Genomic DNA, 72,089 nt, shown 5'->3' on the forward strand with positions numbered 1-72,089 from the left:
GAATAATGACCGTGGAGAATATTTTTTACAGACCCTTGAGCCTTTGCTTTCTCAAAACAGAATTTGCTCAGCATTCACACAAAGAGTTCCACAACTTCCTCGTATTGATAAATGGGGTGACCTGTATGCTATGCTGAAAAGCTTTTATGCAAGCTGTGCAGATGTTAAAGCCAATACATTTATTCTCTATGGAGATGTTTTAACAATTATGTGGGTGAGATTTCTTTTATTCGCACGAGATCCTGGGAAGGTGTGGATCATGACAACCCAAATTGATTTAACGTTATCAAGCTTGCAAAGGAACTGGGATCTTCAGCCTTTCCAAGGTGCAATTTCTTTCACAATTCATTCGGAAGATATCCCAGGATTCAAGGATTTTCTTCAGAGCAGGAAACCTTACTGGGACCAGGGAAATGGCTTTGTCAAGAACTTTTGGGAGCAAGCATTTGACTGCATATTTCCAAAACCTGGAGTGTCAATGGAGGTGCATGAAACATGTACTGGAGAGGAGAGATTGGAGACCCTTCCTTGGCCTCAGTTTGAAATGGGTATGACTGGCCACAGCTACAGTATCTACAATGCTGTCTTTGCTGTGGCTCATGCCTTGCATGCTATTTACTCACTCAGATCCAAGCGCAGAGCAGAGATTGGCAGCAAAAGATCTGAACTTCAAAGTCTGCAGCCTTGGCAGGTAATATCTTTGAAAGAAATTCATCTTAGGTCAATTAGCTGATGAGTAGGTGATACTTTTAAAAGATTCACTCTCACAAATAGTACATTTTATTCCCTGGAGGATTTTTCTGGGTTCACATTTTCCTCCTGGACATTTAGAATGAACAGAACTTTCATATTCTAATTCTGTTTTTTATATTTTCTCTCTCCATATATTGTATCAAATTATCTCCCTTTCCAAATTTGATCCTTTTTGTATGAAGCTCTCTTAAAGTTTTAGGGGAGCTTTTCTAAATAGGAATTTCCACTTGTCCCTGTTATCAAATAGCATATTATATCTTTGATATTTGTGTTATTTAGCAAATTATCTTTGTTAAAAGTAATACAGCGGTAACTCGGGTAAAGTACTTAATTTGTTCTGGAGGTCTGTTCTTAACCTGAAACTGTTCTTAACCTGAAGCACCACTTTAGTTAATTGGACTTCCTGCTGCCACTGCGCCGCTACTGTATGATTTCTGTTCTTATCCTGAAGCAAAGTACTTAACCCAAGGAATTATTTCTGGGTTAGTGGAGTCTGTAACCTGAAGCATATGTAACCCGAGGTACCACTGGATATAAAAAATGAGTGCCAATTGTAGATTCATTTCTATATTTTACTCCACAATGCTTCATTATTCCAAAATGACTATAGTGGTACCTTGGTTCTTGAACGTAATCCATTCCTGGAGTCTGTTCGACTCCCAAAACCATTTGAAAACCAAGGTGCAGCTTCCGATTGGCTACAGGAGCTTCCTGCACTCAAGCAGAAACTGCATCAGATGTTCAGCTTCTGAAAAATGGTCACAAACTGGAACACTTACTTCCGGGTTTGCACTGCTTGGGAGCCAATTTGTTGGGCAACTAAGCCATTGGGAACCAAGGTTTGACTGTACAGGATTCTTGTGCTAGCTTGGTTTTAGTCTGAGCAGAAATCAGTTTGCTTTGAGGCACAAACCACCAACAAACTACCAGATCCACCCTCAGCATTTATATCACAGCATACATGGTTCTTCCATTTAATTTCCACTATGTTGCTACGTCTTCGTGTCTTTTTGTCTTTCCAATAGCTCCATCCATTTCTTCAAGCTGTCTCTTTTAACAACTGTGCTGGGGACTCAATCTTCTTCCATGACAAAAGGAAAGCAGGGAATGGATTTGACATTGTGAACATGGTCACATTCCCAAACAAGTCTGTCTTTCGGGTGAAAATTGGAAGGGTGGATCTTGAGGCCTCTGAAGAGAAAGCATTCATCCTTAATGAAGATCTAATTGTGTGGCATGCAAGTTTTAATCAGGTATGGATTCTGCAGTATTCTTTGGGGGTCCCTATGTTCTTCAGATGGGTCATGCCCTATTGCAGTGTTCCCCAACCTTGGGTCTCCAGCTGTATTTGGACTACAACTCCCATCATCCCTTGCTAGCAAGACCAGTGGTCAGAGATGATGGGAATTGCAGTCCGAAAACAGCTGGAGACCCAAGGTTGGGGAACACTGCCCTATTGGATAGGGTTATAATTTGAATGTGGCTACCAAGCACATTTAAATGTAGATGAAGCATTGAACTGACAAAACTTCCACAGGTTTCTGTAGAAGTGAGACTTGAATAGCATTAAGTATAAACCGCTTATAAAAACATGGCTTTGTGGGAAACTGATAAAATCAGCCACCAGTCAGTGATCTCATTTTTTGCTGGACAGGGCCCCTAGGTTAGTTGCAAACCACATGGATTGGATTGAGAAGTTCTTAGGTCTAATCTCTTCCATCTCCAAACAAGTAGGATGGGAAAGAAAGGAAGGAAGGAAGGAAGGAAACCTTTATGTGAAGGTTGAGAGACCAATGGTAAGTGTCTGGATTAGGTGACACAGATCCATTCACCATTCTCCTACACATCTGACCCAGCAGAAAGTAAATTCATCTGGGTCAGAGTTCTTATCAGGATATACCATGGTCTGGTAGATAGGTTCCTACTCTTCTTATGCCAACATATAATGAGGCAAATACTCTGGGATGAAGCCAGTAAGTGGATGGACAGTCTGGGATAAAGGAAGCATGGAATTGGATAGTTGTGCGAAGGTTTCTTGACTAAAGGAAGGCGAGAGCCTACCTTTGAATATGTTTTTATACATTGCTTCTCAGCCTAGCCTACCTCACAGGGTTGTTGTTGAGATTGAATGAAGACGGAAATAACCACACATGATGCATTGAGCTCCTTGCAGAAGGGGGGGGGGTATAAATGCAAGGAATAAATAAACGTTGGAAAATCAGTTGTGGGTTTTGTTTTTGGTTTTAAAAAATAATATTTACTCTTCCATGAACTTTTCCTTTTAATGGATAGACAAATCCCCTTTCTGTATGCAATGAATGCTGTCTCCCTGCTCAACAAAAGAAGAGGAAGGAATGGGAAAAATTTTGCTGCTATGATTGTGTTTCATGTCCAGAAGGGAAGGTTTCAAATCAAACTGGTAGGTGATAGAGTGCTCCTTCCAATTTCACCATACAGGGTTAAAATGTATTATCATGTTATACTTATTTACAAGAATTAAATTACTATGGTGTGCATTTAACCACACCTCACTGCTTAGAATATCAATATATTTCTCTACTGTCTTCCAGTATCTTCCAGGTCCTCCTGTAACTACTGTCATCAGAGGTCCATTCTATACAGTATAGGAATTGGTTTTAAGCATGGTGGCCCCTAACCTTTGGTACATTACAGTCACCATTGATACTGTCTTTTTGGTGCTGATTGAAGAGCTGTATTTTTCACTAAGCTTTTCAGTTGGATTTTTTTGGGGGGGGGATCTGTTATGTATCTGTATAGGATCTGATTCTTTTTAATGTGTGAAAGTGATCTAATTATTTCCATGCACTGTCAAATCTCAGTTGTCGAACGTAATCCTTTCCAAAAGCCCATTCGGCCTCTGAAATGTTTGACAGTGAAGTGCAGCTTCCAGTTGGCTGCAAGAGCTTCCTGCACTCAAGCGGAAGACGCATCGGATATTCGGCTTCCAAAAAACATTCGAAAACCAGAGCATTTACTTCTGGGTTTTCAGGTTCCAAAACAGAGCTGTTCAGGAACCGAGGTTTGACTGTATTAAATTGTTATAATTATATTTATTGTTAGTGCATTTATTGTTAAATTCCTTTGAGGTATTTTATGGGAAGTGATTCATAACTGGAATTAAATAAATGCAATGAATGCAACTCTCAAGGAAGTCTTTAAGGACGAATAAAGCTGCAGTCCTAAATAAAGCCCCATTCACTTCAGAATGAGTTACTTGTACATATATACTTCAAAATATCATAGGAACAAATATAGTTAAAGTGGTTCAAACACAATTCTGATTAATTCAGAAGATAAACATTGCTGATGCTTTTGTGTTATTTTTACAAGAATAATTGTAGCAAATGATAAATATGTGACAGTAGGAGAGGAGAAGTAAGCTGGACCAATTGCAAAGCAGGTAAAACTACCACCTTCCTGCTTTGCCTTGCTACTGCTTCCACCTGCAGGGAGAGAAGAGATGCTAGACCATCCCTGGACCCACTGACCTGATTTGCTGGCCTGACACCAGACGTTTGCATGGCGTGGGAGTTTAAAGGTGGGGGGGGAGATAGTTGTTTATCTGCTAATCCATGAACAGGAGTATTCTTTGCTTATCATTTGGGTATAGTTAATATTGTTTGTTATCATTTATATGCTGGGTGTGTTGTTTTTGTTTTTTCATAAATGGTATGTAAGGCAATATATTAACGTATTATATGATTAGCCCTTTTTTATTCCCTTATGGTGTTATGTGTGTATGTACATTGTAATCCACTTGGTACTGGCTTTCTGTAAAGAAGATTCCCGTGTTCCTATTTTCTTAGGATGACTGGTTTGCTTGGAACACGAGCAATAACTTCCACAGGGAGGCACATAATTGTTCATAAGTCACTGAAGTTCAACCTATTCCTACTTTTCAGATACAGAATATTGTTTCAGATGCCCTGATGATCAATATCCAATTATGAGCAGAGATAGATGCATCCCAAGAACAATAAACTTTCTTTCTTTTGAAGAACCATTGGGGATCAGTTTAGCCTCAACGGCTGTTTCTTCTGCCTTTATCACAGTTTTGGTGTTAGGAACCTTTCTGAGGTATCATAATACCCCCATTGTAAAAGCCAACAACAGGGATCTCACTTACACCCTTCTCATCTGCCTCCTGCTCTGCTTCCTCTCTTCGTTGCTTTTCCTAGGCAAACCCAATAAAGTGACCTGCCTCCTCCGACAACCAACATCTGGCATTATCTTCTCAACAGCTATTTCGTGCATCTTGGCCAAAACCATCACAGTGGTCGTAGCTTTCAAACCAGGATCGAACATGATGAAGTGGGTGGGGAAAAGACTGGGCAACTCCATTGTCTTCCTCTGCACTCTTATCCAAGCAAATATTTGCATGGTGTGGCTGGCAACCTCTCCCCCCTTTGTTGATTTAGACATGCAATCGCTAGAGAAAGAAATAATTGTAAAATGCAACGAAGCGTCACTTTTCATGTTTTACTTAGTCTTGGGTTACATACACTTTTTGGCCATTGCAAGTTTCATTGTGGCATTTGTAGCCCGTGAATTACCTGACAGCTTTAACGAAGCCAAGTTTATTGCATTTAGCATGTTGCTCTTTTGCAGTGTTTGGCTGTCTTTTGTTCCAACCTACCTGAGCACAAGTGGAAAAGACATGGTGGCTGTGGAGATCTTCTCCATCTTGGCCTCAAGTGCTGGGCTGCTGGGTTGCATTTTTGCCCCTAAATGCTATATCCTTCTGTTGAAACCTGAGCTGAACAACAAACAACAACTACTAAGAAGAAGAAAATAATCCGTGCATTTTTCTGCTATGTGCATTTTTCTGCTATTATATTTTTATTTTTGAAATGTAAGGGTTTAGCATAGAATGATATGTCTATTATATTAATGACACAATTTTATCTAAAATTATTTACTAATCTCTCCAGAAAGTTTCTGATGCTCCTAACCTCTGCTACTGCACCAATTGCCTGCACCACATAACTGTCACTAGGCCTGCCCCATGTGTTGGATTCTACACATTTACGTGAGCCAGGGAGCCAGCTGCACTGTTCAATTGCAGGAGAGCCAGCTTCATTGCAGCATAATATGGGATAGAATGGCATGGCTGTTAAATAACAGGACAATATGAAGATAAAAGATCGAATTCAACACAACAAAATGATGCTGAGGAGAGCTACAAACATGTGTAGCAGAGAACAGGCACAAGACACAAGGTTTCAAAACATCAGTGCCTTTTGATGGCTCATTTAATTGAGCTGAGACACAGTACATGTAAGATCTCCCCTCTTTCCCTGTTCTCATTCTTGAGGCTTTACTTTTGGAACAGGTATAAGGAAAATATTTTCCTTCTAATTTAGGGACTCATGAGCCAATTTGCATTAGAGGAAAGGTGAGTGTTCCTGCCCCTCTATGCCATCCACTACTGATTAAGTCCTAGAAGTTTACCTTCTGCCACCACCTTTGCCTCAGTTCCTCACATTCCCTTCCTGAGAAAGTTACTTCAGGCAAAAGGACCTGTCCTAAATCTTCTCCTGTGGTGACAACTTATGGAAAGAATTCATTCAGTTTTTCTACAGTCTCTTTTTCCTCCCTTCACTTCATTGTCATTGAAAGCCCTAACTTTGGCAAAGGGTGTTTAAAGAGATAACTGAAATCACTGAGTTAAAGCTGACTGAAAGTCCAGAGGTAGCATTACTATCAATTATATGGTGGGGTGGAAGGTAAACAGACTATGAAAGACTTGCTCACAAATTTATTGACAGCTGCAAAAGTTATTATGGGTAGGAAGTGGAAGGGGCAAGGTGAATATAAAATGGAAGAATTGTACAAAGAGGTGTGGGGTATAGCTATTAATGATAAATTAACTTGTGCTATTAAGATAAGATGGGGTATATGAAGGAGAAATGATTTTGAGGAGATATGGAAGGTGTTTGTAGAATTTGTACTATTAAAATGGAAAGGGGTCGAACCATCGCGAGAGGTGTTGAAATTTTGCGAGGTTGGATTGTTACAATGGTCTGGGGTGCACATATTCAATCTTATTTATTTATTATTACTACTTTGTCAAAATCAAAATAAAATTATTAATTAAAAAAGCTACTAAAAGGAAAAGAAAGGAAGGCCTAACTGCCTTCCAAGTGGTCATCTGTTTCTTATACATTGAAATAATATTTTATTGTTGGTCTTTGTATTTATTTAGCAAAATCCTCTTTGAATTACGCTTGCACTTCTTTTACAGGATATGTTTCCTTTCACCTTTCTTATTTGGAAAAGGCTTTCTATGAAGGAAGTTTCTTGCTGCTTATAGCTTCCTTGACATTACTCATTAATGATACTTGAATCCTGTTGGCCCTGAACCATGGTATGCAGTCCAATAAAATTGCATTAAATATATATATTGATACAAATCAAACCGATTATATATATATATAGAGAGAGAGAGAGTCACAGAATCATAGAGTTGGAAGGGACCCTGAGAACCATCTAGTCAAACCCCTGAAATGAAGGAATATGCACCTGTCCCTCACAGGGATCATATCTGTAACCTTGGAGTTATCAGCACCATACTCTGAACAAGGTGATGCACATGGTTCTTCCTATCCACATGTTTACAACAACCCAATGAGGTAGGGTAGGCTGAGAGAGAGAAAGCAGCTAGCCCAAGGACATAGAACAGGGCTTTCTAAACTTTGTGTCATGACAGGTTAGTAATTTGGCTGCAGTGTGCAGGTGTGTCACACAAACGGTTCCAACACTCCCACCCACCCACCCACCCTGGGCTGGAAAGGGGTTAGTTTAACCTCTGGTTTGCAAGTAAAATTGAATTGTTATGTCAAAAAATGATGCATGTTTAAAAAGTGTGTCACCAATATGAAAAGTTTGGAAAGCTCTGATATAGAGTGAGCTTCATGACTGCATGGGGATTGGAACTCTAGTCTGAAGCACAACCATAATGGATTGTGTGTGTGTGTGTGTGTGTGTGTGTGTGTGTGTATGTGTGTGTGTGTGTGTGTGTATATATATATATATATATAATGGCTTTGCACAGCTTTCAATCCCACCAGCCTAAGAGCTCAGATATGGGGGCATCAGGTTGGTCCACCATGAATCAAAGTAGGGGACAAACCACACCCCATCCCAGCTGCACTCCTGAATAAATTTTGGGACATGACTAGTGCTTAATTTAAATAAATTATTCATATTCCAGTGTGTGTGTTTTTCCCAAAAATATTTTATTAAATTTTAGTAACTAGACACTAGACACAGGTTACATAGAAAAAGAAGAGGAAATTAGTTTTAAAAGAAAAGGGGGGATAATAAGCTGTCACAAATGGCAATAAAGAAATATAGGATACAGCTATGTGATGTACTAAGTCCATAATAAAAACATACCAAGAAGAAAATTATGTGGCATCTGTAATTATAAAAGGTTTCATCATCATTACAATTACAAATGTTTATTCCAAAAAAGGAAGTTTAGAAGTAACCTTGAAGTAGTCTAAAGCCTTATCACCACCATCATCACCATCACCATCATCATTATTTTATTTTATTTTATTTTATTTTATTTTATTTTATTTTATTTTATTTTATTTTATTTTATTTTATTTATGCCCCACCCATCTTTCTGGGTTTCCCCAACCACTCTGGACAGCTTACAGGGTATCTAAAATTATAATAAAAACACCAAGCATTAAAAACCTCCCTAGAACTGTTGTTTATGGCAAACACTTTTCTATTTTCTAAATTTCTATTTTAAATCTTTCCTTCTTCTTTATTCTTTTACTCCTTTTTTCTTTCTTCATTTTCCCCCTCCCCCTCTTTCTTTCTGAATATTTCTTTAAAGATGTATAAATAATTATGTTTATGTGTATATGTATGAAATCTGTTCTGTATTTCCTTTCTTATTTGATATTCTTTTTTTTTGTATTCAATAAAATTTAATTTAAAAACAAAACAAAACACCTCCCAATACAGGGCCGCATTCAGATGTATTCTAAATGTTGTGTAATCCTTAACTCCTTTACAGCTGAAGGGAGGGTGTTCCACAGGGAACTCAGGTATAGCTGTGATATCTGACACTCCTAAGCTGTTATAGTTGTCTACTTACAGATCTCACTATTTGAACAAAATACATTCTCAGAAAATTATTTCTTAGGTGAGTGTTTCCCTAAGGAGCCAACAGTTTCAATTAATACCTATGAGAACATTCTAATGTGTTCTTGACCTCAAAATGTTGACCCTCAAAGTGTGAAAACCCCATGAAAACACTCTGAAGCCTTCCAAAAGGCATACATGGAAGGAAAGTCAGTTTGTTTCTTTACAGTACTAAACACATGTCCAACCTTTGGGATATCTGAGCCTGTGGTGCATATAACAAGTTTTGGACACTAATAACTCATGTTAGAATAAGAGATTTTTCATATAAAAGGCATTTGGATAGTGGGACCTGTGTATAGAAAATATAAACAAATGGCAAAAAAGTGATCTCAGGTACGTTTGCTACTGGAATATATACAGAGAGAGAGAGAGAGAATTTGGTCTTCAACTCTTAACTATCACATATTTAAAATTTACCAGAGTGAAGGGAGAAAAACCTGTTTAATTCTTTTTTCTTATAAGTTGCTCCCTGTTGTTCAGTTCTGGCCTCAGAATAATGATGTAGCATTTAGGGGCAAAGATGCAACACAGTAACCCACCCCCAGAGGCCAAGATGGAGAAGATCTCCACAGCCACCATGCCCTTTCCACTTGTGCTCAGGTAGGCTGGAAAAAAAGACAGCCAAACACTGCAAAAGAGCAACATGCTGAAGGTAATGAACTTGGCTTCATTAAAACTGTCGGGTAACTTGCGGGCTGCAAATGCGGCAATGAAGCTAGCAATGGCCAAGAGGCCCATGTAGCCCAGGACACAGTAGAACATGGTGACTGAGCCTTCATTACACTGCACAATGATTTCTTCTGCTAAAGAGTGCATGTCCAGATCAGGGAATGGGGGACATGTCATCAACCACACAGTACAGATAGTTGATTGAATAAGAGAACAGGGAATCACAACAGAGTAGGCCAGTCTTTTTCCTACCCACTTCCTCATGCTGGACCCTGGCTTGGTGGCCATGAAAGCTACAACTACAGTGATAGTTTTGGCCAACACACAAGAAACGGCTACAGAGAAGATAATGCCAAAAGTTGGTTGCCGGAGGAGGCAGGAGACTGTGCTAGGTTCACCCAGAAATAACAAGGAAGACAGGAAGCAGAGCAGGAGAGAGACAAGAAGAGAGTAGGTGAGGTCCCGGTTGTTGGCTTTAACTATGGGAGTGTCTCTGTACTTAATGAATGTTCCTAGCACCAAAGCTGTGATAAGGAAGAAAGAAAGGGCAACCGATGCTAAACTGATCCCTAAAGGTTCTTCATAAGAAAGAAAGGTCATCGTTTTTTCAATGCAGGCAGTTTTGTTCTTGTTAGGATACTGAGTTTTGGGGCATCTGAAGCAGTCATTCATATCTGAAAAATAAACAAGGTCAAATTTAAATATGATTGAACAGCACTTTGTCTGCTATGTGACTGCTTCATAGTGACTGACTGAAATGCATGTATTTTAGTGAATTGAAATGCATGTATTTTAGTGCTCCAATATAAATGCTTTGATCTCACTTATTCTGAAAGCTATCATACTTTTCAACAGTATTTTATCTTCCATATTGCTTCTTTGCTGGCATGAAATGAAACCTATTGGTTCCATGTGTCACAGTGTTCATATATGAGTGTTTTAAACTCAGTGTATTTTTTAGGCTTATTAAAATCATTTGTGTGCTAAGTTTATAATATCTGTGTTGAAATCCTTCTAACTGCCTTTCTGTTTCACATACGAACATAAGTGCCTGCTACATCAGGACATTGACCGATCTTATTTAGATTCCTGATTTCACAGTGGCCAACCAGATGTTTATGGGAAGCCTGAAAGCAGGACCTGAGTGAAACAGAAGTCTCCCCCAATGCCCACACTTTCCAGCAAGTGGTATTTTGAAGATTTCAGCCTCTGATGATGGAGGCAGTGCAAAGCCATCAGAGGTCATAGCCATTGATAGCCTTGTCCTCCATGACTTTGTCTTATCCTCCTTTTAAGGCTTTCATGTGATTGCTTCCAACTGCATCTTGTAGGAATGAATTCCATGGTTAAATCATGAACTTCATGAAGCAGTTAATTTTCTTTTGCCTGTTCTGAATCATCCAGCACTCAATTTCCAAAGATGCCCACGAGCTCTTGTTTTCTGTTTATCGTATTTTCCCATGCATTGAAGAATTTTAATCATTTTTATCATGTTGCTCCTTTCTTGCTTTTTGCTCTAAAATAACCCCCTGAAATGCTACCATCTAGCCTTGCTACTGTCCTTAGAGGAAGAAAAATATGAGCGCTGCAGGACTTACCATCCTGGCTTGAAATTTCCCCTTCTGAACAAGGAGCACAACCATAGCAGCAAAACTTTTCTCCTTCTTTTTTCTTCTTCTGATTGCCAGGGTGACAGTGGTCATTACACAGAGAAAGGGGAATCACCTATCCATAGCAGGAAAGCCGTTCAGAAGATTGGAAAAACTGATTGTTTATTTGACTTGTATTTATGAAATTCACTACTCAGCAAATAAAGGTTTAATATAAAAGAGCTGCATTATGCAGTTGTGTTAACTATGAATCACGTTATTTAGAATCTCTCCAAACCTATGACAAACTGTGCAATCATTTTGCAGCAAAATCCCCACATTTTGAAGTGTACCAAAATATTGTCAACTTCCCCAACAAGGTGCAATGCTGGTCACCCCCAATCCAATATTCTACAGTTCACACCAAACCTGTGCCAAAGTTTTGCATTAATGGAGACGGGACCAGTAGGGCACTAAGTTTGTCAGGTCAGCCATACAGTTCGAGGGCTCTCCGAAATATTAAGTTTGTTCTGCAAAATGCTGGAAAACAATTGAAAAACAGCTCACCAGGACTTCATTTTAACCCTGCCTGGAGATGCAATGGATTGAACCTGGGAACCTTTGCATACATTATGTGTTCTATTACTGAGTTATTATAAAAAGAGGTTACCAAATGGGCGCCTATGTAGTAATTTCATTTATATATGCCAAGGCTTTGCTTTATGTATATGGAAGATTAGTTATACAAAAATGTAATGTTTTTTTCCCCTGTTATCAAATTTTAATGTGCTAGGCAGCCACATTTTTCCTTGGCCATATCAGATAGAAGCAACAGTTTTAAACAAAATGGAATTTCCAACAACTAAAAAACACGTCATAAGGCCAGTGAGGAACAGAAGGATTCATAAACTGCAGACCTGATTAAAACCTCTGTGCCATACAAGCATATCTTCATAAAAAATGAATGCTTCTCCTTCAAGAGTATCAGGATCAACTCGTCCAACTTTCATTTGAAGGAAGGACTTGTTTGGGAATGTGATCATGTTTGTGATGTCAAATCCACCTTTCATTTCCCTTTTATCATTAAAGGACATTGTTTCACCTGCTGAGTTGTTGAATAAAATGCCTTGCAGAAAGTGGTGCAGCTGATTCAAACAGAAAAGGGAAAAGAAGGAATATATATATCTAGAATAAAGGCCAAATATCAACAATGGGCTAAATTTATGGAAAAGTTATGAGAAAGCAACAGAAGGCAAAAATTCTGTACATACAAAATATACAGGAAATAATCACAAAATGTTATCACGTGATGTCTTGCCTCAGAGAAATTCACTCACTGAAATAATATTTTGTTTGCAGCAGGTTACCTGCCAGGGCTGCAGATCTTGAAGTTCAAACCTTTTGCCTCCAACCATTGCTCTTTGCTTTGATCTGTATGAATAAATAGCATGCAAAGCATGAGCGACAACATAGACAGCGTTGTGGATACTGTAGCTGTGTCCAGTCATGTCCATTTCAAACACATGCCCAGGAAGACACTCTAACTTCTCCTCCCCTGTACATGTTTCAATATCTTGCATGAGCAGATCTGGAAATGGACAGTCAAATGCTTGCTCCCAGAAGTCCTTGAGAAAACCATCACCTGAATTCCAGTAAGGTTTTATGATCTGAAGAAATTCATTGAACTTGAGAAGCTTTTTGGAGTGTATGGTGAAGGAAATGGCACCTTCAAAGAGCTCAAGATCCCAAGACTTTTGAAAACTCAATAATATGAAATCAATCTGTGTTGTCATGATCCACACCTTTCTAAATGATGCACTTTCCTTATTTTCAGGATCTCGTAGATACATAACGGATCTCAGCCAGCTCAATGTCAGAGAATCTCCATAGACAATAAATGCATTGGCTTTATCATTTGTGACACCCACGTAATACCTATCAAGCATGTCAAAAATTTCACCCACCATATCAAAACGTGCTATTTTTTCCATTCTTTGTGTGAAGGCTGAACAGATCCCATGCTGGTAAAGCATGGGCTCCAGGGTCTGCAGGAAATTTTCTCCTCCATCATCATCTGTAACAAAGAGTCCAATCCATGTCCATCCAAAATTCTGGAGCAAGCTGATAATTGCCATATACTGATGCACTTCATTGGGCACCATGCGGTAAAAGGAAAGGAAGTTATTTATATCACTCTCCTCTTGGGGGAATGAGCCATATGCAAGCTAACAGGAAAAGAACAGACATTATCAGTATTATACAGAACCTCTCTAGCCCTGCAAATGACCAATAGTGCAAAATAAATTAGGGCCCTTTAATCCGTTACCCAGACTCTCCAAGGAGGCAGGGGCTATGGTCAGCTTTGTAAGTCTTCAGGTCAATCTGGCTCCTTGCAGAGACAACTTCTCTTGCAGTTGTTGTGTGGAACAGGTTGGTGGTATTGGAAGTGTCCAAGGTGCTACCTGCTGCCTGTTTGACTCAGACTTTCACTGGTGTAGCAATATCTACTGGTAAGGAGTAATCTACATTTTTGACAAAACAAAACAAATTCCTTCCAGTAGCACCTTAAAGACCAACTAAGTCAGTTCTTGGTATGAGCTTTCGTGTGCATGCACACTTCTTCAGATACGGTATCTGAAGAAGTGTGCATGCACACGAAAGCTCATACCAAGAACTGACTTAGTTGGTCTTTAAGGTGCTACTGGAAGGAATTTGTTTTGTTTTGACTATGGCAGACCAACACGGCTACCTATCTGTAACATTTTTGACAGAAATTCCAGCTTGCAATGCTTCAGCATCAGTCATGTTTACTTTCTGAATCTCAAAATCACTTTCAGAATGATAAGAGTGTGAACAAAAATTCACGACCCTACTCATAAAACCTAAGAACTAATCAGAACCTGGATGCAGGTGGCACTGTGGTCCAAACCACAGAGCCTAGGGCTTGCCAATCAGAAGGTCGGCAGTTCAAATCTCCACAACAGGGTGAGCTCCCATTGTTCAGTCCCTGCTCCTGCCCACCTAGCAGTTCGAAAGCATGTCAAACTGCAAATAGATAAATAGGTACTGCTCCGGCAGGAAGGTAAACGGCATTTCCGTGTGGTGCTCTGGTTCACCAGAAGCAGCTTAGTGATGCTGGCCACATGACCTGGAAGCTGTCTGTGGACAAACGCCGGCTCGCTCGACCTATAGAGCGAGATGAGCATGCAACCCCAGACTCATCCGAGACTAATCCTAAGTCAGGGGTACCTTTTACCTTTTACTGATAAAACCTACCTGTGGAATCTTGTAGAGGCTTAAGGTATCAGCCATATGGAAGGAGGTATCAGAGCTAAGTCCTCCGATTATGGCGATGAGGTTTTTCTGCGAGTCACATTTATAGTTGGGAGCAAATCTATGCATTTTAAAGAGCAGGTCCATTGTGTTACGATAGGTCATCCTTGCATCATAATAGCTGTCATAGATGTGGAACCCCAGTGTGGCATTGGGCAAGAGGTTGGGATTCTCATTTATCACTTTTACAGCAAATGCCAAGGCCAGGATGTGCTGGTAGAATTTTGTTATCATGCTGCAAATGAGGTTAGTTTCAAATTTCAGAGGAGAATTATACAATGCAGGAAGTAGACAAAACAAATTGCCGTTCTGTCTCAAACTTATACATATTCAATGATAACCTTCTTATCTTTTATGGTGGTCTTAAAATAATAAATATCAAACTCTTCAGCCCAAATAAAATGTATTACTCATCATGCCATTTCTATATTTCTTTTACCACCATTTAGGTAGCTCCTGTTTGATCTTTACTATCCACCCCCCACCGCCCGCCAAAAGACTGCAACAACATCCAACTCTTTCTCTTTCTACTACAAATGGACATGAAGCTGATTATTCTATGCATCTAGACCAGGAAAGCAACAATATTTCATTGAATTATTTGCAGTTACTACCATCCTTATACAAGGCAGTTTCTGGTAGTCATTTATAGGATTGCACTATGCATTTGCTTTAAAAATAGATATCAGTTTAATAAACAAGTTAAAATAAGACAAGTTAATGATTACTTTAAAAGCAATATTGTTATTAAAAAGAACTAATCAGAACTGACCTACCACAGTGTGATCCAATACATTTCTACTCAAATGCAAGTGCAAATGAGTTCAATGGGGATAACTTCCAAGTATTTTTGTATAAGATTGCAGACTTGATTTAGGTGCAATCATTCACTTCTAATATCACAGAAGTCACCTCTTCTATGTAAGACAGGTATAGAAAAATGCGGTGAAATGTTTTCTCTTTATCACAATTTTAAGGTTCTTTCCATCACCACTATCAAATATATTCAATTCTAAACCTCATAGAAGAATAAACTAACTCCTTTAGACTTATCTTCACTTCTCTATCACTATACTATGGTCAGAAATGAATACAGAGCATATTGCTCTATATTTCATTAATTTAATGACTGTGTTCTTAAGCCATAAAATCTCCACAGGGTTCAATCATTTTTGAAGCTTGCATTTGGAGTTCAAGGAATTGGAAAGACAAAAGTTTTGGAATACAAGTTCATGTCATTGAAGTATTTTAATTCAAACAAAAAATAGGAATTTTGAGTATTAGAATGAAGAAAACATCCATATTAGTGCATGTAAATAATTGCAATTAGCACGCTCTAATAGTAGTTTTTGATGATTTATTATTTATACTTCATGCTAACAAGAGCAAAGCTCATACCTTTTTTTAATCACCCAAGGCTTGGGAAAGGAATTAATCTCCCATCAACTTACTGTTGCTACAATCAGTTTAACAGACTCCCAACACAAACTATATTTTGTTAAAATTTCTAGATTTCACTTATCAGCCAGTGCCAGGTGTCACTTCATAGATGAATGAAATATATTGAAACAGGTTTATATCTCACAAAGCAATTCTCAAACCATGAGGTCAATATCTCACAAAGGAGACTCAAACAGTGTCTGATTCATGGCATCTTTTCTAGGAAGATTGGACACTTTCAGATTAGGTGCCCCAAGAACATGCACAGCAGTAACCCTATTATCACAGAGAGCAAAGCAATTATTTACTGCCGGTCATTTTAGGAGAATACACAATACTAAACAAACAAACAAACAAACACTGGAAGGACTAATCCAAAAAATGAAGGAGGAGGGAGAGTCTCTTACTGTGGATTATTATCAAACAGATTCTGTGAAGGATTTTCAATGAAGCATTCTTCAATGATGGAATAATAGAACTGAGAAGCTATCCCACCAATGATGAGGCCACCTGACTGGTACCATTCATGTGGAACAGGAAATGTATCAGTCTCAGGGCACCTCATAGCTCCTTTGCACACAACAGGAGGCAGCAGAAAAAGCAAAGTGAACGATGACAGCATCCTTGCAGGCAAGCTTCTCTGCAATCTTGGATACTCTTTGCCTATCAGTCCCTGCAGAATGAGTTAAGCAAACTAGACGGCATGATACCTGGCTCTGTCAATAGAGTACAACAAGAGAGATTGGCACATCTTATTTAAAAATCAAAGCAGTATAAACACATGCTTTGGATGCTAGGTGAGATTTCCAATGCACAACACTCAGATTTCAAGGGAGACCAATAATATGATGAAAATACAAAATGGGAGAAAGAAAATTGGGAGCCATGGCTACCTCTTGATACTATTCCTATCTCCTCATGATACAGAGATTCATCATTATAATCCCTTTCATGGCTGTTTATTGACAGTTTTCTTATGCCTCTGGTGTTCTGACCAGGTGGACAAATTATAGTGATTTGGATAATTGTATGGTAACTTAATAACTTTTGAAAAGTTTTAGTTTCAATGAGGGTTGGTGTTTTTTTCTTTTATTGCATCATGTTGAGTTATGTGTTTATTCTCAAATCTGCCTACAATGCCCTATGCACTGCCTCTGCTCTTTTGTGAACAAAAAGTGGCAATTAGCTTGAAGTGTTCCATGGTATGTGAAAACATCAGTAGGAAAGTCAAAGTGAGTCTATTTTGTATTGTGACTCAAAGCAGAAAATCTTGAAAGAAAGGTGACTTTCCAACTCCAGTTTTGCCACATGACTTGGCAGCTCTTATTTCTCTACGTGATAAATTTGTGGCAAAATCCAGATGTGCCATCAAGATGAGGGAAACTATACTATTGTGACAATAACCATGAAATAAAGAGGTGTGGCACAAGTGAAGTGTGTTTATTTAAATGGTACTAATTCTCTTCAGTGTGATTTTGCTCAAACTCAGCTGTTAACAATTCTGGCAAAGCACACACTGCCACCTAGAAGGGGTTGGATTTAACTTCACCTACTTCCAGCAGACCCACACCTAAAGGGGGAGGGAGGCCTTGTTGACCCACACCTTCTTGGGGCCCCACAGCTCTAAGAAGGTGCTACATGGTAGTTCCAAAGGTGATCTGTACTCAACGTATAGGCCCCAGATCCCAGAATAAAATAATTGGGTCTCACATTTCTCTGCATCTGTAATTCCAAAAGGTTTCATGATCTATATCAACCCAATTACAAATGTTTATTCCAAAAAAGAAGTTTAAAAGTAACCTTGAACTGGTCTAAAGCCTTATCATCATCATCATCATCACCACCACCACCACCACCACCATTATTTTATTTATACCCCACCCATCTTGCTGGGTTTTCCCAGCCACTCTGAACAGCTTACATAATATCTCAAATAATAAAAACAACAAGCATTAAAAACTTCTCGATACAGGGCCGCAATCAGATGTATTCTAAAAGTAGTGTAGTTCTTAACTCCTTTACAGCTGAAGGGAGGCTGTTCCACAGGGAACTCAGGTATAGCTGTGATATCTGACACTCCTAAGCTGTTATAGTTGTCTACTTACAGATCTCACTATTTGAACAAAATACATTCTCAGAAAATTATTTCTTAGGTGAGTGTTTCCCTAAGGAGCCAACAGTTTCAATTAATACCTATGAGAACATTCTAATGTGTTCTTGACCTCAAAATGTTGACCCTCAAAGTGTGAAAACCCCATGAAAACACTCTGAAGCCTTCCAAAAGGCATACATGGAAGGAAAGTCAGCTTGTTTCTTTACAGTACTAAACACACGTCCAACCTTTGGGATATCTGAGCCTGTGGTGCATATAACAAGGTTTGGGTACTAATTACTCATATTAGAATAAGAGATTTTTCATATAAAAGGCATTTGGATAGTTGGACCTGTGTACAGAAAATATAAATAAACAAATGGCAAAAAAGTGATCTCAAGTACGTTTGCTACTGGAATATATATATATATAGAGAGAGAGAGAGAATTTGGTCTTCAACTCTTAACTATCACATATTTAAAATTTATCAGAGAGAAGGGAGAAAAACCTGTTTAATTCTTTTTTCTTATAAGTTGCTTCCTGTTTTTCAATTCTGGCCTCAGAATAATGATGTAGCATTTAGGGGCAAAGATGCAGCCCAATAACCCAGCACTGGAGGCCAAGATGGAGAAGATCTCCACAGCCACCATGCCCTTTCCACTTGTGCTCAGGTAGGCTGGAAAAAAAGACAGCCAAACACTGCAAAAGAGCAACATGCTGAAGGTAATGAACTTGGCTTCATTAAAACTGTCGGGTAACTTGCGGGCTGCAAATGCAGCAACGAAGCTGGCAATGGCCAAGAGGCCCATGTAGCCCAGGACACAGTAGAACATGGTGACTGACCCTTCATTACACTGCACAATGATTTCTTCTGTTGAAGAGATCAGGGAATGGGGGAGATGTCATCAACCACACAGTACAGATAGTTGATTGAATAAGAGAACAGGGAAGCACAACAGAGTAGGCCTGTCTTTTCCCTACCCACTTCCTCATGCTGGACCCTGGCTTGGTGGCCATGAAAGCTAGAACTACAGTGATAGTTTTGGCCAACACACAAGAAACGGCTACAGAGAAGATGATGCCAAATGTTGGTTGATGGAGGAGGCAGGAGACTGTGCTAGGTTCATCCAGAAATAACAAAGGAGACAGGAAGCAGAGCAGGAGAGAGACCAGGAGAGAGTAGGTGAGGTCCCGGTTGTTGGCTTTGACTATGGGAGTGTCTTTGTACTTAATGAATGTTCCTAGCACCAAAGCTGTGATAAGGAAGAAAGAAAGGGCAACCAATGCTAAACTGATCCCTAAAGGTTCTTCATAAAAAACGAAGGTAATTGTTTTCTCAATGCAGGCAGTTTTGTTCTTGTCAGGATACAGAGTTTTGGGGCATCTGAAACAGTCATTCATATCTGAAAAATAAAGAAGGTCAAATTTCAATACTGATTGAACAAATTTTTGTCTTCTTCACCGATGTGAAATTACACCTATTGGATCCTTGTATTTTAGTGTTTAGATATAAATGTTTTGATCTCACTTTTTCTGAATGCTATTATACTGATTCACTTCCTACTTTTCAAATCTATTTTGCCTTCCATATTACTTCTTTGCTGACATGAAATTCAACCTATTGGTTCCGTGTGTTTTAGTGTTCATATATGAGTGTTTTAAACTCAGTGTATTTTTAGGCTTATTAAAATCATTTGTGTGCTAAGATGATGATATCTGTGTTGAAATCCTTCTAAATGCGTATCTTTTTCACATAAGAACATAAGCTCCTGCTACATCAGGCCAATGACCCATTTCATCTAGCTTCCTGATATCACATTGGCCAACTAGATACCCATGAGAAGCCTAAAGCAGGACCTAAGTGAAACAGAAGTCTCCCCCGACCTCCAAAGTTGCCAGCAATTCGCATTTGGAAAGATTTAGCCTCCAGTGATGGAGGCCCAGCAAATTCATTTGAGGTCATAGCCACTGAAAGCCTTATCCTCTAGATGTTTCTCTAATCCTCCTTTAAAGCCTTCAAAATTTATACCCATCACTGCCTCTTGAGGTAACAAATTCCATAGCTTAATCATGTACCTCATGAATAAGTTAGTTTTCTTTTGATTGTTCTGAATCATCACTCAATTTCCTCATATGCCTCAAATTCTAATGTTATATTTATTCTATTTTTCCATGCGTTGAACAATTTTATCCATTTTTTATCATGTTGCTCCTTACTCATTTTTGCACTAAAATAAACTCCTCAAATGCTATTGTCTAGCCTTGCCATTGTCCTTCTAGGATGAAAAATATGAGTGCTGCATTAACATCCTGGTTTGAAATTTCTTCTTCTGAACATGAAACACAACCATAGTGTAATGGGGGTTGGGGTTGCTTGTGTGTAACCTGCAAACTGCTGCAAGCTGAGTTGTTTGGTTAAAACTCCCCCCCCCCCGGCTGGACAGCCTCTACTCCGTGGCTGTCTCAATCACTGGCAGAATCCACCAGTGGGCGTTTCCTGAACTTTTTCCAACATAAAAGTTCTTTGACACCAAGTCTCCTCCTAGCCTCCCTGCGTGGAAGCTTTCTGCGCAGAGTGGGCGTCCCAAGCGGAGGTTCTGTGCTCTCCCCACTGGTCTCGCTGGAACAGTCTCGGAGCCCTCCCTTCAAAGCTCCCTCAGCCTCCTCTTTCTCCCTGGCGTCATGTCTATTTCCTTCCCCAGCGGAAGCTCCCCCTCTCTCCTTGCTGGTTCCCTCTCCAGCGTCATTGGGGAGCCTTACCTCCACCCTTGGCTCTGATGGCAGTTCCCTGACATCCACCTCCCCCCCAGGGCCCTCCTCCCCCCCCGGCCGGTTCCCTGAGTGGTGATGCGGGGAATCCCTGGAATGAGCTATCCCCTTCCTCAGACGATTCAAACATCGTTCTCCATCTGCCGCTGTCTCTTTCCCCTGCCCAATCTCCCCAATCTGAGCCCTCTTCCTCTGATACCTCCCCTCCCTCCTCCTTGGAGGGTGGATACCCCATAAACTCTTCTTCATCATCCGTGGTGCCAAATTGCTCCTCCCAGAATTTCTCTAATGGTTTCGGCTTCCTTGGGAACCTGCGGTGAAAGTCCTCCAGCAGATACTCATCCCTGATCCCTCCTTCAGGAACCCACGTGTTTTCCGACTCAGGCTCCCCCTCCCAAGCTACCAAATATTCCACCTGCCTCCCCCTCCACCTTGAATCAAGAATTTCCGCTGCTTGACCGCTGAGTTCCCTCTCCTCCACCTGTGGGTGAGTGGGGATTTCTCTCTCTCGCCCCGGAAACTCCCTCCCTTCCCAGTATGGTGAGAGTAAAGACCTGTGAAACACCGGATGCAGTTTCATGTTGGTCGGCAAGTTGAGCCTAAAGGCCACAGGATTCACCTGCTGTGTTACCTCGAAAGGTCCCAGTCGCCTTGGCCATAGTTTCTTACAACCTCCCTTGAACGGTAGTCCTTTGGTTGACAACCACACCCGGTCCCCAACCCTTATGGTCTCCCCTTTTCTGCAGTGCTTGTCTGCCTGCCTCTTGTACGCTTCCTTGGCCCTCTCCAGGTTCATCTTAAGCTGTTGGTGTAAGGCCTCCATTTCTTCCACAAATTCCTCTGCCGCAGGCACACTCCACCTCTCCTCCCCCTCCCCTGGGAAGGCCCTGGGGTGACACCCGTAATTGGCCATGAACGGACTCATCCCCGTGGACACATGTTCAGCGTTATTGTAAGCAAATTCGGCCAGCGCTAGTTTTTCCACCCAGTCGTTCTCCCTCTCCCCGACGTAGCAGCGTAGGTACTGCTGGAGAATGCTATTGGCCCTTTCTGCTTGTCCGTTGGTTTCCGGGTGTCGGGCCGTCGAGAAACTCACCTCTACTTGGAGCAAGCTCATGAGCTTCCTCCAGAATCTGGAAGTGAATTGCCTTCCTCTGTCGGACAAAACCCTCAAGGGGGCGCCATGCAACCGAAAGACGTGATCTACAAACAGCCTAGCTGTTTCCTCTGCCGTGACTGCATGCGAGCAAGCAATGAAATGGCACATCTTGGTTAACAAGTCAACTACCACCATGATGGCTGTTTTTCCCCTGGACTTAGGCAAATTGGTCATAAAATCTATGGATACCACCTCCCATGGTCTTCCCAGAATGGGCAAGGGTTCTAGTAACCCCGCGGGCACTGCTTTCTCCCCCTTAGCCCGCTGGCAGCGGTCGCAACCCCGTACATACTCCCTCATGTCTTCCCTCACTCTTGGCCATCAGAACCGCCTGGTGACAAGCAACATGGTTTTGTGTTGACCAAAATGCCCCGCCGTGGGGTTGTCATGTAGTTGTTTGAGTACTCTCCTCCTCAAATCCCCCTCTGGTATGTACAATGCTCCCCTGTAATACAATGCCCCTTCTCTTTCCTCAAAACCCCCCTGATTTTCTCCTGCGTCCCGGAGCTCCCTGATTTTTGTTTGGGCGTACTCGTCGTCCCTCGTCGTCCCTCGTCAACCTTGCTAGTTCTCGTTTCTCGACCAATACTCCCACACACACACACCGGTCCTCGGGTATGACATGTCGTACTTCCGGCGCTCCCTCTCCTTCCAAGTACTCTGGTTTCCGGGAGAGGGCGTCTGCTCGGACCTTTTCCTCTCCCAGTACGTACCGAATCTCAAAAGAGAACTTGGAGAACTCCTGAGCCCACTGCATCTGTCTCTGGTTGAGAACCCGTGCAGTCCTCCAGTATTCCAGGTTCTTATGGTCCGTGCACACCTGGATCTTGTGCTGAGCCCCTATCAACAAATGTCTCCAGCATCGGAACGCTTCGTAAATTGCAAGCAGTTCCCGGTCATACACCGTGTAATTCTGTTCTGACTTGCTCAGTTTCCTCGAGCAAAAGGCGCACGGTCTCCAGTCGGACTGGTTTCCCGGCTGGAGCAGTATGGCCCCCACCGCTCTGTCTGACGCGTCTGTCTCCAGCCTCATTGGCTTCTGCAGATCCACGTGCAAGAGCTGCTCTTCCGAAGCGAACGCTCTTTTTAGTCTTTCAAAGGATTGCTGTGCCTCTTCTATCCACACGAACTTCTTCTTGCTACTGAGACAATCGGTGATGGGTGCAGTTAAGTGCGTGAAGTTCTTGATGAACTTCCTATAGAAATTCGCAAACCCCAGGAACCTCTGCACGTCCTTCCGGTTCTTGGGGGTCTTCCATTCTAGCACCGCCTGCACCTTGCTTGGGTCCATGGCTAAGCCCTTGTCCGACAACCTGTAACCCAGGAACTCGACCTCTCGGGCATGGAATTGGCACTTCTCCAGTTTCACCCACAACTGGTGCTCCTGCAGCCCCTTTAGCACTTCTCTGACGTCTTTAACATGCTGTTCCTCGTTCTCCGAGTAGATTAGCACGTCATCTAGAAAGGCCATGCAATTCTTGTACAGTAGGGACCCCAACACGTGGTGCATGAACGATTGAAAACAGGCGGAGCCCGATTGTAATCCGAAGGGCATAACTAGGTACTCAAAAGCCCCCAGGGGGGTGAACATGGTGGTCTTCCATTCATCCCCTTCCCTTATCCTAATCAAATTGTACGCCCCTCGAAGGTCCAACTTGGTAAAAATCTTTCCCTTCCTTACCCTGGTCAAAATGTCATCAATTCTGGGCATTGGGAAGGTCACCGGCTCCGATACCAAGTTTAACCCCCTATAATCCACAATTAATCTGGGCTCTTTGGAGTCTCTTTTGTCCACAAAGAACACTGGACTGCCCCCCACCGCCCTCGATTCTCTTATGAAACCCCTCTTCAGGTTCTTGTCAATAAACTTCCGCAACTCCTGCATTTCTCTGTCTGACATGGCATACAGCTTACCCACTGGCAGCTGAGCCCCCGGGAGTAGGTTGATTTGACAGTCAAAGGACCTATCGGGGGTAGTCTATCCGCCTCCTTCTCACTGAAGACTTCTTCCAAATCAGCGTATTGCGGCGGCACCCTCGTCTTTTCCTCTGCCCCCATCCCTGCCACCCTGGCTACGGCCATCCTCGGGGTCTCCCCCCCCCGTGGCAGTGTTCCAAGCAGTGAGCTGACCCAAAGGCTACTGTCCGCTGGTGCCATGCCACTACTGGATCATGCAGTGCCAGCCAGCTCATCCCCAGTATGATTGGCGGCCCGGCTAGTGTGGCTACGTGAAAGGCAATTGTCTCAGTGTGTCTGAAGACCCTCATCTTCATGGGAGGAGTCTGGTGGGTCACTTCTCCCCCCAGGAGTTCTCTCCCATCAATGGTGTTACTTGCAAGGGGTGCTCTAAAGGCACCAGGTGGAGCTGGTGCTCTAGTGCAAAGTCCTTGCTAAAGAAGTTGCAAGAGCTGCCTGAATCCAGCAGTGCCTTCACCTTAATTGGGTGTCCGTTGGGGAGCTCTAGCACCACCTCTATGGCTATGGCTGCCCGGGGGGGGGGGGTCTGGTCTGGGCACTCTTACTGGTTGCTCGCCTGGCTGCTGTGCCTGCTGATCGGCAGCCAAGCGCTGGCTTTTCCCTGCTCTTTATTCCCCTCCTCCTCACTGCCAGCTGCCCCCACCATTCCTTGCCATGCCTTTCTCTGAGGGCAGACCCTGGCAAAATGTCCAGGCTGTTGGCAGAGAAAACACTTCCTGGTTGTTTTCCCCTCCTTTTTACGCACCTCGCTGGAATTTGAAACCCCGCGCATGCGCGCCCCTCCAATCTCCATTGGCTCCGCTGGCTGGGAAGGTTGCTCCGGCATTTCAGGAATGCAGTTGCCATGCCAACGCTCGGCTCTCCCTTCCCGCTTCTCCAGAGCGCGCGCCTCTTGGCGTACTCCAACAGCAAGTGCCATTTTAGTCAGCTGATCCATCGATTGCGGGCAGGGCGAGCGGGAAACTTCGTCCTTTACCGAAGGGGCTAAGCCTTCCTCAAATAGCATCTGCACTGGTTGCGAACCCAGTTCCCACCCAAGTTTGTGGATAAGCATCGCAAACTGCGACCAGTACTCTCTAACTGATTGGCTCCCTTGTTTGCACGCCATCCGTTCCCTGCACGTCACGCTCTGCTCCACTTCACTGGAAAACATGTGGTCCATCGCGCTAAAAAAATTCCTCAGGTCCTTTAAGGCAGCATTGTCCGAGGCCATTAAGGGTCTGACCCATTCCCTGGCACCATCCTGAAGATGCCCTATCACATAGGCCACCCTCGCCCCATCGTCCACGAAGTCATCATACTGCAGGTCCAGCGCATACTGCACCTCCATCTTAAATGCATTATAATCCCTGGGATTGCCCGCAATTATGCACCAGTCCCGGTACCTTCCTTGCGATGGGGGTGGGTTTCCCCTGGGCATCCTGAGACCGCCTTTCATCTAGCCGTGCCGCTAGTAGAGCCAGCTGCTGTTCAAAATCTCTGTTTCTCTCCTCCAGAGTTGGTCCTCCCCTGGCTCCCTCTCCGGCGCCCGCTCCTCCGGTCTGACTCATGATGCTGCCTCTCCCGCCCTGTGCACAAGCAACGTCAAGGACTGACAGATTGCTGTAATGGGGGTTGGGGTTGCTTGTGCGTAACCCGCAAACTGCTGCAAGCTGACTTGTTTGGTTAAAACTTTTCCCCCGGCTGGACAGCCTCTACTCCGTGGCTGTCTCAATCACTGGCAGAATCCGTCAGTGGGCGTTTCCTGAACTTTTTCCAACATAAAAGTTCTTTGACACCAAGTCTCCGCCTAGCCTCCCTGCGCGGAAGCTTTCTGTGCAGAGTGGGCGTCCCAAGCGGAGGTTCTGTGCTCTCCCCGCTGGTCTCGCTGGAACAGTCTCGGAGCCCTCCCTCCGAAGCTCCCTCAGCCTCCCCTTTCTTCCTAGCGTCACACCTATCTCCTTCCCCAGCGGAAGCTCCCCCTCTCTCCTTGCTGGTTCCCTCTCCAGCGTCATTGGGGAGCCTTACCTCCACCCTTGGCTCTGATGGCAGTTCCCTGACACATAGCAACAAAATTTTCTTCTTCTTCTTCTTCTTCTTCTTACAAACACATGAATACATCCAATATACATAGATAAAACACAAAAGAAAAGAATAGAAAATAGAAAGAAATAGAAAATTAAATAAAAAACTTCAAAAAACAAGTACAGTGGTACCTCAGGTTACAAATTTAATTTGTTCCGGAGGTCCATTCTTAACCTGAAAACGGTCTTAACCTGAGGCACACTTTCGCTAATGGGGCCTCCTGCTGCTGCCGCACTGCCGGTGTGCGTTTTCCGTTCTCAACCTGGGGCAAAGTTTGCAACCCAGAGCAACTACTTCCGGTTTAGCAGAGTTTGTAACCCAAAGCATTTGTAACCTGAGGTACTACTGTGTTTTCACATCAACTTCTACATAGGGAGTTCAAGCCTTTTTAAAACAGCTTTGGCTTGGCTCCTTAATTCGTATCATGACTTCCCCCTATCCATAAATGTACTTAGTAAATCTGTTTTTTCCAGATACCTGTATTCGGATGGTAAATCTTGGAGAGACAGTCTAATTGCCAGTGGGATTTACTCTACACTAAACCAAGTGATGTTCTGGAAGCCTTCCTTTTCCATGTAATTTATAAAGACAGCCCATTCTCTCCTTGTTCTTTCTTAGGTCCGTTAATTTGGCAAGTTCTAAATATTCACTTAATTTTAAGAGCCTTTCTTCTTTTGTTGGGATTGTATCACATTTCCAATGTTTCACTATCACGATCCTTGCGGCCGTGATTGCGTATAGAAAGACTCTTCGCTTTTTCTTTGGGATGTCCTTTGTGCAAATTCCTAATAAAAATAATTCTGTTTTTTTTTTAACTATGGATGTGTAATCATTTTTTAAATTTCTTCATAAGTCATGTCCCATAATTTTTTAATTTTGGGACACGCCCACCACATGTGGAAAAGACTCCCCTCTTTTCCAGCATTTGTTACTACCGTAATCTTTTAATTCATTTTAGCCAATTGTGCTGGAGTCATATACCACCGGTACATCCTTTTAAGGAAATTTTCTTTAATCGTGTAACAGGCGCTGCATGACTTACCATCCTGGTTTGAAATTACTCCTTCTGAACATGGAGCACAGCCATAGCAACAAAAGTTTTCCCCTTCTATCTTTTTCTTCTGATTCCCAGGGTGGCAGTGGTCATTACAGAGAGAAAGGGGAATCACCTATCCATAGCAGAAAAGTCTTTTAGGAGATCAGAGAAACTGATTGTTTATTTAACTTCTATTAATGAAGTTCACCACTCAGCAAAAAAAGGTTCAATATAAAAGAGCTGCACTAAGAATCCCATTATTTGGGATCCCCTCCAAACCTACTACAAACTTTGCAATGAATTTTGCAGCAAAAACCCCCACATACCGAGGTGGCCCAAAATAGTGTCTGACTTCCCCAACCTGTTCCTATACTGGTCACCCCAAATCCAATATTGTCCAATTCACTCCAAACCTGTACCAAAGTTTTGCATTTTTGGAATGAGGTGACTGGTAGGGCCTCAAGTTTGGTAGATCAGCCACACAATTTGAGGGCTCACCAAAATGCAGTTTGTTCTACAAAATGCTGCAAAATAATTGAAAAACGTCTTAGCAGGAATTCCATTAGCACTGCCTGGAGGTGCAAGAAATTGCCGTGGGACCTTTTGCAAGCAATATGTCTTCTATTACTGAGTTATTGTTTCCATGCAATAAGAAAAGAGGTTACTGAATGGGCACCTATATAGTAATTTCATTGATATACCCCAAAGCTTTGCTTTATATATATATGGAAGGTATAGTAAGTATAAATCAAAAATTTACTTCTGCGAAAATGTAGGCTACCCCCTCTCCCTTTTGTCATTTCAAGCAGCATCAATTTTGAATGTGCTAGGCAGCCACATTTTTCCTAGACCGTATCAGATAGAAACAACAGTTTTAAATAAAATGGAATTTTCTGACACCCAAAGAAAATGTCATAAGAATAGTGAGGAACATAAAGATTTCTAAGATTCAGACCTGATTAAAACATCTGTGCCATACAATCATATCTTCATGAAAAATGAATACTTCTCCTTCAAGAGTGTCAGGATCAAATCGTCCAACTTTCATTTGAAGGAAGGATTTGTTAGGGAATGTGATCATGTTTGTGATGTCAAATCCACCTCTCATTTCCCTTTTATCATTAAAGGACATTGTTTCTCCTGCTGAGTTGTTAAATAAAGTGCCTTGCAGAAAATAGTGCAGCTGATTCAAACAGAAAAAGGGAACAGAAGGAACATATATAAAATGCAGACCAAGACTAAACAATGAGCTATTTTCATATAGCTGATAAAAGTTATGACACAACACTAGATGGCTAAAATTCTGTACATGCTCAACATACAGGAAAGGGGGCACTAACAAATTCTTATTTCTTGACACCTGGCCTTCAAATAATTGACTCACTGAAATAATATATTGTTTGCAACATGTTACCTGCCAAGGCTGCAGATCTTGAAGTTCAATCCTTTTGTCTCTTGCCATTGTTCTGTGCTTTGATCTGTATGAATAAATAGCATGCAAAGCATGCGCCACAAGAAAGACAGCATTGTAGATATTGAAGCTGTGGCCAGCCATGCCCATTTCAAACAGATGCCCAGGAAGACACTCTAACTTCTCCTCCCCTGTACATGTTTCAGTATCTTGCATGAGCAGATCTGGGAATGGACAGTCAAATGCTTGCTCCCAGAAGTCCTTGAGGAAACCATCACCTGGATTCCAGTAAGGTTTTATAATCTGAAGAAATTCATTGAACTTGAGAAGCTCTTTTGAGTGAATGGTAAAGGAAATGGCACCTTGAAAGAGCTCAAGATCCCAAGACTTTTGATAACTCAATAGTACGAAATCAATCTCTGTTGTCATGATCCACACCTTTCTAAATGTTGAGCTTTCCTTATTTTCAAAATCTCTTTTAATACAACACATCTCAGCCAGCGCAGTGACAGAGAATCTCCATAGACGATGAATGCATTGGCTTTGTCATTAGTGATAGCTACATAATAACTTTTGTGTATCTGAAGAAGTGTGCATGCACACGAAAGCTCATACCAAGAACTGACTTAGTTGGTCTTTAAGGTGCTACTGGAAGGAATTTGTTTTGTTTTGACTATGGCAGACCAACACGGCTACCTATCTGTAACAATAACTTTTGAGTATGTTATAAAGCTCTTCCACCATATCGAGATTATATGTTTTCTTCATTCTTTGTGTGAAGGCTGAACAGATCCCATGCTGGTAAAGCATGGGCTCCAGGGCCTGCAAGAATTTTTCTCCATCACCATGCATAACAAAGAGACCAACCCATGTCCATCCAAAATGCTGAAGCAAGCTGATAATCCCCATATATTGATGAGCTTCATTGGGTGCCATGCGATAAAAGGAAAGCAAGTGATCTATATCACTCTCCTCTTGGGGAAATGAGCCATATGCAAGCTAGTGGGGGTGGGGGAAACAGACATTGTAAAGATAAGTATATAGAATTACCTTTAGCATGTGGCTGTTTAAATTGAGGGATATTTCCAGTTGAAAATAAATTTGAGTTGTGGTGATACTTAAGTATTGAAGAGCTGTGGTTTGCATGTTCAAGGTGCTATGCGTGTGTTTGTGGTGGATGTGTTGTGGATGCCAGGGTACATGCATGGTAGGACATCTTGAACTACATACAAGCAGGATCTCTGGGGTCTCTTCAAAGAAGGGGGCATGAGTTGTCATGACCTATCAATAGGACAATAGAGTACATGACAGGAGACTTTGCTTAGAATGGACTATTTTCAAGACAGGGGAACTACCACAATCTAATTCAGAGCTACATTGGCTGGAAGATACATCTCCCTATAGACATCTGAGTCAGATGATGAGTGCAACTGGACTTCTCTGTGACCCATCCCCTCTGCAGGGAGGTGGGACTGATTCGGATGGTCCGCCCCCGCCACTTAATGGATCCAAATGGTTTCCAGAGAGTGGTAGGGGATGCTTTATCCCATGTTGATGGCCTTTCAGCCGATTCCCTGGTGGCCCGCTGGAATGTGGAGTTAACCAGGGCTATTGACTGTCTGGCTCCGAAGCGCCCTCTCCGATTGCATGGAGCTCAGGTAGCCCTGTGGTTTTCCACGGATCTGAGGGCAATGAAACAATCGTTGAGACGGCTAGAGCGCCGGTGGCGGATAACTCATTCCAAATCTGACCGGACACAGGTTAGAGCTCAACGTCGAGCCTACCAAGTGGTGATAGCGACAGCGAAGAAGACTTTCTTCGCTGCCTCTATTGCATCTGCAGAAAACAGCAGCAGGAGACTTTTTCAGGTGGTTCACAATTTAGCAGAACCTCCTGCGACATCGGGGCCCAGTACGGGCCACATGATCTCCTGCAATGATTTCATAAAGTTTTTTGCAGATAAAATCGCTCAGATTCGGGAAGAGGTAGACTCCACCGTGGGAGCAGGGCCAGGGCGGGAGAGTGCTAGAATCCTGTCTAGTCAAGTTGTGTGGGATCAATTCCAATCTGTTACCTCCGAGGATGTGGACAGGCTGCTTGGACGAGTGAAGCCAACCACCTGTCTCCTGGATCCTTGCCCATCCTGGCTTATAAAAGCTAGCCGGGAAGGACTGGGCGATGGGCTTCGTGGGGTGGTGAATGCTTCCCTCCATGAGGGAGCCTTCCCAGACCCGCTGAAAGAGGCGGTTATTAAACCGCTTCTTAAAAAACCATCTTTAGATGCGGCCACGATGGCCAATTATCGCCCAGTCTCAAATCTTCCATTCTTGGGCAAGGTGATTGAGCGAGTGGTTGCTGAACAACTCCAGGCACGCCTGGAAGAAGCGGACCATTTGGATCCCTTCCAGTCGGGATTCAGGCCTCATCATGGGACTGAAACTGCCTTGGTCGCACTGGTTGATGATCTCCGGCGGGCTAGGGACAGAGGTGAGAGCTGTTTCCTAGTTCTGCTGGATCTCTCAGCAGCGTTTGATACCATCGACCATGACATCCTTCTAGACCGTCTTGAGGGGCTGGGAGTTGGGGGCACTGTCATACAGTGGTTCCGCTCCTTCCTCCTGGGCCGTGTTCAGAAAGTGGTGGTGGGGGATGAGTGTTCAGACCCCTGGGCTCTCACTTGTGGGGTGCCTCAGGGTTCTGTCCTCTCTCCCATGCTTTTCAACATTTACATGCAGCCGCTGGGAGAGATCATCAGGAGGTTTGGGCTGGGTGTTCATCAGTATGTGGATGATACCCAGCTCTACCTCTCTTTTAAATCAGAACCAGTGAAGGCGGTGAAGGTCCTGTGTGAGTGTCTGGAGGTGGTTGGAGGATGGATGGCGGCTAACAGATTGAGGTTGAATCCTGACAAGACAGAAGTACTGTTTTGGGGGGACAGGAGGCGGGCAGGTGTGGAGGATTCCCTGGTTCTGAATGGGGTAACTGTGCCCCTGAAGGACCAGGTGTGCAGCCTGGGAGTCATTTTGGACTCACAGCTGTCCATGGAGGCACAGGTCAAATCTGTATCCAGGGCAGCTGTTTACCAGCTCCATCTGGTACGTAGGCTGAGACCCTATCTGCCTGCAGACTGTCTTGCCAGAGTGGTGCATGCTCTGGTTATCTCCTGCTTGGACTACTGTAATGCGCTCTACGTGGGGCTACCTTTGAAGGTGACCTGGAAACTACAACTAATCCAGAACGCGGCAGCTAGAGTGGTGACTGGGAGCGGCCGCCGAGACCATATAACACCAGTCTTGAAAGACCTACATTGGCTCCCAGTGCGTTTCCAAGCACAATTCAAAGTGCTGGTGCTGACCTTTAAAGCCCTAAACGGCCTCGGTCCAGTATATCTGAAGGAGCGTCTCCTCCCCCATCGTTCTGCCCGGACACTGAGGTCCAGCTCCGAGGGCCTTCTGGCGGTTCCCTCACTGCGAGAGGCCAAGTTACAGGGAACCAGGCAGAGGGCCTTCTCGGTAGTGGCGCCCGCCCTGTGGAATGCCCTCCCATCAGATGTCAAAGCGATAAACAATTACCTGACATTCAGAAGACATCTGAAGGCAGCCCTGTTCAGGGAAGTTTTTAATATGTGACATTTTAGTGCACTTTTCATCCTTGTTGGAAGCCGCCCAGAGTGGCTGGGGAAACCCAGCCAGATGGGCGGGGTACAAATAATAAATTATTATTATTATTATTATTATTATTATTATTATTATTATTATTATTATAACATAAAGACACACTCTAGCCCTGCAGATGTCCAATAGTGCAATATAAATTAGGACAACCAGGCTCTCCAATGAGGTAGAGCCTATGGTTAGCTTTCTAAGTCTTCAGGTCAACTCGGCTCCTTGCAGAGACAACACCACTTGCATTTGATGTGTGTCACAGGGTGGTGGTGTTGAAAGAGTCCAAGGTGCTGCCTGCTGCCTGCTTGACTCAGACTTTAACTTGGTGTAGCAATCTCCACTGATAAGGAGTAATCTTCATTTCTGATAGACCTTCTAGCTTGTAATGCTTAAGCATCCGTCATATTCACTTACTGAATCTCAATGCCGTTTTCAGAATGGTTAGAGAAGAGTGTGATTTGGGGGGGGGGGGGAATTCATGTCCCTACTCTTCAAATCTACCTGTGGAATCTTGTAGAGGTTTAAGGTATCAGCCATATGGAAGGAGATATCAGAGCTAAGTCCTCCAATTATGGCTATGAGGTTTTTCTGCAAGTCACATTTGTAGTTGGGAGCAAATCTATGCATTTTAAAGAGAAGGATCAGAGTGTTTTGATAAGTCATCCTTGCATCACTATAGCTGTCATAGATGTGTAATCTCAGTGTGACATTGGGCAAGATGTTGGCATTCTCATTTATCACTCTCACTGCAAATGCCAAGTCAAGGTTATACTGGTAGAATTTTGTTATCATGCTGCAAATGAGGTTAGTTTAAAATTTCAGAGGAGAATTCTACAATGCAGGAAGTAGACAAAACAAATTGCCATTTCTATCTCAAACTGATACATATTGAACTATAACCTTGTTACCTTTTATGGTGCTTCTAAAATAATAAACAGGATGTGGGTGGTGCTGTGGTCTAAACCACAGAGCCTAGGGCTTGCTGATCAGGTTGGTGGTTTGAATTTTTGCAACGGGGTGAGCTCCCATTGTTCAGTCCCAGCTCCTGCCCACCTAGCAGTTCGAAAGCATGTCAAAGTGCAAGTAGGTAAATAGGTACCACTCCGGCGGGAAGCTAAATGGAGTTTCCTTGCACTGCTCTGGTTCACCAGAAGCTGCTTAGTCATGCTGGCTGCATGACCCGGATAAATTGTCTGCAGACAAACGCCGGCTCCCTCTGCCAGTAAAGCGAGATGAGCGCCCCAACCCCAGCGTTGTCCATGACTGGATTTAATGGTCACGGGTCACATTACCTTTTTAAAATAATAAACAGCATATTCTTCAGCCCAAATAAAACATATAATTCATCATGCCACCTGTCCATTATCTCTTGCTTGACCTTTAATCCCAGTTGCCTGCCCCCCTCAAAAGACAACAATAATCTCACCCTCTTTCTCCTTGTACTCAAACTGGCTATGCAGGTCACCATTCTATGCATCTAGCCCAGGAAAAGAAAAATATTTTAAATAAATCCACTCCAACAGTCCCTGATTCATGAAATATATACTAGAAAGATTAAACAGAGTCTATGTCCCAACCTAGCAGTTCGAAAGCACGTCAAAGTGCAAGCAGATAAATAGATACCGCTCCGTCGGTAAGGTAAACGGCATTTCCATGCACTGCTCTGGTTCTCCAGAAGCAGCTTAGTCATCCTGGCCACATGACCTGGAAACTGTATGCCGGCTCCCTCGGCCAATAAAACAAGATGAGTGCCGCAACCCCAGAGTCGTCCAAGACTGGACATAATGGTCAGGGGTACCTTTACCTATATGTCCCAAAACTAGGTATAGCAGTATCCTCTCCATCCTCTTCTTGCTGTTCCTTATTACAAATCCATTAATTAAAACTAAGCATACTAACCACATCTCCATATTGCTTTCCAAAACAGAAAGGACTCTCATTATCACAAAGATCAAAGCCATCATTTACTGCCTGTCAGTTTAGTATGATGCACAATACTAAATAAAGTACTGGGAAGGGATAATCCCAAAAATGAAGGGAAGGGAAAGTCTCTTACTCTGGATTATCAAACAGATTCTGTGAAGGCTTGTCCTTGAATAAATATTCAAAGAAGACATGATGGAACTGAGAAGCAATCCCACCGATGATGAGGCCACCTGACTGGTACCACTCATGTGGAACAGGAAATTTATCAGTCCCAGGGCACCTCATAGCTGCTTTGCACACAAGAGGAGGAGGCAGAAAAAGCAAAGTGAATGACCACAGCATCCTTGTAGGCAAGCTGCTCTGAAAACGTGGATGCTCTTGTGCCCATCAGTCCCTGCAGAATGACTTCAGCAAACTAGATTGCATGATACCTGGCTCTGTCAATACAACACAAGAGAGATTGGCACAGCTTATTTTAGAATCAAAACAGTATAAACACTTGCTTGGGTCCTTGGTGACAATTCCAACACTTTGACCGCAAGGCAGACCAATAATCTGAAGAAAATAAGAAATGGCTTCTTGCCGCCACTACTCCCATCTCCTTGTGGCACAGAGGTTCATTTTTATAACCCCTTTCATGGCTGTTTATTGACTGTTTTCTTATGTCTCTGGTGTTCTGACCAGGTGGAAAAATTATAGTGATTTGGATAATTGTATGATGACTTAATAAGTTTTAAAAAGTTTTAGTTCCAATGAGGTCCCCCCCCATCATGTTGAGTTGTTTGTTTATTCTCAAATCTTCCTACATGCTGCCTCTGCCCCTTTGAGACACAAAAAGTGGCAATTAGCTTGAAGTATTCCATGGTGAGTGAACACCAGCAGGAAAGTCAAAGTCAACCCATTTTGTGACTCAAAGTAGCAAATCTTGAAAGAAATGCCACTGCCCAACTCCAATTCTGCCACATGACTTGGCAGCTATTATTTCTCTAATAAATTTGTGGCAAAAACCAGATGTGTCATCAAGAAGGGTGAAATTATACTATTGTGACAATAACCATGAAATAAAGAGGTGTGACACAAGTGAAGTAAGAGTAAAACATGGAGTTTTGTTAAGTTAAATTGTGCAAAATTTCTTCAGTGTGATTTTGTTCAAACTCAGCTGCTGTTAACTATTCTGGCAAGCTACATACTGCCACCTAAAAGGGGTTGGATTTAACTCCCCCAACTTCCATCAACCAGGCCGGAATAAAAGACAGCCAAACATGGTACCACTCATGTGGAACAGGAAATGTATCAGTTACAGGGCAACTCATAGTTTCAGCTTTGCACAGAACAGGAGGCAGCAGAAAAAGCAAAGTGAATAACCACAGCATCCTTCTAGTCAATCTGAAAATGTACCTGCTGAATGACTTAAACAAACTAGATTGCATGATGCCTGATTTCCTGTCTGGCTGCCATGACTGATAGTTGTGTCCATATCACCAGAAACTTTTCGTGTGGATAAGGGAGTAATTAGCATCCTGAAACTCCACCAGGATCGTGGAGGGGCAGCTTCATCTGCAGCCACCCGATACCTGCTGTCCATCATGAGGGGATGTGGGGGCAGGGGGTGTTGGATGTAAAATGCAACGCACACCTAGGTAACTCTCCGAAGCTGTCGCCAGGAGCAAAGGACACCTGTTTATTTTTAAAGACAAATTTTGGACTTAATTAATAGACATGCTTTGAATTAGCGGAGATAAAATAACTTGCTAATTTAACCATCCACTGAGAAGGATTAGATCTCGAGAAGACTTTCACCATAACTAAGACACCGCCTGGAATATGTGAATATGTGAGTGGACACTAAGTTTAATGGGTGAAAGGATTGTGTGGAATTTGGACTATGATTTTATCAAGAGAAAGATGAAAGGATTCCCTGACTGGATTTACTGCGTTAGTGTGGAGGCAACATCTCATTAGCAGCTGGCAAGAGGCCAAAGATGAGAATTCTGGATTAATGGCAGACAGTGACACACTTAAAATTACTCCTGAGAGCAGGAAATGAATGCAGCCACTGAGGAGTGAAAACTATACTGCAAAGGACTGACAGGCTAATTAATCCATGGATTAATTATATAGCTCCAGAGGGGAGGTACAGAGGGGAATTCTGGAAAGCTGTCCAGGGCTGATGGCATCTCTCTGTTTGGGATGAGGGATATTATGGCCACTGTGGGCAGAAATAGGAAATGGACTGGCTGGAGGCGGATTACAACAAGGAAAATTCCACACAGAGCTATAAAGGAAAAAGTTGAACAGACCAGTGGCTGAAGAAATAAAGGACAGTTAAGTGAAGGATTAACATCGGAATGGTTTTTTGATGAATTATGAAACACAATGTGATGTTAGATGAATAGCAATCTGCGAACTTCAGAGCAAGGTAAACCACCCCAAAAAGATATACAATTTGGCATTTTTTGGCTCTTTGTTGATTTATTGTAATTTGAAATGTTTCAATGTGGTTTTTATTGGGTGATTAAAACGGAAAATTTAATAAATATTATTTTTTAAAAAATAGATTGCATGATGCCTGGCTCTGTCAATACAGCACAACAAGAGAGTTTTGTACACCTTATTTGAGAATAATATAATAATGGAGGGATACAATCTATTTCAGAGAAACAGACCAGAAAAGAAAGGAGGAGGAGTGGCGTTATATGTCAGGGATGTGTATACCTGTGAAGAGATCCAAGATTTAGAACCTCAAAGCCAAAGTGAGAGCATTTGGGTCAAAATTAAGGAAGAGAAGTAGTAATGGGGGACTTCAATTACCCAAATATTTGTTGGCAAATAATATTTGTTGGCAAATAATACACAATAGATTTGTGGCGAAAGGCAGATGTGTAATAAAGAAGGGGGAAATTATACTGTTCCATGTCCATGTCTATCCTGACCTCTTGTGGGTGGAAATTTCATAGTTTAATCATGTGCTGCATGAAGAAGATAATTTTCTTCTGTTTGTTCTGAATCATCCAACTTTCGATTTCATTAGATGCCCCTGAGCTCTCATGGTATTAGAGACGGGTATCCCCCCCCCTTTATCTGATTTCTCAATGCCTTGCCTAGTTTTATACACTGTCATTATCTTGCCCCTTACCCACTTTTTGATCTATAATAACCCCCTCAAATGCTACTATCTATTCTTGCCATTGTCCTCATAGGATGAAAAATATGAGTGCTACATAGCTTACCATCCTGGTTTGAAATTTCCCCTTCTGAACATGGAGCACAACCATAGCAGCAAAACTTTTCTCCTTTTTTTTAAACTATGGATGTGTAATCATTTTTTTAATTTCTTCATAAGTCATGTCCCATAATTTTTTAATTTTGGGACACGTCCACCACATGTGGAAAAGACTCCCTCTTTTCCAGCATTTGTTACTACCGTAATCTTTTAATTCATTTTATCCAATTGTGCTGGAGTCATATACCACCGGTACATCCTTTTAAGGAAATTTTCTTTAATCGTGTAACAGGCGCTGCATGACTTACCATCCTGGTTTGAAATTTCTCCTTCTGTACATGGAGCACAGCCATAGCAACAAAACTTTTCCCCTTCTATCTTTTTCTTCTGATTGCCAGGGTGGCAGTGGTCATTACAGAGAGAAAGGGGAATCACCTATCCATAGCAGGAAAGCAGTTTCAGAGGATAGGAGAAACTGTGTTTAGTTCCCTACTCAGCACAGGTCTTTTAAAAAGAATTGTCCTATACAGCTGTAAAATTCCATTATTTGGGATCCCCTCCAAACCTATGATAAAATTTGCAATTATTTTGCAGCAGAAACTTTAAATTTTGCAGTGCCCTCAAAACTGTATGGCTGATATTCCCAGCACGGTGCTCTATCGGTTACCACAAATGCAATATTGCCAAAATCACTCCCCCTTGTGCTATAGTCTTGCAATAGTTTTGCAGTGTTTATAGCATAACTCCGGGGGGGGGGGTGGGGGGTGGGACAGAGTAACTGATACATCAATCTTGGTTCCTAGTTAACACCACTCAAAATTCAGCACTGTCCGAAACACTTCAAAACTGTGCCAAAGTTTTGCAATCATGGATTGGGGGTAACCTATGCCAAAGTTTTGCAAATGTTTTACAGCATTTCATAAGTTAAACTTCACCAATTGACTTATGAAATGCTGTAATACAATTGCAAAACTTTGGCATAGGTTAGGAGCGGATCCCAATGTTTTTCATAGTTCACCCAGCTGCCTTATGCCAAGTCTGACTTTTGGTCCAAAAATTTCACCAGTATTTCCTTTCTAACCCTGCCTGGAGATGAAAGGGACCTTTTCCCAGCAGCACATGTGTTTTTACTAAGCTATTGATAAAGAGATTGACAAATGGGGGAATCTGAATAAATTTCATGTGGATATTCCAGAGCTTTGCTTTATATATATGCAAGGCACTGTAAATATAAACCCCAAATTTAGCTGTTCAAAGTTACATAGGGCTGCCATACCTCAAGATTTTCCTGGACATTACAGGGATGTCAAAGGTGGAAGTTATGTCGGGGGGGGGGGGACTTTACGGAAGGTGGTGGTTTCTCCTGGATCTTAGGCAAGTAAACAAAAAAATGTGGGGTTTTTTTTTGGGGGGGGGGGTTATTTAAAAAAACCCAAGTCATCAATTTTGGTTTTTTTTTTTTTTAAATAATTTTTATTAATTTTCACAAACAAAAACACACAAAAAAACATACACAAACAACACATGACTTCCCCATACCTCCCCTTCACTGCACCCTTGTTTCCAATTTTTTAGCAATCCTTCATTCCATTTTTATATTTAACTTCCCTCAGGTTTTCTTAACTTAAACATTTACAGCTGTAATTCTCTGTTTCTTATCCCTTGACATTTTATCAGTCTGAAATTTTATAGTGGTGAGCATAGCTGCCTTCCAAGTCATCAATTTTGGGATCTTGCTAAGGAAATGCTCAACAACAGTTGAAATATGGCAACCCTAAAGTTGCATTAGGGATGCGGGTGGCACTGTGGTCTTAACCACAGAGCCTAGGGCTTGCCGATCAGAAGGTTGGCGTTCTGAATCCTCACAACGGGGTAAGCTCCTGTTGTTCAGTCCCAGCTCCTGCCTACCTAGCAGTTTGAAAGCACGTCAAGTGCAAATAGATAAATAAGTTCCACTCTGGCAAGAAGGTAAATGGCGTATCCATGTGCTGCTCTGGTATCTCCAGAAGCAACTTAGTCATGCTGGTCACATGACCCAGAAGCTGTCTGCAAACGCCGGCTCCCTCGGCCTATAGAGCAAGAGGAGTGCACAACCCCAGAGTCATCCATGACTGGACCTAATGAACAGGGGTACCTTTACCTTTAAAGTTGCATTGAATGTGCCAAAGAATTTTTCCCCTCTGCCCTATCAGATAGATACAGCAATTTTAAAGATGGGAATTTCTGACACCCAAAGAAGATGTCTTAATAACAGTGGGCACCAGATGGATTCTTAGAATGCAGACCTCATTAAAACCTCTGTGCCACACAATCATATCTTCATGAATGATGAATGCTTCTCCTTCAAGAGCGTCAGGATCAACACGTCCAACTTTCACTTGAAGGAAGGACTTGTTTGGGAATGTGATCATGTTCGTGATATCAAATCCACCTCCCATTTCCCTTTTTTCATCAAAGGACATTGTTTGCCCTGCTGAATTGTTAAACGAAATGCCTTGCAGAAAATAGTGGAGCTGATTCAAAGAGAACAAGGGGGGGAAAGAAAAAAGAAAAATATATACTGAAGGCCAAATATAAAAAATGAGCAATTTCAATCCAGTGCATAGAAAAGTTAGAATATTGCAGTAGAAGGCTAAAATTCTGTACATTCTAAATATACAGGAAAACGGGTGAGCACAAAGTGTTATCACTTTAAAAATATCATATTTCATGATTTGTGGCTTTGGAGTAATTGGCTAACTGAAATAATATTTTGTTTGCATTGTGTTACTCCCTTTTATATGACTATTGCTTATGAATCTGCACCTAACATAGACCAAGTATTAAAAATGAGCCATTTTCATATAGCAGATAGAAATGTTACAAAATGATATCACTTTAAAAATGTCCTGTGTCACGAAGTTCAGACTTGGGGTAATTGGCTCATGGAAATAATATATTGTTTGCAACATGTTACCTTCCAAGGCTGCAGATCTTGAAGCTGAAACCTTTTGTCTCCTGCCAGTGCTCTGTGCTTTGATCTGTATGAATAAATGGTATGCAAAGCATGAACAACAACAAAGACAGCATTGTGGATACTGTAGCTGTGGCCAGTCATGCCCATTTCGAACAGATGCCCAGGAAGACACTCTAACTTTTCCTCCCCTGTACATGTTTCAATATCTTGCATGAGCAGATCTGGAAATGTACAGTCAAATGCTTGCTCCCAGAAGTCTTTGAGAAAACCATCTGCCTGGTTCCAGTAAGGTTTTATGATCTGAAGAAATTCATTGAACTCAAGAAGCTCTTTTGATTGAATGGTAAAGGAAATGGCACCTTGAAAGGGCTCAAGATCCCAAGACTTTTGATAACTCAGTAATATGAAATCAATTTGTGTTGTCATGATCCACACCTTTCTAAATGTTGAGCTTTCCTTATTTTCAGGATCTCGTATAAATAGAAGAAATCTTAGCCAGCTCAGTGTCAGAGAATCTCCATAGATGATGAATGCATTGACTTTATCATTTGTGACATCCACATAATATTCATTGAGCATGTTGAAAATTTCACCTCCCAAATCAAAATGAGCTACTTTTTCCATTCTTCGTGTGAAGGCTGAACAGATTCCATGTTGGTAAAGCAATGGCTCCATAGTCTGCAAGAAATTTTCTCCTCCATTATCATCTGTAACAAAGAGTCCAACCCATGTCCATCCAAAATGGTGAAGCAAGCTGATAATCGCCATATACTGATGAGCTTCATTGGGCACCATGTGGTAAAAGGAAAGCAAGTGATCTATATCACTCTCCTTTTGTGGAAACGAGCCATATGTAAGCTACAAGGAAAAGTACAGACATTATAAAGGTACGTGAGTCTAAACAATTTTTTTGATCATTTTTCTGTTCATTCAACAAATGTTTGTTGAAGAAATTTCGAGATGGTTAAACTGAATGCTTCTTCCAGTTTAAATTTTTAGTGTTGTGGTAATATTTTCCAATTTCTGAATATTTTATTTCATAAAGTATTTGTGTCTTTTCAGACATGTCCCTTTGTTTCATTTGTAGGGTGCAATCCTAATCTTGAATTCCTCTGTCTGTGGAGATTTAGCATTTGGGAGAAGCTGCACTACTTGGATTAACCCCAGATATATCTTTGCCATGTCTGATATGCTGGCCAAATTCCACTAATGCACCAGAAGAATGCTACTCTAGTTGAGCTGTTTGGAATCATGAATGAGATGCACACGGCACAAGGAAGTATCACAGTTACCCTGCAACTGGACTGAGGAACTATGGTTCACCTGTTCAAGGTGTTGTGTGTGTGTGTGTGGTAGATATTTTTTGAATGCTATTGTACTTCCTTGCATGGTGGTATGTTGGTGTCCTGTGCTCCTTCCAGCCAGGCTTTATGGGATCTCTCCAAAGAAGGAGAGCACGAGTTCTCATGACCTATGTCTGCTGCAATGGAATGCATGGCTGGGGACTTTCTTGAGAACAGACTGTTTCCCTGGCAGGAAATTCAGGGCTAATTCAGGGCCACACTGATTGGAGGACACATCCTCCATAGTCCTCTGAGCCAAATGATAAGTACTGTACAAAGCTTCTGTCTCTCCATTCTTGCAGAACTCAAATATTACAAATAAGTTAGCACCCTTTCATCAGTCATCCAGGTTATCCAGGGAGGTAGAGTCGAAGGTCAGCTTTATAAGTCCTCAGGTGGTCCAGGCTCCTTGCAGAGACAACTTCACTTGCAGTTGAAGGGAGGTACAGGGTGTTGGTGTTGGAAGTGTCCAATGCACTGCCTGCTGTCTCCTTGACTCAGACTTTCACTGGTGTAGCAATTTCTACTGGTAAGGAGTAATCTACATTTCTGATAGACATTCCAGCTCGTAATGCATAAGCATCAGTCATATTCACTTTCTGAATCTCAAAATCATTTTAAGAATGGGAAGAGAAGAGTGTGATTTGTGAGAAAAAAAATTCATGTCCCAACTAATAAAACCTACCTGTGGAATCTTGTAGAGGCTTAGGGTATCAGCCATATGGAAGGAGGTATCAGAGCTAAGTCCTCCGATTATGGCTATGAGGTTTTTCTGCGAGTCACATTTGTAGTTTGGAACAAATCTATGCATTTTAAAGAGCAAGTCCAGAGTGTTACGATAGGTCATCCTTGCATCATAATAGCTGTCATAGACGTGGAATCCCAGTGTGAAATTGGGCAAGAGGGTGGGATTCTCATTTATCACTTTTACAGCAAATGCCAAGGCCAGGATGTGCTGGTAGAATTTTGTTATCATGCTGCAAATGAGGTTAGTTTAAGATTTCAGAGGAGAATTTTACAATGCAGGAAGTAGACAAAACAAATTGCCTTTCTGTCTCAAACTGATACATATAGAACTATAACCTTGTTATGTTTTATGGTGGTCCTAAAATAATAAACATCATACTCTTCATCCCAAATAAAATATATGATTCATCATGCCATCTCTGTATTATGTCTTGTTTGAATCTTAATCCCAGTGGCCCCCCCTCCCCCAAAAACCAATAATCTCCACCTCTTTCTCTTTATACTCAAACTGGCTATGCAGGTATCCATTCTTTGCATCTGGCCCAGAAAAGCAAGAATATTTCAATGAAATTCTCTCAGACAGTCTCTGATTCATGAAATATGTTCTAGGAAGATTAATCAGAGTCTGTGCCCCAAGACTAGGTACAGCAGTATCATCTTGATTCTCCTCTTCTTGGTCCTTTTTACACATCCATTTCGTGCAATTAAAACCAAGCATACTAATCACATCTCCGTATTTCTTTTCCAAATAGAAGGCATTCTCATTATCACAAAAGACAAAGCCATCATTTACTGCCTGCCAGCTTAGTAGGGTGCTCAATACTAAATAAAGTACCGGGAAGGATTAATCCCAAAAATGAAGGGGGAGGGAGAGTCTCTTACTGTGGATTATCAAACAGATTCTGTGAAGGGTTTTCCTTGAATAAATCTTCAACGAAAGAATAATAGAACTGAGAGGCAATCCCACCGATGATGAGGTCACCTGAGTGGTACCACTCATGTGGAACTGGAAATGTATCACTCCCAGGGCACCTCATAGCTGCTTTGCACACAACAGGAGGCAGCAGAAAAAGCAAAGTGAATGACCACAGCATCCTAGTAGACAAGTTTCTCTGAAAACATGGATGCTCTTTGCCTATCATAATGACTTAAGCTAGATTGCATGATTCCTAGCTCTATCAAAAAAGACAACAAGAGAGACAGGCACACCTTATTTTAAAATAAAAACAGTATAAACACATGCTTTGGATGCTAGGTGAGATTTCCAACACTTTGATTTCAAGGCAGAAAGATAGTATGAAGAAAACCCAAAATGAGAGGAAGATAATTGGGAGCCATGGCTGCCTCTTGATACTACTCCTATTTTCTCATGGTACAGAGGTTCATTATTATAATTCCTTTCATGGATGTTTATTGACAGTTTACTTATGCCTCTGGTGCTCTGTCCACTTGGACAAAGTATAGTGATTTGGATAATTGTATGATGACTTAATAACTTTTGAAAAGTTTTAGTTCCAATGAGGTGTTTTGGCTTTTTTGGGGGGTGGGTGTTTGCATCATGTTGAGTTGTGTGTTTATTCTCAGATCTTCCTACGTGCTGCCTCTGCCCCTTGGTGGCACAAAAAGTGGCAATTAGCTTAAAGTCTTCCATGGTAACTGAACACCAGTAGGAAAGTCAAAATGAATCCATTTTGTTTTGTGACTCAAAGTAGCAAATCTTGAAATAAAGGTGACTGTCCGACTCCAGTTTTGCCACGTGATTCTATACACAGAATAAATTTGTGGCAAAAACAGACGTGTCATCAAGGACAGGAAAAGTATACTCTTGTGACAAAAGCCATGAAATAGAGAGCCATGACACAAGTGAAGTAAGGGTGGAAACATAGGACTGGGTTTATTTAAATTGAGGAAATTCTCTTCAGTGTGATTTTTGTCGAACTGTTTTGCTGCTAACCATTCCGTCAAGCCACTCACTGCCACCTAGCAGAAATTGGATTTAACTTCATCTACTTCCATCAGCCCCACACCTAAGGGGGGAAGGAGGCCTTGTGGATCGACCCCTTCTTTGGACCCCACAACTCTAAGAAGGTGTTACATGTAAGCTCCAATTGTGATCTGTATTCAATGAACAGGTCTTAGAACCCAGAAGAACATAACTGGGTCTCACATTTCTCTTTAAAGGTTTCTAAGGGTGCTCACCAAACAACTAGCTGCTAAAATAATGTCCTTATCAGCCACATAAGAGCCAAACGCCATAGAATCATAGAACTGTAAAGTTTGAATGGACCTCAAGGGTCTCTGCAAGGCAGGAATCTCAACTTAATATGGCCCAGGCAGGTGCATTATGTGAGCCATGAGAGCAAAAAAATAAGCAGATTGCACAACAGTGGAGGGATATAATCAGTTGAAATATTTATTGACAGCAGCAGGCATGACATTGGGTCTCAGAATTCATTATTCTGAGGGCCTTCTCGGTAGTGGCACCCGCCCTGTGGAATGCCCTCCCACCAGATGACAAAGAGAAAAATAACAACCAAACTTTTAGAAGACAACTGAAGGCAGCCCTGTTTAGGGAAGCTTTTAATGTTTAATAGGTTTTTGTATTTTAGTGTTTGGTTGGAAGCCGCACAGAGTGGCTGGGGTATTATTATTATTATTATTAATAATAATTTTTATTATTCCAGACAACACATTTTGATGGAACGAATCTGCTGGGTTTAGACCGCCCCAAACCTATCCCATGGGAGTCAGTCACTGTTGAACCATGTTGTGGTGCAAGTCAAGCAAGCAGGGTCTCAATGGGTGACTGAGATGCTGATTCCTACCAGGCAGATACCCCAACACCAAGCTTGGGGGGGGATGTTCTGTCCTCCCCTCATACTATGATGATCCTTCCAATGCCATTTCCACCACAAGGGATGACCTACTGTGGTACACCTTCTGCCACAAACCACAATCAGAAGGTTCAAACAAACAAACAGACAAACAAACAAACCAGAATTACTGGCAGTAGGGCACCACCAGAAAGGGGCAGAATGGCTCCAAAACGCACATGATCTCCAAAGTCATTATCCACTTCTCACTAAGCCACCAAAAAGTTGCAGAATTAGCAGCACCAATTTGAAAAGAGTGAGTCCCATATCCGTTAAACCAGGCTTCCTTAAACTCAATCCTCCAGATTTTTTGAGACTTCAATTTCTATCATCACTGCTAGCTAGGGATTATGGGAGTTGTAGGCCAAAAACATCTGGAGGGCCGATGTTCCATCTTTGAGGAAGCCTGCCTTAAGGGGTAGCCCCAAGACCTCTGGGGCTGATCATAGCACTCTGGCCACCTTATACTTGGCCAACCGTGATCCATCCCGGTGAATGAACAGCTGGTAGCTAATTGTGGACTGCAAGTTCAAAAGCCATGCATGTCCCTGAGTAAACAAACTATGCAGCAACGTATAGCATGGAAATACAGGCAGTAAAACCTTAAAATGTGCCCTTTGAAGAGAGTTCCAAAGTTTCCCACTTCCCCCAATGTATGAAAATGAGCACAAGTTTGGTAAGTTAGAAACAGTTTACTTAAAAATTCTTCAAAGGTCAAATACACTGCTTAAGAAAACAGGCAGTACAACTTAGTTACAAAGTGGTCAAAGTTCCCCAATTATTAGTATAGAAACTCAAGACTGGCTAGAGACAGCCACATACTAACCAGCTCAAACCTTTTCACACATGGAGTTTCTCAGGTAGACTGAAGGGGAACAAAATCTTGATTACCTACTTTGTTCCTGGGTGAGCAAAGCCTTGAAGAACAGCTTATTCTATGATATTAATGCATTAATTAGACTTAATCCGTGCACTAATTAGATTTATGCATGTTGGTGATATGAGGCTGGTTAAGAAATCCAGAAAAATAGAACAGGACTTGGAGCAGCAATGGAAATGATGCACCAAGACAGAGCATTTTAAACAAATATTAGTAATAATAGACAGAATTTTTTTTAAAAAAAGAATTTAAACCCTTACCTTCCATATATTTCTTTTTTTTCCAGAATAAGGTGAAACCAAAACTATTATTTAATTATTCCTTCTTATAAGTTGCTCCCTGTTGTTCAGTTCAGGCCTCAGAACAATGATGTAGCATTTAGGGGCAAAGATGCAACACAGTAACCCACCCCCAGAGGCCAAGATGGAGAAGATCTCCACAGCCACCATGCCCTTTCCACTTGTGCTCAGGTAGGCTGGAATAAAGGACAGCCAAACACTACAAAAGAGCAACATGCTGAAGGTAATGAACTTGGCTTCATTAAAACTGTCAGGTAACTTGCGGGCCGCAAATGCGGCAATGAAGCTGATAATGGCCAAGAGGCCCATATAACCCAAGACACAATAAAACATTGTGACGGACCCTTCATTACATTGCACAATGGTTTCTTCTGCTAAAGAGTGCATGTCCAAATCAGGGAATGGGGGAGATGTCATCAACCACACAGTACAGATAGTTGATTGAATAAGAGAACCGGGAATCACAACTGAGTAGGCCAGTCTTTTCCCTACCCACTTCCTCATGCTGGACCCTGGCTTGGTGGCCATGAAAGCTACAACTACAGTGATAGTTTTGGCCAACACACAAGAAACGGCCATTGAGAAGGTGATGCCAAAAGTTGGTTGCCGGAGGAGGCAGGAGACTGTGCTAGGTTCACCCAGAAATAACAATGAAGAGAGGAAGCAGAGCAGGAGAGAGACCAGAAGAGAGTAGGTGAGGTCCTGGTTGTTGGCTTTGACTATGGGAGTGTCTCTGTACTTAATGAATATTCCTAGCACCAAAGCTGTGATGAGGAAGAAAGAAAGGGCAAATGATGCTAAACTAACCCCTAAAGGTTCTTCGTAAGATAGGAAGGTAATCGTTTTATCAATGCAGCCAGTTTTGTTCTTGGTCGGATACTGAGCTTTTGGGCATCTGAAGCAATTAGTCATATCTGAAAAATAAACAAGGTCAAATTTCAATACCGATTGAACAATTTTTTGTCTTCTTCACTTACATAAAATTACACCTATTGGATCCATGTGTTTTAGTTTTCAGATATAAATGTTTTGATCTCCGTATTCTGAAAGCTATTATACTGATTCAGTTGTTACGTTTCAAGCATATTTTGCCTTCCATATTACTTCTTTGCTCACATGAAATTCAACCTATTTCTTCCATGTGTTTTAAGTGTTCATATATGAGTGTTTTTTATTTTGGTTTTTTGGTTTTTAAATTTATATTCCGCTTTATGTTTTTAATAAAAATCTCAAAGTTGTTTACATCATATTAAATCAATAAATCAATAAAACAATAGCAGGGTGATGGTCTTCCAGCATCATGAGGGGCCTCTTTAGCAGGACTGCTGAGTCTGGACCTCGTCCCCTACCCCAGTTGGAAAGGGAGCTGCCTTTACATTGGAAAGGGCCTTGCAGGGAGATGCCTGCATGTTCAGTGTATTTTTAGGCTTATGAAAATCTTTAGTGTGCAAAGTTGATTTTATGTGTATTGATATCCTTCTAACTGCATTTCTTTTTCACAAAAGAACATAAGCACCTGTTACATCAGGCCAATGACCCATCTCATCCAGCTTCCTGATTTCACAGTGGCCAACCAGATTCCTATGGGAAGCCTACAAGCAGGACCTGAGTGAAACAGAAGTCTCCCCCGACCTCCGCACTTTCCAGCAACAGGTATTTGAAGATTTCAGTCTCTGATGATGGAGGCACAGCAAAGCCACCAGAGGTCATAGGCATGAATAGCTTAATCCTCCATGAGTTTGTCAAATACTTCTTTAAAGCCTTGAAAATTTGTGCGCATCACTGCCTCTTGAGGTAACAAATTCCATAGCTTAATCATGTACTTTATGAAGAAGTTAATTTTCGTTTGCCTTTTCTGAATCATCCCACATTCAATTTCCTCATATGCCCCAAAGACTAATGTTATATTTATCCTATTATTATCATGTTGCTCCTTACTCCTTTTGCAGTAAAAGAACCCCCTCAAATGCTACTGTCTAGCCTTGCCATTGTCCTTGTAGGATGAAAAATATGAGTGCTGCATAACTTACCATCCTGGTTTGAAATTTCCCCTTCTGAACAAGGAGCACAACCATAGCAGCAAAACTTTTCCCCTTCTTTCTTTTTCTTCTGATTCCCAGGGTGGCAGTGGTCATTACACAGAGAAAGGGGAATCACCTATCCATAGCAGAAAAGTCTTTTAGGAGATCAGAAAAACTGATTGTTTAGTTGTCTTCTATTAATGAAGTTCACCACTCAGGGGGGAAAAAAGGTTCAATATAAATAGCTGCCTTACACAGCTGCGTTGTCTATGGATCCCATTATTTGGAATCCCATTGAAACCTATGACAAACTTTGCAATCATATTGCAGCACTCCCCTTTTTACATATTGCAGCACTCCCCTTTTTACAGTGTCTGACTTTCCCACCATGGTGCTATACTGCTCCCCCCAAATCCAATATTGTTCAATTCACTCCAAACCTGTGCCAAACTTCTGAATTCATGGATTGGGGTGACTGGTAGGGCCCCAAGTTTGGCAGGTCAGCCACACAGTTTGAGGGCTCTCCACAATGTTAAGTCTATTCTGCAAAATAATTGAAAAACCTCTCAGCAGGAATTCCTTTTAGCCCTGCTGGAGATTCAAGGTATTGAACCTGAGACCTTTTGCAAACAGTATGTGTTGAGTTATTGTCTCCATGCAAGAGGAAAAGACGTTACCGAATGGGCTCCTGTGCATTAATTTCATTTATATACTCCAAAGCTTTGCTTTATACATATATATGGGGAAAATAGATATTAAAAAATGTACTGGTTTTTTCCCTTGGCATTTCTAGGTGATGCCAATTTTGAATGTGCTAGGCAGCCACATTTCTCCTTGGCCATATCAGATAGAGAAAAAAAACAGTTTTAAACAAAATGCAATTCCTGACACGCAAAGAACACATCATAAGAACAGTGGGGACCAGAAGGATTCCTAAAATGCAGACCTGATTAAATCCTCGGTGCCACACAATCATATCTTCATGAATGATGAATGCTTCTCTTTCAAGAGAATCAGGATCAACTTGTCCAACTTTCATTTGAAGGAAGGACTTGTTTGGGAATGTGATCATGTTCGTGATGTCAAATCCACCTCTCAGTTCCCTTTTTTCATTAAAGGACATTGTTTCTCCTGCTGAGTTGTTAAATAAAGTGCCTTGCAGAAAATAGTGGAGCTGATTCAAACAGAAACAGTAAAAATAAGAAAAAAATATGTATAATGAAGACCAAGTGTCAAGAATCAGATACAGTGCTACTTCGGGTTACAGACACTTCAGGTTACAGACACTTCAGGTTACAGACTCCGCAAATCCAAAAATAGTACCTCGGATTAAGAACTTTGCTTTAGGATGAGAACAGAAATCATGTGGCAGCAGTGCAGCAGCAGCGGGAGGTCCCATTAGCTAAAGTGGTACCTCAGGTTAAGAACAATTTCAGGTTAAGAATGAATTAAGTTCTTAACCCGAGGTACCACTGTATTTTCATATAGCATATGGAAATTTATAACAAAGCAATAGATGGATCTATTCTGTACAGGAAAGTGGGCACTAACAAAATGTTATCTCTGGACGTCTGGCCTTTGAGAAATTCACTCACTGAAATAATATATTGTGTGCAACAAATTACCTGCCAAGGCTGCAGATCTCGAAGTTCAAACATTTTTTCTCCCCCCAGTGCTCTGTGCTTCGATCTGTATGAATAAATAGCATGCAACGAATGAGCCACAACAAAGACAGCATTGTAGATATTGTAGCTGTGGCTAGTCATGTCCATTTCAAACAGGTGCCCAGGAAGACACTCTAACTTCTCCTCCCCTGTACAGGTTTCATTAACCTGCATGATCAGATCTGGAAATGTACAGTCAAATGCTTGCTCCCAGAAGTCCTTGAGAAAACCATCACCTGAATTCCAGTAAGGTTTTATGATCTGAAGAAATTCATTGAACTCAAGAAGGTCTTTTGAGTGAATGGTAAAGGAAATGGCACCTTCAAAAGGCTCAAGATCCAAAAACTTTTGATAACTCAATAGTATAAAATCAATTTGTGTTGTCATGATCCACACCTTTCTAAATGTTGAGCTTTCCTTATTTTCAGGATCTCGTAGAAATATAAGAAATCTTAGCCAGCTCAGTGACAGAGAATCTCCATAGACGATGAATGCATTGGTTTTATCATTTGTGAGACCCACATAATAACTTTTGAATATGTCAAAAACATCATGCATCATTTCGAAATGATATGTTTTCTGCATTATTTTTGTGAAGGCTGAACAGATCCCATGCTGGTAAAGCAAAGGCTCCAGGGCCTGCAAGAAATTTTCTCCTCCATCATCATCCGTGACAAAGAGTCCAACCCATGTCCATCCAAAATGCTGAAGCAAGTTAATTATCGCCATATACTGATGGGCTTCATTGGGCACCATGCGGTAAAAGGAAAGAAAGTTATCTATATCACTCTCCTTTTGTGGAAATGAGCCATATGCAAGCTAATGGGGAGGACACACAGAGAAATTATAAAGATAAATATAGAGAATTACCTTTAGCTTGTGGCTGTTTACTCAACACATGTTTGTTGAAACAATTGCTAGTGTTCCAGACATTTAAGTTGAAAGATGCTTCCAGTTGAAATTTAATTTGAGTTGTGGTGATGCTGAATTATTGAAGAACTGTGGTTTGCATTTTCAATGGGCTGTGTGTGTGTGTCTGTTTGTGGTGGATGTGTTGTTGTGGATGCCAGGGTACATGCATGGTGGGATCTTGAACTACATCCAGGCAGAATCAATGGGGTCTCTTCAAAGAAGAGGAGAATGAGTTGTCACAACCTATCAATGGGACAATAGAGTGCAAGACAGAAGACCTGTCTTAAAATGGACGATTTTCATGGCAGGGGAACTACCACTATCTAATTCAGAGCTACATTGGCTGGAGGATACATCTCCCTATAGACATCTGAGTCAAGATGATGAGCAACATACAGAAACTCTCTAGCCCTGCAGATGCCCAATAGTGCAAAATAAATTAGGACCTTTAATCAGTTATCCAGGCTCTCTAAGGAGGCAAAGTCTATGCTCAGCTTTCTAAGTCTTCAGGTGGTCCTGGCTCCTTGCAGAGACAACTTCTCTTGCAGTTGATGTGTGCCATAGGGTGTTGGTGTTGGACGTGTCCAAGGTGCTGCCTTCTGCCTGCTTGACTCAGACTTTCACTGGTGTAGCAATTTCTACTGGTAAGAAGTAATCTACATTTCTGATAGACATTTCAGCTTGTAATGCTTCAGCATCAGTCATATTCACCATCTGAATATTAAGACCACTTTCAGAATGGTAAGAGAAGTGTGTGATTTGCAGAACAAAAATTCATGTCTCTACTCATAAAACCTACCTGTGGAATCTTGTAGAGGCTTAAGGTATCAGCCATCTGGAAGGAGGTGTCAGAGTTAATACCTCCGATTACAGCTATGAGGTTTTTCTGCGAGTCACATTTGTAGTTGGGAGCAAATCTATGCATTTTGAAGAGCATCTCCAGAGTGTTACGATAGGTCATTCTTGCATCATTATAGCTGTCATAGATGTGGAAGCCCAGTGTGACATTGGGCAAGATGTTGGGATTCTCATTTATCACTTTTACAGCAAATGCCAAGGCAAGGATGTGCTGGTAGAATTTTGTTATCATGCTGCAAATGAGGTTATTTGAAATTTCAGAGGAAAATTCTACAATGCAGTAAGCAGACAAAACAAATTGCTTTGTCTGTCTCAAACTGATACATATTGAACTAAACATTGTTATATTTTATGGTGGCTCTAAAATAACAAATATCAAACTCTTCAGCCTAAATAAAATGAATTACCATCACGCCATTTCTATATTACTTTGACCATCTTTTAGTTAGTACTTCTTTGATTTTTAATATTCTCCCCCCCCCCAAAAAAAAAGACTACAACAATGTCTACATCTTTCCCTTTATACTCAAACTGGCCATGAAGGAGACTATTCTATTCATCTAACCCAGGAATTCAACAATATTTCATTGAATTAGTTGCAGTTACTACCATCCTTATACAAGGCAGTTTGGGGTATTCATTTATTGGATTGCACTATGCATTTGCTTTGAAAATAGCTTTCAGTTAAATAAACAAACTAAACTGAGAGAAGCTAGTGATTACTTTAAAAGCAACATTGTTTTTTTAAAAAAGAACTAATCAGAACCAACCTACCACAGTGTGATCCAATACATTTCTACTCAAATGCAAGTGCAAATGTGTTCAATGTGAATAACTTCCAAGTATTTTTGTATAAGATTGGAGACTTGTTTTAGGTGCAATCATGCATTTGCATTTCTAATATACCAAAAGTCACCTCTTAGATTGCTGTGTAAGACAGGCATAGAAAAATGGGGTGAAATGTTTTCTTTTAATCACAATTTGAAGGTTCTTCAGCTTTCCATCAACACTATCAAATATATTCATTTCTAAACTTCATAGAAGAATAAACTAACTTCTCCAGACTTATTTTCACTTCCCTATCACTATACCATGGTCAGAAATGCATACACAGCATATTCCACAGGGTTCAATGATTTTTGCAGCTTGCATTTGCAGTTCAAGGAAGATAAAAAGAGAAAAGCTTTTGAATACAAGTTTATGTCATTGAAGCATCTTAATTCAAACAAAAAAATTGGAATTTTGAGTATTAGAATGAAAGAAACATCTGTATTAGTGCATGTAAATAATTGCAAGTAACATGCTCCAAGAGCTTTGTTTGATGGTTTATTTTTAAACCTCATGCTATCTACAGCAAAGTTAATATCTTCTTTTTATCACCCATGCCTTGGGAAAGGAATTAATCTCCCATCAACTTACTGTTGCTACAATCAGTTTAACAGACTCCCAACACAGACTACATTTTGTTAAAATTTCTAGATTTCTCTGTTTCACTTATCAGCCAGTGCCAGGTGTCACTTCACAGATGAATGAAATATATTGAAACAGGTTTATATCTCACAAAGCAATTCTCAAACCATGAGGTCAATATCTCACAAAGGAGATTCAAATAGGGTCTGATTCATGGCATTTGTTCTAGGACGATTAGACACTTTCAGATTATGTCTCACAAGAACATGCACAGCAGTAACCCTTCCATCCCCCTCTTGTTGGTCCTTCTTTGTGGAATTAAAACGAGGCATACAAAGTCTCCCTCCCTTTCTCCACATTGCTTTTCAAAATAGAAAGTATTATTATTACAAAGAGCAAAGCCATTATTTATTGCTAGTCAGTTTAGTAGAATACAAATACTGGAAGAATTAATCCCAAAAATGAAAGAGGAGGGAGAGTCTCTTACTGTGGATCATCATCAAAAAGATTATGTGATGGGTTGTCCTTGAATAAATCTTCAGAGAAGATATAATAGATTTGAGAAGCAATCCCACCGATGATGAGGCCACCTGACTGGTACCACTCATGTGGAACAGGAAATGTGTCAGTCTTAGGGCACCTCATAGCTTCTTTGCACACAACAGGAGGCAGCAGAAAAAGCAAAGTGAATGACCACAGCATCCTAGTAGACAAGCTTCTCGGTAATCTTGGATGCTATTTGCCTATCAGTACCTGCAGAATGACTTAAGCAAACTTGATTGCATGATACCTGGTTCTGTCAATAAAGCACAACAAGAGAGATTGACACACCTTATTTTAAAATCAAAGCAGTATAAAAACATACTTTGGTGAGATTTCCAACAATCTGATTTCAAGTCAGACAAATAATATGAAGAAAATACAAAATGAGAGAAAGAAAATTGAGAGCCCTGGCTGCCTCTTGCCACTACTCCTATCTCCTCATGGTTCTGAGCTTCATTATTATAATCCCTTTCCTGGCTGTTTATTGACAGCTTACTTATGCCTCTGGTGTTCTGACGAGGTGCAGAAATTACAGTGATTTAGATAATTGTATGATGACTTAATAACTTTTAAAAAGTTTTAGTTCCAATGAGGTGTTTTGTTTTATTTCTTTTGCATCATGTTGAGTTGTGTGTTTATTCTCAGATCTTCCTACGTGCTGCCTCTGAACCTTGGTGGCAAAAAAAAATGGCAATTAGCTTGAAGTCTTCCATTTTAAGTGAACACCAGCAGGAAAGTCAAAGTGAATCCATTTAGTTTTGTGACTCAAAGCAGAAAATCTTGAAATAAAAGTAAAACTCCAGTTTTGTCACATGACTGGGCAGTTCTTATCTATCTACAGAATAAATCTGTGGCAAAAACAGATGTGTCATCAAGGAGAGGAAAAGTATACTCTTCTGACAAAAACCATGAAATAAAGAGGAGTGACACAAGTGAAGTAAGGGTGAAACACAGGTCTGTTTTTGGTTAAATTGTGCAAATTTTCTTCAGTGTGTTTTTCCTCGAACTCAGCTGCTGTAAACCATTCTCCCAAGCCACACACTGCCATCTAGAAGGGGTTGGATTTAACTACTTCCATTAACCCAGAACTTGCCAATCAGAAGGTCGGTGGTTCGAATCCCTGCGACGGGGTGAGCTGCTGTTGCTCGGTTCCTGCTCTTGCCAACCTAGCAGTTCAAAAGCATGTCAAAGTGCACGTAGATAAATAGGTACTGCTCCAGCAAGAAGGTAAACGGCATTTCCATGCGCTGCTCTGGTTTGCCAGAAGCGGCTTAGCCATGCTGGCCACATGACCAACCACCTGTCTCCTGGATCCTTGCCCATCCTGGCTAATAAAAGCAAGCCGGGAAGGGCTGGGCGATGAGCTCTGCGGGGTGGTGAATGCTTCCCTCTGTGAGGGAGCATTCCCAGATCCGCTGAAAGAGGCGGTTATCAAACCGCTTCTTAAAAAACCATCTTTAGACCCGGCCAGTATGGCCAACTATCGCCCAGTCTCAAATCTTCCATTCTTGGGCAAGGTGATTGAGCGCGTGGTTGCTGAACAACTCTAGGCACGCCTGGAGGATGCGGACCATTTGGATCCCTTCCAATCGGGATTCAGGCCTCATCATGGGACTGAAACTGCCTTGGTCGCGCTGGTTGATGATCTCCAGCGAGCTAGGGACAAAGGTGAGAGCTGTTTCCTAGTTCTGCTGGATCTCTCAGCGGCCTTTGATACAATCGACCATAACATCCTTCTGGACCGTCTAGAGGGGCTGGGAGCTGGGGGCACTGTTATACAGTGGTTTCGCTCCTTCCTCCTGGGCCGTGTTCAGAAAGTGGTGGTGGGGGATGAGTGTTCAGACCCCTGGGCCCTCACTTGTGGGGTGCCTCAGGGTTCCGTCCTCTCCCCCATGCTTTTTAACATCTATATGAAGCCGCTGGGAGAGATCATCAGGGGGTTTGGACTGGGTGTACATCAATATGCAGATGATACCCAGCTCTACCTCTCTTTCAAATCAGAACCAGTGAAGGCGGTGAAGGTCCTGTGTGAGTGCCTGGAGGCGGTTGGAGGATGGATGGCGGCTAATGGATTGAGGTTGAATCCTGACAAGACAGAAGTACTGTTTTTTGGGGACAGGGGGCGGGCTGGTGTGGAGGACTCCCTGGTCCTGAATGGGGTAACTGTGCCCCTGAAGGACCAGGTGTGCAGCCTGGGAGTCATTTTGGACTCACAGCTGTCCATGGAGGCGCAGGTCAATTCTGTATCCAGGGCAGCTGTCTACCAACTCCACCTGGTACGCAGGCTGAGACCCTACCTGCCCGCGGACTGTCTCGCCAGAGTGGTGCATGCTCTAGTTATCTCCCGCTTGGACTACTGCAATGCGCTCTTCTTATTACTCTATTACTGCTAACATTTTCTGTTTCTACTTCCCCCTCCTCTTTGTCATTTTTCTCATGTACCTCTGTATCATAAGGAGATAGAAATAGTGGCAAGAAGCAGCCATGGCTCTCAATTTCTTTTCTCCCATGGACATCTAAAAGCTTTAGGTTTGCACAGATTGAAACCAGCTTTTCTACCCTTTCACAGGTCAGTTTGTTTCTTGATTTAGTATGAATACTACCAAACATCGAACAGATTCTTTCACATGCAGCAGAAGATGCAGGAATCTGCAGTAAGCGAGATGCGAGAAGCATCAAAGGTTGTGTGGTGCAGGACTTTGCCACCATGTTGCAGGAGGGATGTTTTGCAGAATCCCAGAATGCACTAGTGGCCCAAATCTATATTCTGCAGCTTTTGAAAGTACTTTTCCAACATCAGGTCCTAAGCATGCAACTTGTTTGTCAAATGCACCAGCTATATTCTCATCACTCATACCTAGAGATGGGAAGGCCTGGGGGATAAACAGAAAAACTGGGGGAGAGCAGGTTTTCCCCCCATTTTTTTACAAAGCTGTCCCCCCCCCCCTGGAAAAAATGAAAAAAAAAAATAGTTTGATATAGTTTGAATATTCCCTTTTTTTTCATTTTCCACAGAAAAAAAAAAGGCTTTGGAAAACCCAGGGTGAAAACTACCCCCCCCCCCAATTTTTCCAGTTTTTTTCCAGGCCTTCCCATCTCTACTCACACAACTGCCTTTGAATCTGGGATCCTGTAGATTTGCAGCAGCATGTATTAGATAGCAACAAAATCATTACTGTTGCTTACAGAGCTTCTTTGTTTCTTAGTAAACTTTCAAAGGAGATCACCACTCCACCCCAACGTGTTTTACTACAGAGCTTCAGTATCACTATTTTATTCTGTGCATTTTTCCCTGCTTGCTTCTTCTTGAAGACTGCGGTGACAACATGAGTAGCTTTTAAAAATTTGATAACTTCTTTAGCTCTTCTGTAAATCCTTTGAAGGGTGTCCTGTTTCATGAAGTCACTAAGAAGTAAGTTTAGTTCATGAGATGCACATCCTATTGCGGTAATATGTGAATACTTGTCCACTGTAATTTCCGATGCAGCTTTCCTATTACTTGCACTGTCAGTCAGCAAAGCAAATACTTTACCACTCTCAGTTTTCTCTAAAACTGCACATATTTCACTGCTGATATACTCGGCAGTATGTCTGTTCTCTCCAGTTTCAGTGCTTCTTTTTTTTCCCTATATAATTTTTATTATTAAACATAAAACAAAACAAAACAACAACAACAACAAAAAATAATGTATATATATACAATAGTTTCACATCATTTTCATCACTTCTTTCTCTTTCGTACTTCCCTCAGCTGTCCCGTAAATCATCCGTATTCGTCACTTTCATTACGCATTCCTCGGACTTGTATTGACATTATTTATCTCTTTTCCTCCTATTCCCTTTAATCAATACTTATTACTTTTTTACAGTGCTTCTTTAAATCCCTTAAGCGTCATCTGTCCTTTACTTAAACATTCCAGATACTCTACATATTTCTCCCAGTCCCCGATGAACTTTTGGTCTCTTAAGTATCTAATCTTTCCTGTCAATTTATCTAACTCTGCGTATTCTAACAATTTTGTTCTCCAATCCTCTATGGTCGGTATTTCCTCCAGTTTCAGTGCTTCTATAAAAGACTAGTTGAGGTGTTGTTAACACAAAGTTAATGATTCCTTCTCCCCGAACATTTGTCCATCCATCTGTAAGTATTGTGTGTCGAGACCCCGCAGCCACCCCCTCGTTTTAAACAACTCACACAAGGACACGGATATTAGGTTTATGTTATTGGGCAAATTTTGGCCACAACTTTATTGAAATTACAGAATGTGAGCGGTATTGACTTAGGCACTGATTGGACCTGACTATATCTGACTCCTGCCCATTGTGCAGGAAGTTCCCAGTAAAGGTAAGCCACCGTTAGGGGGAGCCCTGTCGATGCGGACCAACTCAAGCTCCCCCTGGTGTTCCCGTCGGGGTCGTGTCAAGGCCTTAGCCCCCCCATCCGGACTTCAGACTAGAACAACACCCCCAGATTCCTTTAACGGAATACCCTTAAGCATGGAGGGGCAGGTATGGCCACACTTCCCCTCCCCCACACAAGGTCAAACAATGCCTAACTGCAACCCTAACAAAGTTGTGACGATTGCTATGAGGTAGGCGAAAACCAAGTGGCCAGTGCCAATTTGCCAAGAGGAAAAATTCCTACCAGGCCCCTCAGACAACCAAGGCGACCAACCGAAGTCCATAGCAAGGCCATTGCCTAACCTGCAAAATAGGGAGGGAGGGTCGGTGATTGAGGAAGCGAGCCAAAGAGGAAGTCCTTTGGTTTGCTCCTCCGTTTAAACGGCCCCGGCCATGCCCCCCCAGCCAGCGGGTTGGCTGACCGGGCTCTGACGTGGCCAGGATCCCCCAGGCAACGGGGGACAAAGTCCCCCGCCCCCGGTGGGGATTAGGTGGCCATGTGGTCCACCGCAACTCCTCCCCACTGGGAAGTGGAGTGGATTTGCAAGACATAGTGCTTCATTGATTTTTCCTTGTACAGATTCTATCACATGCTCATATTCTGACTCCAAAAGAGGCTTACTCAGTGAAGGTCTGCTTGGCAAATGATATGATGGTCATAATAATTTAAAAGCTTCCTGCCAATGTGCATTTTCAGTTTTTGACACTGTTGATCCAGAAGCATATATTGCTCTTACAAGTGCATGATCACTTTACTCCTGATTTTCAAGTGTCATTTTATCTATAAATGAAGGTATGGTGCAATTTTGTGAGGCAGTGGTTTGCAACACTTCTTTACTTGAAGATGCTGTTGGTGAAAAAAACATTTTGTAATGATCCAGAAGCAGCAGAAATCGTGTTTCTGGAATTAGAGCTCTGGAAGGAAAAGCTACTTGCATTTTCATTTGGGTCCTCTTCATTTAATTCCATAAAGTATTTTTTAATGTCTTTAGGGCACCTCTGGCACGCAAGAATGTGTTTTGTCATCCTTGCAACATTTGGAAAAGAATATTTATTCTCACAATATTTGCAAATTGCAGCTTTGCTCTCAGCAGAAATCGCACGGTGGAAATGTTTCCAAACTCTAGGTGTTGGTTTTACGATTTTACTGATAGGAGGAAAAGAAAAATCAATTTACTGACCAGACTACAGGTAAACATTATGCTGTGATGGTGGAGAATATTAATAGGAATCATTTAAGGGTTACAAAAGAGAAACTAATATGTCAGACAGATTTACCCTCTTACCTGTCAGTTAAAGCCTGAGAGGAGGACAAAAACTATCACCTCTTGTGTACCAACAGTTACTCAACTGTAGGAGGTCCGAGGTACACAAGTAAACTGAACTGGAGGTTTTTCCCTGCAGTGCCTCCTAGTGGCGCAAATGCATATTTCTCCTGTTTGAGAATTGCATTGAGATGTACAGTGTTACAGTAGTACCTCGGGTTAAGTACTAAATTCGTTCCAGAGGTCCATTCTTAATCTGAAATTGTTCTTAACCTGAAGCACCACTTTAGCTAATGGGGCCTCCGACTGCCACCGCCCCGCCGGACGGAGCATGATTTCTGTTCTCATCCTGAAGCAAAGTTCTTAACCCAAGGTACTATTTCTGGGTTAGTGGAGTCTGTAACCTGAAGCATATGTAATCCGAGGTACCACTGTACTTGAATTCTATTCCAGGATTTGCTTGGAACAAAAAAAAAAATAGAACGTTATTTAATCAAAATACAATTATGAAAATCACTATAATCACCAATGTTTATTCATTCCTCCCATGTCCAGAAAGGAATTTATTTCATACCCTGCCCACCCATTTGTATTGCATTTTCCTGTACATTGAAATGAAATGGCAACATACTTTACATTTTCAAAGTAAATTACATATGTTACATGAATTTATCCCAGTGGATAGCCCGATGAAGAATTTAGTTTTTGGTGGAAGACAAAGTTTAGCAGAACAGAACCAGCACTTCAAGTGACAATTACAGGGAGGAATGGAAAACAATGCCTTTTTAATTCCTAGTCTCATGAAGAGCACTTCAAAAATGAAGTAAATAACTGATATCTTCAAGACAGACAAACGGAAACGTTTGAGTTATGAAATATCAGGCTTCCAAAAATAACTTCTGGAAAATAATATTAAAACTCTGTCAAAAATGTATAATTTGCTCCTAGAATGGCATACGTGACATTGTATTTTAGAAGACATCTGAAGGCATTCCTGTTTAGGGAAGCATTTATCCAAAATGTATAGAACAAGCTCCAATATTTGTAGGAAATGTAAAGAAAAGGAGGGTACCTTTTATTATATGTGGTGGTCATGCAAGATAACAAAGTCGTTTTGGGAACTGATATACAATGAATGGGGGGGATGTTTAAATTAATGTTTCTTAAAAAACCAGAAGCATTTTTATTATGAATTACAGGTTCCAATATCCTAAAAGACCAGGAATGTATGCAACAGCAGCAAGGATGCTACTAGCCCAAAGATGGAGAAAACCAACTGTTCTGACCAAGTGCACCTAGTGTAAAATGCAGTTACTGGACAGCTGACTAGGGCAGAATTCAACAATAATGTTATAGTGTTGCTGAAAGAATTGCAACGGCTGCTAATGAGTTCAATGTATGGCTATGCATAGCCATATATATTTTGGAACCACAATCCCAAATGATTGTTTTTCACCTTCTGTATCCTACTGATCACTGCATTCTGCAGGAGATAACATTCTGCAAATACTATCTCATCAAGTGATGCATTCTGTACTTTAGAATTTCCTTCAGCTTGGCAGAAAGCAAACGTAGCTTGCTGGCCCCCATCTAACCCACGTCCAAGTCAACCAGGGGTTCAATAGCTTTTTATTATTTAGACGTTACTTAGAAATGCAGCTAGGTATCATCAGAGTTCTTATGACACATTAACCCAAATCTCCAAACGACCACTTTTTGTAGATGCTAACTAGCACTGGAGACACATGGAAAATGGAAAACTGCAGCACCCCAAACTAAACTTCCAGGACAGTGAAAAATAATCAACAGGATACCAGGACAGGCATCAAGCTGACTCACCGTGACTCAGATGAACTGATAGCATACTCATCCAAAATAAATCATAAATTTATCTGGCTCATTCATTTGGAGAAAACATATTAATTAAACATTCCACCAGGAAGGGGGCAGGGGAAGGAAACATTATATCTCCTGCTCCAAAGCAAATCATGATATACGGCAAGTTCCTGTGTTTAGGTTCTTATGTGTATTACAAGTAATTCATTCCTTGTACCTGATACCCGCAATTATCTGTGGGAATCCCTTCATGACTGAGTTGATGGTCTTATTATCTTATAACCTTATGGCTTCCATATCCTACTTTAGCAACTTGAAGATCAGGAAATCAAACTGTTGGAATTAATGGCCTGTTTCCTGATATAGATATAAGGTTATATTCCTTTGTACTTAAGGAAGCATCCACGGCAGAAGCTCATTTAAACCAGGCAATCAAAACTCAGAATGCTGAACTAGGAATATGGGAATCAAAACTCCAAACTTTAATGTGATGATATTGAAAGGGGAGAGCTGTATTTCTCATTCAACATTTGACGTGAGATAGATAGATGTTTCCCTTAGAGAGGGCAGAGGGAAGTCAAATGCAGGGCAATCAAGTGGAGCTCAACAAGCTCCCATTCACTCATTCCACAAAGGCATAAAGAAACAATTTTCATGTCTCTTTTGCTACCCTCTACCATTTTCAATACGATAAATTTCTGTTCTTTGCAGCAGTACAACTATTTCCTCTTCCTTTGAGCAAGGATTCCACTAGTATGACTTGTCTTGTGAATCTGTAATTTGGGACTAGAATGTTTTGTCAGATCAAAACCAGGTCTCAATAAATCAAAGGGAGCAAAGAAATGGAGGGAATCATCTCTATGTAATCTGTAGCTTGACTCCATATAGCAAATGATCAGAATACATTACTCTTGCCAGGCACTGCTTCTCTGTTGACCTGGTATGGAGCTCAGCTTTCCTCTGATTCCTCCATTCTTTTTCCTTTTCATCATTTTCTATTGATATTGTTTTGCTTACTGTTTTTTTAGGCTATGCTAATTAAATGAAAGCTTTATTTCACTTTAGTGTACCAGGCTCTCACTTCATAGAAAACACACGCTCAGCTCTAATTAGCTCATTTAAGTACCCCAAATCCTTCACGGGACTGGTGGCACTTAACTGAGAGATATATGAGGTGAGGGGACTAAATAGGATTTGGAGAACCAACAGAAATTGTGTGAGGAGACAGGCAAATCATTTTAAATGAACTCGTGTAAATAGTATAAATGAACTGTGTTTAAACCTTACCCTTCATTTAGGATATAATGGTGGCAAAACAAAGTGAGACTTTAATTCTTTCTCCTTATTAGTTGTTCTTTGTTGTTGAGCTCAGGCTTCAGAATGATAATGTAGCATTTTGGGGCAAAGATGCAGCCCAGTAACCCAGCACTGGAGGCCAAGATGGAGAAGATCTCCACCATCACCATGTATTTCCCTTTGGTGCTCAGGTAGGTAGGGACGAAGCACAGCCAAACACTGCAAAACAGCAACATACTGAAAGTAATGAATTTGGCTTCATTGAAACTGTCAGGTAATTTGCGGGCCAGGAATGCTGAGAGGAAGCTGAAGAAAGCCAGGAGGCCCAAGTAGCCCAGGACACAGGAAAACAGAGTCACAGACCCTTCATTGCATTGCACAGTGATTTCTTCTATTAGGGAGTGCATGTCTAAATCTGGGAATGGAGGACTAGTGGCCAACCAGAGTGCGCAAAGACTTGCTTGAATGAGGGAGCAGGAAAGGACAATGGAGTTGGCCAGTCTTTTCCCCACCCATTTCCTCATGCTGGACCCTGGTTTGGTGGCCATGAAAGCTACAACTACAGTAATAGTTTTGGCCAACACACAAGAAACAGCCATGGAGAAGATGATGCCAAAAGTAGGTTGTCTGAGAAGGCAAGCCATTTCCCCTGGCTTGCCAAGGAATAACAAAGAAGACTGAAAGCAGAGCAATAGAGAGATGAGGAGAGTGTAGGTGAGGTCTCGGTTGTTGGCTTTGACAATTGGGGTGTCTCTGTGCTTCACAAAAGCTAAAAACACTAAAGTTGTGACAATGGAGAAAGAAAGAGCAATTGAGGCTAAGCTGATCCCCAATGGTTCTTCATAAGAAAGAAAGGTGATCGTTTTGGAGATGCATCCATGTTTGTTTCTGTTTGGATATTGGTCTTCTGGGCATCTGAAACAGTCATTCATATCTGGAAGAAAAAAACCCGGTCACATTCCAAATGCAATTCATATACGTCCCCTGCCTCCCATGTGACCGTTTTTGGAGTTTAGCCTGATCATTCTTAATGAACTGGAGTAATATAAAAAATACTTAGTGTTAGTGTTAAAATAAGTCCCCAATCTACGTACCTTTAACTCAGGTGCATTTTGCTTCACACACATGGCAAACAAAATTTTAAAAGATAAGGGGGTGGAAAATGAGGAGAAAGTGTGTGGGCATCTGCAAAAAAGAACTTTGGCCATCACACCCACGCTTGAATCCTGTGTCTTTTAACTATACACAATTTGGGCTGTAGGTGTGATTCCATGAATGAAACCCCCAGGTAAGTTGTCAGGTCACAAATAAATGTTTGTGTTAAACTTTAACGCACTGTAAGGCTGTTAGTGTGTATGTTGTCCAACTCAGTTCAGTTGCTGGGAGGCAGGCACTGTACCAAAACTGTAGGTGTTAATCTCCTTCTAGAGTGCCCATATGTGTGCTGTTATAATGTATATATACGCAAAGGAAAGCTTGAACATATAGACTGGCACCTTACCCTCATCATTCTATATATTGATCACCTTCCCCCCATCAATCTATATGAGTATGGGTAAAATATAAAGAATGATTAGAAACAAAGACACCCTGGTGGATTTCACCCTTAGAAGGTAAAAAAGAAAAACATGGAATTAAATTGGGTTATATTTCCTTTGCAAAGGAAATCCCATTACTAGATAAAGAGCTACTACAAAATAAGACAAAAGTAATTTCTAAAATTTATGAAACAAAACTGGAGTGGGAGGTGAAAGATGAACAAGTTAAATAGGTAATGATTAGATGGGCTATAGATATAGGTAAAACTATCAAATTAGCATCACGGGAAAAGCTATGGAGAGAGAGTTGGAAATTTACGGCTTGTGAAGTGATAAAGGAAAATTTAATAGAGATGTTTCATGGATGGTATTTAACACCAACCAGAATATGTAAAATGTATAAAACAAAATCAAATCTGTGTTGGAGGTGTAACAAAGTAGAAGGGACACTCATACGTATGTGGTGGACATGTAATAAAATAAAAGGCTTCTGTGATACGGTATACGAAGAGCTAAAGAAAATAGAATCTTTTTTATTGGGGATATCAGACACAGATATTGCCAGAGAAAATAAGAAAATATCCCTTTACGTTACAGGGGCTGTGAGAACACTAATTGATAAAAATTGGAAAAAAGAAACAACACCGACAAAAAAAGAATGGCAAGACAAATTATTTGATTATATGGAATTGGCTAGGTTGACAGAGGCAATTGGGGGCCAGCCCAAACAAAAATATCAAAAAGAATGGCAAAAATGAAAAGATTATCTTAAAAAGCAGTGCCCTCAAATTAATACTTGGACTTGTTTCTAATAATTTCTGCAAAATAATTTATGGTACTTAAATACCATAGAACAAGGTATAATATAGAAAGAAATAATATAGAAAGAATAAGGAATAATATAAAAACTAAAAAGGGAACAGTTTACCAAAAATTGAGAAGAGAACCATGTTGAGGATGAAGGAAGTCAATTGGAAGAAAAAGAGTTGAAATATGGTATATATATATATATCGTGGACGAGTTGTTTTCTATAAGTTTCCATTGGTTATTATGTTTTATTTGTATCTTTTTGTCTTTTGTTCTGTTGCTGTTTGTTTGTTTTTTGACTGGGCATTATTATTTTTATGTTTAGTTTGATAAGTGTGTTTGTATGGGTTGTAAAGTAAACTCCATAAAGATCTATATAAAGTGACTGACAAATTAAATAATAAACAAATGAATAAATCCCAGTGCAGCACAGTAAAATTTATTTCCCTGGGAACCAAGGGTTGACCAGACATACATTCCTGGCACAGCATAACTTCACTTGTTCCTATCTGGAACTTTCTGCATTTCCAGTTATAAAATGATAAGCTTTACAGAAGGATATGGCTGAGTAGGCATAATTATTCTAAAACTTTGAATTTCCCAGACTCAATCAATCCACACCATTAAAAAAATGAACCAAAAAATCTGGCCACCTACATCGCAGTAAAAGGGGGTACACATTCTTGACTCAAATTTTCCATGTGCTGTATCAGAGGGGAACTATCTTTCCTCCCTAACATGCCATCTGCTGAACTGTAACTGCATCTGCTAATGATATTCACACTTTGTCCCCCCCAACTCCCCCCCCCCGAATTTTGATAACATTTCCATGGTCATCATCATCATGGCCATTTTAATATTCTTCTGTTTAAGATATTTTAAAATAGGTGTGCAACTAGATTGGTTCGACTATTTTAAGACTTACACACAAATCAATATATAATCCCAGCATGAGACTTATTCATTTTTCTAAAAGTGAAATTGCTGGAGCTTACATTTCGAACCACGCACAGTTTGAACTATGTAAGTTTGATTAAAAGTAAATGTCAATGGGTCAGCATAGGCAGCTAAGATATTATAAAATAGGTCTGCAACTAGATCATTTTGACTATTTTAAAGCTTACACTCAAAACAATGTAGAATGTATTGCTTGAAACTTATTCATTTTTCAAAACGTCCTTAGGAAGATAATGCAAGTCCACAAAGAAACATTCCAAACAGCATGTAATCAAAGATTAATAAGTATATCTTAGGCCACAAAGAAGTTCTCTTATGAAAATAAAAATGAATTCTTTGTCACACACCATTCTGGTCTGAAATTTTCCCTTCTGGACATGGAGCACAATCATAGCAGCAAAATTTTCCCCCTTCCTTCCTTTTCTTCTGATGACCAGGGGAGCAGTAGTCGTTACACACAGAAATAGGCACCACCTACCCGCAACCAAGAAAAAATTATTTTTTTAAATTGCAAATTAGTTAATTTCCTTGTTTTATTTTTGCTTGTGAACTTGAAATCAACCCATCCCAGGGACTTTAAATATAATCTTAGAGGCCTAATCATTGATTTATCTGGCTCTTTATTATTACAGGCCAGGGATATTTTCAATTCCTACTTGGAAATGCAGAGGATTGAACCTTTGCATGCAGAGGATTGAATGCTTTGCATATCAAGCATTTTGATATACAAATGAGCTTTGGATTCTGTTCAATGGAATAGAGAGAGAGAGCAGGGCCCACAGTAATACCCCTGGATCCATACCTGGTTAAAACCCTTGTGCCATGTTATCATGTCCTCCTGAATGATAATTTTTCTTGATTCAAGAGCATCGTCATCCACCTGTCCAACTTTCACTCGAAGGAAGGACTTGTTTGGGAATGTAACTATGTTCATGATGTCAAATGAACCCCCCATTTGCTTTTTCCCATTGAAGCTCATGGTTTCTCTGACAGAGTTGTTGAACGTAATCTCAGGAAGATAAGAGTGGAGCTAATTGAATCATAACAACAAGCCATAAATGGGTTAAAATTGATATATGATCAAAACATAAGGCAGTGATTTAGAAACCAACATAATTCATACCTATTTAAGTTTAACGAATATAAATACCGCAAAACTGCTTTACAACACAATTTGACTTATACCACCATTTCCCCCCAGTGTAGATTCTGCCGGGTTGGTGGGTCATGTGAATGAACTGAAAGGGTTTTACAATGGGGATAATTCTGACCCTGTCTTGCACCACCTCAACAAGACCCCACTTTCATAACTTATCACACCCTTGGCTCAGCCAGTGAGGCAAAGATAACCTGGGATGGAGAGAATATAGCATTGTATCTGCCCTTATCCCATCAGATCTTGGGTTTGGATTGCTCCCTATGTGTGCAAAATTAGCTCTTGTTCCCTAAACAGATGGTAATTTCAAGCAAAATGTACATGAGATGATGTGAACATACACAACATACAACTCTACATTGCAGGGAGTTGGACTGAACCTTGAGATCCCTTCCTACTATACTATTCTACGATTCTAAGTTTGTCAGTGAATAAGATGAATAATCCCATTTCATCAGCTACTTGTGGAGAATAAATTGGATGAAGCCCCACCTTGGACTATTCAATACATTGGATAAAGAAGATTTTGATTTCAACACATTACCTCCAAAGACTGCTGGTCTTGAAGTTCAAATTTCTTATCCCAGACCATTGCTTTCTGCTTCAGTCTGCTTGAGTACATGGCATGCAAAGCATGAGCCACAACGTAGACAGCATTGTAGATACTGTAGCTGTGGCCAGTCATGCCTATCTCAAACTGAGAGGCAGGAAGGCTCTCCAGCCTCTCTTCCCCAGTACATGGTACATTGCCTTCCATTGGCACACTGGAGTTTGGGAATGTACAGTCAAATACTTCCTCCCAGAACTCTTGCAGAAAACCATCTCCTTCTGTTTTATCAGGTTTTAAATTCTGAAGAAATTCATTGAATTTTAGAACCTCTTTTGAGTGAATTGTGAAAGAAATTGCACCTTGAAAGACCTCAAGATCCTTTACTATGAAATCAATCTGGGTTGTTATGATCCATACCTTCCTAAATGATGAACTTTCCTTATTTTCAAAATCTCGTAGAAATATAATACCTCTCATCCATATAATGGTCAACGATTCTCCAAAGAGTATACATGCACTGACTTTATCATCTGTTAAAGACAAATTAAAATCCGCGAGCAAACCAAATGTATCACTCGGCTTATCTATATGAGCTACTCGTGGTACTTTTTGGATGAAGGCTGAACAGATTCCATGCTCGGAAAGCAATGGTTCCAGGGTCTGCAAAAAATTTTCTCCACCGTCACCCTCTGCAACAAAAAATCCAACCCATGTCCATCCAAAATGCTTTAGTAAGTTGATGATCCCCATATACTGGTTTCTGTCATTAGGTACCATGTTGTAAAAAGAAAGGAACTGATCTGCATCACCCTCCTCAGGAGGAAAAGATCCATATGTGAGCTAAAAAGAAATGGACAGAAATGATAGATTTATGTCAGGATAAAACTTAATTTTTTGTATGTGCCTTTTCATTCAACAAAGATAAAGGTTTAGGACAGTTCAATCCAAGGACTTTTCAAGCTTAATGTTCTATAGTTATTGTGAATTATTATTGTTGTTCTTCCTATTATTATTATTATTATTATTATTATTATTATTATTTTCTGATAATTTTCCTTCATTCTGCATATGATTTCTGGGAATCTAGCACAGCTTGTAAGGATAGCACCACATTGAATCTTCATTACTACTACTACTACTACTACTAAAATGAATATTCTAAATGGAACCCCATCCAGTAATCTGGCTGCAATATTGATGTTTCCAAGTTTTCTTCCTAGGAAGCCTCAGTGACAGCCTTATTGGCAAAGGAAGAATGTAAATTATGAAAATCCACATACCTCCCCCATTCATAGCTCCTACCTGTGGAATTTTGTAGAGACCTATAGTGTCGGCAATAAAGAAGGAGGTAACAGAGCTAAGTCCTCCAATGATGGCTATGAGGTTTTTTTGAGTGTCACATATATAGTTGGGGACAAATCTACGTGATTTGAAAAGTAGGTCCAGGGTAGTCCGATAGGTCATCATTGCATCGTAATAACTATCATAGATATGGAATCCAAGGGTGAGATTAGGCAAGATCTTTTGATTCTTGTTGATTTCTTTTACAGCAAATGCCAGGGCCAGGGTATGCTGATATAATTTTGTCACCATGCTGCAAATAAAGTTATATTTTCAAAATTTCCAGTGGAAATTACAATGGAGTCTGCCATTGTAAGTCTCAGAATGCAAGCGCTTTAGTGGCTTACTTCCACTAATTTGATTTAAATTAGTTTTTAAAAAAGAAAAAGAAAAGAAAAGAAAGGACACTGTAACAGAAACCGTGAAGTATCTACTGCAAACTGCCAGGACAGGAAGGAGAGCTTCAGCTGTGATAGAAGTTGAAAAGGAGAGCAATTTAAATGAGACTCTAACATCATTGAAAGGGATCCTGGGGACTAACACCAATGCACTGCCTCAGCTTTCTATAAATATACAGGAGTTAACAAAAAGAACAGTCTCTGTTGAGGAGACAGTCAAACAATTGGATTCTTCCATATTAAAAAGGATAGAATTTTACAAACTCACTTCACAAACAAGCTACACCTTGAAGGACACAGGATTACAATTCTGAAAGAAATTCCATGAAGAATTTTTAAAGAAGGGGAAGGATTATTATGTCCAGCAACTGCTCTCAAAAAAAAAGGGGGGGGGAGGATTGGTTTGTTAATCATTCACTGTCAATATGTATAATGTTATAGAATCTCCAGACATGTGATTTTTTTAGTTGATTTAAATGCAGAAAATAACTTTTTCTCCCCACTTAAATTATGTACAATACATTATCACACTTCAGCAAATCATTTTCAGTGCATTCCTAGAATCAAGAGATGTGCCCAGCAGTGCTCAGAAATGCCCCCAGCTCTGAACACTAGTTCCGAAGAACCAGCTTTGATTGAGTATACACATTATAAATCTGCAATTATTTCTCTGAGTTCTGCTTAAAACCTAATGTGAGAATAATTGAATGAATGACTGACTGAATGAATACAATTCTGGTGGGAATATCCAGAAGGAATATCATTTACCTACATAGTCAAGGGGCACTGGTGTATTGAATTGCCTGAAGCACAAGAATTCTGAAGAAAGTACAAAAAGGAGCTTGACACAGCTCCCCTGGAAGCACTGGATGAGGAACTGTAAAATTTGGTGGCCTTGGATATAAAATCTGACAAGGTTGACCATTGTTTCTGTTATTGTTAATATTGGTGTTAAAAGTTTAGAAATATAAGGGAAAGTGATGAGATACAAGGTATCAAAGTGGGACAGTAAAACTATAAATTAAAGCATTTTCAGAGTTTTTCAGTAGTTCAGTAGTTTTTGTTTGTAGAATATCCCTTGGTGAATGTCTCCTTGTCCATTCCTCTGTTGCTTTACAGAATAGAAGATTTTTAGTATGGGAGAACAAAAGTCTCTTTGATGTCTGTCTGCTTAGAAGACTCAGACAGTGACTGAGAATGAGAAGCACTCATGGTTGGCCCTATTGGCCCTATTTTAGGCAGAAAAGATCACCAAAGCAGTTTATATACATCAGTGATCAAAACTCACTACTTTAAGACTTAAAATCAGTAAGACATGATATGGAAGAAATGGGGATTTGAAGGGATATGTGGGGAGACACTTACTATGGAAGTTTGAACATATTCTGTGAAGGCTCTTCTTTGAAGAAAACTTCATCAAATACATAAAAGATTTGAGAAGAAATCCCACCGATGATGAGGTCACCTGGCTGGAACCACTCATGGGGAACAGGAACAGGATAACTGGTGGGACACCTGGTAGTATTTGCTTTGTACACAAAAGCCCCTTGCAAAAGCAGCAACAGAAAGAGATCAAGCATCCTTGCAGTGCAGCTTATTTCCCCTTCCCACAAGCCTCTTAAGAAGCGGATACTGCAAAGCCACCTGCGTTTTGATTAATGGAACAAATTATAATAATTTGGATAATTGCATGGAGAGATAATAACCTTTTCAGAGTTTAAACTCATAGTGACACTTTTAAAAAATCATCATCATCATCATCATAATGTCTCCATGTTACCTCTGCCGCTGAGTGGACCACAAAGTGGCAATTGGCATGAAATCTTCTGTGGTAAGTGAAAATCAGCCAAAAAAATAAGATTGAAGCCATTTGTGGATGCAAAGCAACAAATCTTGCAACAAAGACCACTTGTGAAACTCTAGTTTAATGAAAGCACTGGGAAAGTAACATTTCTCTACACAATAAATCTGTGGCAATCCCCCCCCCAACACACACACCAAAAACCACAAAAAACCCAGATTCATCATCAAGAGGAAAATTAATCAATTGATTTCTTTTTTCTTACCCCCCCCCATTTTTTATGTTAACATTATTGCCATACATTAAAATAAATTTCCATATATACAATACTGGGATTATACAACCCCTTCGGACTTGCCCCAGTCCCACCCTGGTTTCCATATTTTACCTTCTTTTCTTGCATATAATTTAATTATCCATTCTCTTTCATCTCCTCATTTACTAATCTAATGCATTTTACTTCATAAATGCAATAAATGCAATATCAATCCTGCTAATGTTTCTAAATAGCTACAGTGGTTTTTAAGGTACTCAACAACATTTTCCCATTCTTGTTTTAAAATTTCATCATCTTGATGTCTGATCTTCACGGTCATCTTTGCCCATTCAGCATAATCCATCATTTTGGTAATCCACTCTTATTTTGTTGGGACCTTGATTCCCATGTTGTGTTTTGAAGGGAGATTGTTCAATGTTTCCCTGACAGAAATCTTCAGATTAGAGAAATCTGTCAAATGGTTTTCAACAATCTCTTCTCAAAACTTGCCACAGAGACCAGAAGAAGGAACCTTCATGTCTCTTCTGCAACCATCTGTCTTTTTCAAAATAATGTAGCAACCATAGTTTTTCCAATTTCCTCCATTTTCATTCAGCCCTTGGAAAGGAGTTTTTAACATTTATAATGCAATGATGATAGAAGAGTACAATTATTCTCATTATTGAT

The 72,089-nt window shown here is 41.0% G+C and overlaps 1 protein-coding gene across 1 annotated transcript; it reads right to left on the minus strand.

Annotated features, from left to right (window-relative positions):
• Positions 1–9,536: 9,536 nt before the first annotated feature.
• Positions 9,537–42,344, minus strand: LOC309328520 (vomeronasal type-2 receptor 116-like; the record flags this gene model as incomplete). The annotated part of the gene is made up of 6 exons (XM_081838516.1): positions 42,278–42,344; positions 12,566–12,629; positions 12,116–12,343; positions 11,208–11,334; positions 9,862–10,283; positions 9,537–9,545 (listed from the first exon to the last, which is right to left on the minus strand). The coding sequence occupies exons 2-6, from the start codon at positions 12,611–12,613 to the stop codon at positions 9,537–9,539; spliced, it is 834 nt and encodes a 277-aa protein (XP_081694642.1). The 5' UTR covers positions 12,614–12,629; positions 42,278–42,344.
• Positions 42,345–72,089: the final 29,745 nt, after the last annotated feature.

The sequence above is a fragment of the Podarcis erhardii genome (genome assembly GCF_964252035.2).
Source record: "Podarcis erhardii genome assembly, chromosome: 13".
NCBI lineage: Eukaryota > Metazoa > Chordata > Lepidosauria > Squamata > Lacertidae > Podarcis > Podarcis erhardii.